Source organism: Cupressus sempervirens, chromosome 1 (assembly GCF_028749045.1).
Source record: "Cupressus sempervirens isolate cs-2001-9-10 chromosome 1, ASM2874904v1, whole genome shotgun sequence".
Classification (NCBI taxonomy): Eukaryota; Viridiplantae; Streptophyta; class Pinopsida; order Cupressales; family Cupressaceae; genus Cupressus; species Cupressus sempervirens.
This window is the reverse complement of record NC_143118.1, coordinates 649,396,870-649,468,958: the sequence shown is the minus strand read 5'-3', so window position 1 is coordinate 649,468,958 and position 72,089 is coordinate 649,396,870. Positions and strand designations below refer to the sequence as shown.

General features: G+C 34.1%; 1 protein-coding gene across 3 annotated transcripts; it reads left to right on the top strand.

The window, feature by feature from the left end:
* The first annotated feature begins 47,897 nt into the window (after positions 1-47,897).
* LOC149579575 (uncharacterized) lies at positions 47,898-60,515 on the top strand. 3 transcript variants are annotated; one of them, XM_089785957.1, is made up of 5 exons: positions 47,898-48,031; positions 48,264-48,434; positions 48,570-48,692; positions 49,969-50,031; positions 60,254-60,515. In XM_089785957.1, the coding sequence occupies exons 1-4, from the start codon at positions 47,962-47,964 to the stop codon at positions 50,004-50,006; spliced, it is 402 nt and encodes a 133-aa protein (XP_089642083.1). In that variant the 5' UTR covers positions 47,898-47,961; the 3' UTR covers positions 50,007-50,031; positions 60,254-60,515. The 3 variants fall into 3 exon arrangements, with proteins under 3 accessions (XP_089642083.1, XP_089642078.1, XP_089642072.1); XM_089785952.1 differs by lacking the exon at positions 60,254-60,515 and adding an exon at positions 56,796-57,753; XM_089785946.1 differs by lacking the exon at positions 60,254-60,515 and adding an exon at positions 50,472-50,652.
* The last annotated feature ends 11,574 nt before the right edge of the window (positions 60,516-72,089 follow it).

The following is a 72,089-nucleotide window of genomic DNA, read 5'->3' as shown; positions in this document are numbered from 1 at the left end:
CATTGTTGATCTCATGAATTGAGGTTCTTTAATTTTATCGAATGTTCATTTTATTGTGTTGAATGAGGTTGATCAGATGCTTGTCGTTGGCTTTGACCAGAATGTTGAGATCTTGTAGGTGACTCTCCTTAGAAGTTGGCCGATGGAATTTATCTCTGTTATCGAGGCATCTACTTATGACAAACGATCAATTCTCAGGGCCTTAATAATTGAACATGCCAAAGGTGGAAAATGTATTATTTATACTCAAACCAAATGAGATGCAGACTATCTTTCAACACCAATGAGCTGGGTTCTCATATGTGAAGCATTACATGGTGATATTTCTCAAAGTCAACGAGAGAGGACTCTTGTTAGCTTTTGTGAAGGGCATTTTAATGTGTTTATAGCTACAGATGTTGCTGCACATGGGCTTGATGTATCTAATGTTGATTTGATTATTCATTATGAGTTTCCAAAATTCTTCAAAAAATTTGTTCATAGATCTGGGCACATTGGGCGTCCTAGTAAGAAGGGCACTATAATACTCATCTATACTGAGCAACAATTTAGGGCTGTGATCAAAACGCAAACAATAAACTACGCCATAAAATAGTTAAAAACTCTTATCCCACGTTGGCAGTGCAGGAGTATGTTCAGGTTTTTAAATACAATCACACATACACATAAAGAGTCAACAAAGCAAGTAGCTTTTGTGAAAGCCGTTAGCTTGCAGGTGGGTCCCGTTCATCCGACCAGTTGGAAGGAAGAAATAAATTTTGAACGAATGCATGCAAAAAGGAGGATGACGTCAAAAAAACCAAATTCGCTTGAAAATGGCCGAAATCCAGCAAGGCACTATGGTGCCAACAAAAAATGGCAGGGTTTTCCGATGGCGACATAGCGCCCTGCCGAAAAACTTGGAAAATTGGCAAAGTCAATCATGGGTCCTAAAAGTGATGTGGCGGTGTCAACAACACAAAATTTGATAAGTGGTAGCCGAGCAGTGAAAGCAGTGATGAAATGTTGACCTGGAATCTGATCACTGAGATGGCAGCACGTGGATAATCGTGCAGTGGGCGCTATGTCACCATGTAGAGTTGCTCGCTTAGTTAACATAGCCACATAGCGCCCTTACTAATGTGGTGATGAGTAGTATGACATGGCACACTTCTTGAGGTACAAACGTCGCACCCAGGTGACAAGGTCTGATGACTGTGCAGGTCCAAACCAATGACATGGTGACACATGTCACCAGGCCCAGGGAAATGTTGATGTGTGGATGAATCCTAGACTGCCACGTGGAAAAACGTTGGTCAAATTTTGGGTTGACCACAAATTTGAAGGCAAAGGAGGAAAATAAAGTATCTCTTTTTATTACCAAATTTTAATGTTTTCCAAAGAAGGTGCACATCATTTTTTTTTATGGCAACAGGTCTTTATTCTAAAGTTTGGACTTTAGAATTATTTTAAATTTTTGAGATTTAAACCTTTTTGGAGTTGTAGACCTAAGTAGCTTCTCAGAAGGGCATTTTTCAAATAGACTTTCAGTAGGTTTCTGGTATGCGAGCATAGCCTTATCATATACCGCCAGAACTGGAAAAAGATGAACTGTTCAATTCTGAAGTTAGTTTTATATAGGAAGCTGTCTGTTCGAACAATGTGAGGTTTTCTATCAGGTAACCAAATGGAAACTATTTTCAGTTATGAAATTTCAGAATTGAATTCTAACGAAGTAATGACTTGAATGAGTTAAAGAGATAGTGAAAATAAAGTTGGGGTCACATTCACTCAGTAATTTCACCAACATTCTCATTCGGCAATCAGATATTTTGGTGACCCAAAGAGTTTTTCATCATTAAGCAGAGATATTTTGCAAATCAGTTGTAGATAATGATGAAACAAAATAAGATCAGATGGGATGAAAGAAGAAAGAAGTTACTCAGTTGCACAGGATTGAATTTCAAGTGGACACTTGTCAAGTAAAGATCAGATCTGGGAATTCTTTCTCTTCTATATCTTTCTATCTTTCATTCTTTGTAAGGGTTCCAGTTTTTTGTTACCGAGAAACCATTGTTGGTAGGAAATTTGCAGTCATTCTATGAGACCATTTCTTTGGATCCAGAACGTTGATTCCACCTCCATTTGTCAAAAATTTCTCTCATGTGAACAGTAGTAGAAAGGTCAATACAACAAGTTCTGACATGTTAGGTGTTTTCATGTTTTGATTGCATGCATTTAAATGTATTGTTTCAAGGAAATTAATACAAGGGAATAGGAATTTCATTATTTTCCTTCTGATTCTCATCTCCTTTATCAGTGTGTTTCAATGTTTTATGGTCTTTGAACAAAGAGCCTAGATCGTAGTTGCAATCCCTTAAGGCTATATGTTATTTCATTGTTTCTTGTAACTCAAGTAGTTGTGTAAATGCTTCAGGGAAATAACAAGATTGCAAGTTTGCTGATAGGGATACCATGTAAGAATAAGGTTCAGATTGAGCATAGATCTCTATTTACAAGTTGAATAGATGGATCATATGTCTAAATATACGTATAAGTATCAGATATCCATATGTATGCATTCGATTCATGGATTTGCCCAATGGATTAGGCACTGATCAGCTACAAGATCATTAAGTGTTACTGCTGCATATCTGAGGGTTTGTTGAAATCAACATTATTAATCAAACGTTCTTTCCATTTTATGTTGAAGGACCTAAATAGAATGCCCTCACTCAGCTTGTGAATATTCTAGATTTGCATTTAGCTACTGCAGATTTGTGTCATTTCATGAGTTATTAGGAGATTAAGGGTTTCATCTACTTAATAGATTTAGGGATATGTTTTTGCATTGGTACGGTACCATTCGAATCTAAGGTCTACCTACCTAGGTTTAGCGGAGCCTAAAGTAGAAGAAGGGTCATGCCTTATAGTTGGCCCTGTGTCTGAAATGATATGTTGATAATGGGAATTAGCTGCCCCTAGATGTGTCATCTTCTCATGGGGATAATTGAAAACCCTCCAGTGTTTCCAAACACCAACAAGATGGTGACTCTGCTAGGGATTGTATTGAATCTGTATAATAGACAAACCTTGAGAATTTGAAGAAGATTCAATACAATAGGAAGGATATGCTACAGCAGTAGGGTTGTGTGAGGTGTTTACCATTTCTCTATTGATGTCTTATGTTCCCTAGTTAAGTTTTATCCATTTGCAGCAGTAACTGTGAGGTTGAATGAAAATTATATTGCTAAAAAGTGTTCATCTTCAGTCAATTCAGCCAGTTGTTATTTTCAAAGCACTGTTGTCAATTCAGAGTCAGATTTGTTGAACAAAGGTTTCTCTCTTCTAAGTATTTTAAAGATTTGCAAATTTTACAAGTTGGAATTTCAATTTAGATCTACCATGTTGTAAATCATTGTTTAAAATCTTTCTCACAATTTGTGAGTGGCAACTCTCTCTAAAGGATCTCTAAATCAGTGTGGATCGATTACTTATGATTGTTTTCAAGAGTTTTCAGTTGAAATAAGTAGGTCTAAAAGTTGTGTGAATTTTCAAGCAAGAAGAGAGATCTATATAAGTTTATGACCAAGTAAGTTTCAAAGTGTTGTTTGATTTGCTGTTAAAAGTTTTTGAAATGATAAATGTGAATCACTGTTGTGATTTCATTTCTCTCCTCAAGGAGATGGCAACTCTGTAAGGTTATGATCAGTGGTGTGAGGAATTCATGTTAGCACTAGGCCAATCAGCAGATCAGTGGTTTCATGCAACAACACTAAAGGTATTCTCATTTTCATGTATTTTCTTTTCATGAAAATTGATTTTTATACAAGTGTGTTCTCCGTCAACTGAAGTTTGAACACTAAGAAGAGGAGAATGGTTTTGAGGTTATACATTTCATTAGATCAGTTTTAGCTTGTTGTTTTAAAGTTGTGAAGTGTATTTGAAATGTTCATTTGGTAGAAGGGTATAGATCTGTTGCAAAATATAAATCAGAAGTTGTTATAGGTGAATGAAGTTCAAATTTGTGAAGAATGTCAAGATTCATTCCACCTAGGATGTAGTCGGTTAGTGAAATGCCTAGATCCATTTCTACCAAGTGGTATATGCCATTGAATTTCAATGGTATTCATGGTTTCCCAAATATCATTCCTAATGATGTTAGGAAAAGATTGCCTAGTTTTGTGGGAATCATCTTGTTTCAGCCAATCATCATGTTGAATTATTCACTAATTTGATGGGTGACTACAAAATTTCTCATGAGGATGTACACATGAAGTTATTTGTTTAGACCTTAGAAGGTGATGCTAGAGACTAGTTTTGTTTTCTACCAGTGTGTTTCATTTCATCTTGGAGTGAGTTGCATTCTACCTTCATGGAGCAATTTGGAGAACGGGTAAGCATGTTTGATTCTTATGATAATTTTTTCAAGATCCACATTGGGAGTGATGAACTTGTGCCTCAATTCAATATCAGATTTGCTAGAATTTGGAATGATATTCCTAAGAGTTATAGACCTGATGATAAGATGTGTCTAGCTATTTACTTAGGTGCATTTGATAAGAAAATGAGTTTTCTACTAAGGGATAAAGAACCATAGACATTATATCAGGCTTTTATGACTGCTAGAGATATTGAGAATAATATGAAGTATGGATTGACTAGAGGACATTTTTCCTTGAATGATTGCCAATATAATGTGTTTGAAAGAAAAGTGGAACATAGTGTTGATGTTTTAGTTTCAAAACAAAGTGTCAACACCCCTGCTGTAAGTTATAATCAGATTGAGAATTCAAATCAGAATGTGTGTATGAGAAAGGTTAGTCCAGTTGCAAATAGAAACACACATGTTCATGATGCTACAACAGTGAATAATATTTTAGACTCTGATAGGTTTCAGCAACATGTTGATCTTACATATCAAACATTAGTTATAGTAGCAAATTCTTCTCATGATAGTTATGTGTATGATAATTTTACTAATGTTTCCAATTTTGAAGTTGTTGAACCTAGATCTCAGTTTTGTGCAAGTGAGAAGACTGAAAGTTATCTCTCTGATCATGAGTTTGATGTTGTTGGTCTGACATGCCATGGAGAGTTAACACAAAGTGAAGAGCATGAGTCACATTCATCTTAGTCACAATCAGAAGAACAAAGTGCATATATTTCCAATGTTGCAGCAATAAATGGTAAGACATATTCTTTTAATCAGTCAGATAGGCAAGAATTGAATTCTCTTATTGAGAGGTTGCATTATGTTAATAATGAATTAGAAAGATATGAATCTCAATGTGGGTATGAAGAAGCTGTAAGTCATCTTCCTAATGATGATAATGAATTTGTTTATCTGATGTACAATGAAGAAGCATCATATGAAGGAGATGATGAGAGTGGTTGCTCGAATCATAGTGAGGAAAATGACACTGTATGTTCGCCTTCATATGAATCTGATTTTGATTGGGAAGAAGAAAGCAATGATGGTAGTGAATGTTCATTTTAAGGTGAAGGTATGATTTCTTCTTCTGATTCTGAAAAGGAAAGTGCATCTCAGTTTTTGTGTCATACAAATCGGTTAACCAATGAAGAAATTATGAGTGATTTGTCCTCAAAATATGAAGATAAGAAAATGTTGAGTCCAGTTAATGAATTTGAATTTGAAGATTCCAATGAAGAGTTGTCAAATTCTTTTACATCAGACAATAAAGATCCAGCATGTAGTACAACGTTTAGGACTGATTCATAGTCTGTTCATAATGGTTATCCTACAAGCTAATGAAGAGAGTGTAACTATGAACACTATATGTTTGGTAGAAGAAATAGAAAAGGAGTCTTCATACAGTTCTGACTTTTCTTCATATGTTGAAAGTTTCCATGAGGATAGGGTGGGTAGTGAGTTTAAAGTCTTTAATAACACTTTGTATGATGATGCTTGTGAGGATGAGAAACCCATGTTTTATCCTAATGTTCAGAAAGGATCATTGCATGGAGTCATTAACCCACTATTTGAAGACGACATGGAGGTTTCAGGTTTAGTGGGGTTAGATGCAAATTGTGATACATTGTCATACTCCTGTAATAAATCAAAATATTGTTCTTCTAGTTCTGATGTTGAAATTTCTAATGACGTTGTATTGTGTGAGTTTGAAGATGAAATGCTTGATGGAGTTGTCTTTGAAGAGAAACCAATACCTCATAGTAAGTTCTTTCATGATTCAAATGAGGTAAACACTAATCAACATTTCAGTTGTGAAGATACATGAGAAAGTTATGAAATATTTTCAGACTGTGATGATGATGTTATGTGTGAATATAAATTTGACTTCTCTTTTGACATTCAGCCAGTAACACTTGAGGAAATGCAAAGTCAAGGTGAGTTAAAAATGCATGATATATATAACTTTTTCTGTGAAGTTGAGAATGAGCACTTTGCATTTCTGGTAGACAGCATGCATGAATCAATCAGTAATGATGAGTTTTAGTTTGACACCAATATTCATGAGCATGCTAATTAGTATTTTCATAATGAGCTAGAGGTCAAAATTATGCCCAATTTTTATATGCACTATGGAAGTAAGAGAGATGGTTTTGTTTTGCCAAGTGATTTGTTATATGATGATAATATGATTGGTGAAACTAAAATGGGTAGAAGAAATTTCAGTTTACCTTATGAAAGTTCAGATGAGAATTATGTTTATGATAGAGGTAAACAATTTTGTTGAAATTCGGTGGCCCGAGGCCATCGTGTGTATATAATCTTGGTATTTGTAGTTGTTTCCCTGCTTTCAATAAAGCTGTTCAGGAGAGTTTGTGTAGTCAAGTGTGTGGTCTGCTTCACCCAGACATCTAGAATCTTGCCATGCCCGCAGGGGGCATGCATCCCTAGATAGAGCCACTGTTGGGACAAAAAATTGCATGCTTCATTTTTTAGTCCCATTTCAAATTTTGAGTCAAACCAAGCCCTATGAATGCCCATAGTTGCATATGTACCTGGCTGTACCTGTGAGGCCCCTAAGGTGTTTAATTTTTCTAACACCTTCCATTTAGTGTGTCTACCTATTCCATGAAGTTAAATTGACATTTTGAACTATTCTATGAAGTCTCATTTTGAGCAAATCTCAATTTTGCATTTTTAGCTGTGTTAAACAGTGACAGGAGGTTGTGTTTGCACTTGAATATCTCGCACCCAGAAATGTGTCATGATTAGCCACTTTGGGAATGTCTAGTGTCCTTACCTAAGAACCTATGTTCAAGATTTCAAGTCATTTCAAGTCTGTTTGACTAGGTTTTGAATCCCTCAAAGTTGGTAGTTTACTGTTTTCTTGCATTTGCACTTTGCACACATTTCTGGGAAGCCCTGTTTGACGTGCTATAAATTTGACCCAGTTGACCCAAATGTTGAAATTCCTATTGTGTTCCATTGTAGACGTCAAAGACTTGTTATGTTTCAAGTATCAACTTATGACGAATCCGTTTGATTATTTTTCAAATGCGATTCCAAATGCAATTTGTAACTTTTTACTGGTGTCAGCATTCACAGATTGATTTGTACCCCTGTTTGTGATGTTATATCTTAAGATTCGTGACTGATCAAGTCAAATGGGTTGTACCCCTATATTTTCCTCTGAAAATACTCCAAGCATGTCAGTTTGCAAGTCATGAGGAATCCATTTGCACACTTTTCCAAGTCAATTCCATTTGCAAAAATCGTTATCTTGTCAATGTTCCCAGTCAAAAAATCCAAGTAGCCCACTTTGAACGCTCACCATTTGTGCCCAATTATTTTTCATTAGCCAAAATCATAGATTCATAGTGTCCTCATGACAGAGAACTAGTGTCCTAGTTTTCGTCTTCCCAAGTGTTAGTTTGCCTAGTTTTCTGAGCCAATTCCAAACCCAGTTTATTGCTTTCTAACATGTTTTTTTGCAGGTAATTCTGAAGGGGCGACTTTGACATTGAATATCTTTTGACCTTGAATTCATCATGAGATTAGATTCAACAAGCTGAAAGTGTGCGGAACAAAGATTCAGTGTGCCGGTTCTCAGAGCCAGGTCAGTTGTTCAGGTCAGTTTTTAAGGCTAGACAACAGACCTCCTGGTGCAAATTTGACAAGTTGGAAAAAGGTGATAAAGTGAGTTTTATTTGATTAATCAATGGTTGAACTTATTTCAAATCAGTTCGAGATGTTCAGATGGTCAATTTGGAGTGTTAGTTGTTCGGAATCAAAAAAAAATTTAGCCGGACCCATTTTAGGGCCCAACTAAATTCATCAGATGAACAAGACATCAGAATTCAAATAGTAAACTACACCATAAATAGTCAAAAACTCTTATCCCACATTGACAGTGCGAGAGTATGTTCAGGTTTTTAAATACAATCACACATACACAAAGTGTCAACAACGCAAGTGGCTTTTGTGAAAGCCATTAGCTCGCAGGTGGGTCCCGTTCATCTGACTAGTTGGAAGGAAGAAATAAATTTTGAACGAATGCATGCAAAAAGGAGGATGACGTCAACAAAACCAGATTCGCCTGAAAATGGCCAAAATTCAGCAAGGCGCTATGGCACCAACAAAAAATGGAAGGGTTTTTCGATGGCGACATAGTGCCCTGTCGAAAAACTTGGAAAATCGATGAATTCAATCATGGGTCTCAAAAGTGATGTTACGGTGTCAGCAACCCAAAATTTGACAAGTGGTAGCCGACCAGTGAAAGCAGCGACGAAATGCTGACGTGGAATCTGATCGTCGAGATGGTGACATGTGGATAATTGTGCGGTGGGCGCTATGTCTCCATGTAGAGTTGCTCACTTAGTTACGATAACGACATAGCACCCTTGCTGATGTGGCGATGAGTAGTATGATGTGGCATGCTTCTCGAGGTACGGACGTGGCGCCAAGGTGATAGGTTTTGATGACTGTGCAGGTCCAAACCAATGACATGGTGACACATGTCATTGGGCCCAGGGAAATGATGATGTGTGGATGAATCCTGGACTGCCACGTGGCAAAAAGTTGGTGAAAATTGCAGTTGACCGCAAATTTGAAGGCAAAGGAGGAAAATAAAGTATCTCTTTTTATTGCCAAATTTTAATGTTTTCTAAAGAAGCTGCACGTCATTTTTTTTATGGCAACAGGTCTTTATTCTAAAGTTCGGACTTTAGAATTATTTTAAATTTTTGAGATTTAAACCTTTTTGGAGTTGCAGACCTAAGTAGCTTCACAGAAGGGCATTTTTCAAATAGACTTTCACCAGGTTTCTGGTATGCAAACATAGCCTTATCATATACCGCCAGAACTAGAAAAAGATGAACTTTCCAATTCCGGAGTTAGTTTTTATACAGGAAGCTGTTTGTTTGAACAATGTGAGGTTTTCTATCAGGTAACCAAATGGCAACTATTTTCAGTTATGAAAGTTCAAAATTGAATTCTAATGAAGTAATTACTTGAAGCAGTTAAAGAGACAGTGAAAATAAAGTTGGGGTCACATTCACTCAGTAATTTCACCAACATTCTCATGGGGCAATCAGATATTTTGGTGACCGAAAGAGTTTTTCATCATTAAGCAGAGATATTTTGCAAATCAGCTGTAGATAATGATGAAAAAAAATCAGATCAGATGGGATGAAAGAAGAAAGAAGTTACTCAGTTGCATAGGATTGAATTTCAAGTGGACACTTGTCAAGTAAAGATTAGATCCGGGAATTCTTTCTCTTCTATATCTTTCTATCTTTCATTCTTTGTAAGGGTTCCAATTTTTTGTTACTGAGAAACCATTGTTGGTAGGAAATTTGCAGTCATTCTATGAGACCATTTCTTTGGATCCAGAACGTTGATTCCACCTCCATTTTTCAGCAATTTCTCTCATGTGAATAGTAGTAGAGAGGTTAATACAACAAGTTCTAATATGTTAGGTGTTTTCATGTTTTGATTGCATGCATTTAAATGTATTGTTTGAAGGAAATTAATACAAAGGAACAAGAATTTCATTAGTTTCCTTTTGATTCTCATCTCCTTTATCAATGAGTTTCAATGTTTTATGGTCTTTGAACAAAGAGCCTAGATCGTAGTTGCAGTCCCTTAAGGCTATATGTTATTTAATTGTTGCTTGTAACTCAAGTAGTTGTGTAAATGCTTCAGGGAAATAACAGGGTTGCAAGTTTGCTGATGGGGATACCATGTAAGAATGAGGTTCAGATTGAGCATAGATGCCTATTTACAAGTTGAATAGATAGATCATATGTCTGAATATACATATAAGTATCAGATATCCATATGTATGCATTCGATTCATGGATTTGCCCAATGGATTAGGCACTGATCAGCTACAGGATCATTAAGTGTTACTGCTGCATATCTGAGGGTTTTTTGAAATCAACATTATTAATCAAACGTTCTTTCCATTTTATATTGAAGGACCTAAATAGAATGCCCTCACTCAGCTTGTGAATATTCTAGATCTACATTTAGCTATTGTAGATCTATGTCATTTCATGAGTTATTAGGAGATTAAGGGTTTCATCTACTTAATAGATTTAGGGATATGTTTTTGCACTGGTACGGTATCATTTGAATCTATGGTCTATCCGCCTAGGTTTAGCAAAGCCTGAAGTAGAAGAACGGTCATGCCTTATAGTTGGCCCTGTGTCTGAAATGATATGTTGATAATGGGAATTAGCTGCCCCTAGATGTGTCATCTTCTCATGGGGATAATTGAAAACCCTCCAACATTTTCAAACACCAACAAACTCAACAATATATTATCATTCATACCCAGTTGTGTGATGATTCTGTTTCTATGTGACTATTTTGTTGTCTATGATTTGGGGTTTTGGGTTGTCCTAGTGTTGACCAGTTTAGGATGCTTACCAGAGGCTTGGGAGTTATGTGAATGTGATATTATGATGTTTTATTTTCGATCTTTCTAAACCCAACCATGGTGATGTGTTGATATGCTCTATGATGGATGTTTTTACTATTTATTATTGCTTTCCAATTTCCTTGTGTGGAGCTAAGGTGTATGTTATGAGATACCTGACTTAACCATTTTTTAGTCATCAATCAGTTATATATATGATTTTCCTTCCAGTTGCTTTGAGAGGACTGAGATGTTTTGGATGGTTTGCTCTTGATGATGTCATGTTTGACTTGACCATTTTGGAGTCTTTGATCAGTATTGTGATCTATTATTAGGATACTTGTTGGTTGCTTATTGGAGAACCATTAGATATTGTAATTTATCACTAATGCCTTCAGTTGCTTATAGAGAACTGTCGTGATCAATATGATTATCATTGGATGCTTTTCAGTTGCTCATGGAGAACTAATGTGATTATTGTGGATTATATTTATGATGCTTTCAGTTGCTTGTATAGGACTGAGGTGATTTTATTATGATTCTTTGATTTGTGGTTTAATGAGCCTAAGGTAGGTTATCTATGTGTAGTGTTAGGAAGTGGCTTACAACGGGGGTCAAGGCCCTAAGAGGCTGCCTGGAGTAACCCATTGTAAGTTGTTTTAATAAGTGAAAACATCTCACCTAAATACTGACTTAAATGAACCTAATAAGATAACTGCATGTTCTCTACCATGCCTTGAGTGCTAGTATAGACTAGGATGGGGTAGAAAGAATGCTTGGTTGCAACTTTGCATTCCGTAATATGCCTCATCAGTACGAGAGGATACTGGTGGCCTCAGGATCACAGGGGACCTAGGATTCCTAAGGGATTGCTTGGGTAACTTCCAACGTGACTTTTGTGATGACACTTTCTTGCTTACATAGTAGGTTTCCTACATGTCTTTGTGTGCCTCTAGGTTTAGATGACGATCTATGTTGGAACCTTTGAGTTAGTGTACTTTTAGGATTTCCCAGACTTAGAGAGTACTTCTATTTTATGTTTTGATATCTTGTTTGGGACTTGAGACTATCTCCTCAGTGCGGTGGGAGTGGGCCATTTAGGTTCCACGTGGTTAGGTGGTAGTGATTTTTACTCTTACCATTGAGATCCATCCATGGTCACTATGGCTGGAGCTTTCTTGGTTGGCATTTACCTTCATTCTGTTCATGGATCATTATGATGGATGGTTAGATTTTATGTATGGATGTATCATATGTATGGTGAATGATTTCATTTATTTTACTGTACTTTGTATCATGGATTTGAGGATGATGTATCTTTATTTTTACATATCTATATTCTTTTAAGCCTTTCATACCCTATGACATGTATAGTGGATGATTGAGCATTCCAAATTAATTTGCCAAGAGGCATTTAGAAAAAATTTATATTATGGACATTGGACTTTCTAATTATTCTTTTATGTGGATATGGTAGTTGATAGATTTAGAATTAATTAAATTTAAATGTGACTCAACTTCTTGGGATCCTTAAGGAATGTAACCTGATATGTATTTTTATTGATGATTATATGTTATTGCTTCCACTACTATGTGTTTGATGTGAATGGTTTATCTTTCATATTTAAAATATAAAAAAAATGTTTAGCAAACTTAGTAAAACTTTAGGTTAATTCTTTTAGATCCCTTAGCGGGGTGTTACAAACAACTTCATTAGTGTTATGATCAATAACATAACACATATTCTTATAAAATTCATTTTTATAATCTTGACATAATTTAACAACAGAAAGAAGATTGTATTTCAAATCAGGAACATAAAGAACATTATGCAACTTTTTATTTGGAACACTAACATTACTAAATCCTTCAACTTCGCAACTATGATTATCAGCTAATTGAATTGGAATATTAGAAGGATCGGATTTTAAAGAATCAATCACTTCTTTATGAAAAGTAACATGTTGAGATAGACTAGTATCAATAATCCATTCTAAATTTTTAGGAACATTGTAACTAATAGTAAAAGCATGATGAGATGGATGAGAGTTTTGATTATTGTTATTGATAGGTTTCTTATCTTTTTTATTTTTTAAAACAATTATTAGTTACATGACCATCTTTCCCACAATAAGTACAGTGAGGATTTTTATTAGATTGATTAGGATGAGTATTATTGCGATGTGTTTTTGGATTATTATTATTATTAAAATTATGATTATTGTGATTATTATTATTATGAGTATTGGGAGAATCATTATTAGAAGATTTGAAATTTTGATTTTGACTTTTAGACACAAAGGCAAGTTCATTAGATCTAAGAGTACCAAACTGTAACAACTTAGCTTCCTCTTGACGTAACAAGTTTTGAAAAATACTATAAGTTAATTGAGTAGACAAAGTAAGAATAGCAAGTTGAGAATGAACATTAGTGATAAATTGTTGAAATTGTCTAGGAAGACATTTCTTTAAAATAATGGTAATTAATCTAATATCAGTGAGAGTAATGCCTAATCCAATTAGTTGAATTTTAATATAATCAAATTTAAGTAAAAATTCATCCATAGATTTGAAATCAATATACCTTAAGTCCTCCAAATTGTCTTGCAATTGAATCTTGCATGATTCAGATAGCCTATCATATGTTTGCTTCAAAATATCTCAAGCTTCATGGGTAGCAGTGCAATGAAAAATTAGAAGATATAAATTTGGGTTAAGAGATATACCAATGAGGCCAAGGGCTTCCTCATTTTTAGTATTTCATGCATTTTTTTCATCTTGTGTAGCTGAGGTACCAGAAATTATAAAAGGGTCGGTAGCAACATCTAAAATATGCTTAAATCGAAAAATAAAGGAGAGATGTGTTTTTCAAGCATGATAGTTAGAGTTATTTAACTTAATTTCAAGAATGAGAGTCGACATGATTATAAGATGAAAAAAATACCTTCTTTACTAAATAAATTTGAAAAAAATTAAATTAAAAATTTATTTGAGAGAGAAAAATTATAATAATTAAAGCTCTTTTTTATTTTTAAAAAAATATTTTAATAATTTTAATTTTAAAATTTGAAATTAAATCTAGATTCTATTTTCTTAAAAAAACTAACTATAACACACACACACACACACACACACACACACACACACACACACACACACACACACATATAAACTATATTTTTTTGTTTCTTTTTAAAAAAAAATTCTTAAAAAAATCACATACTTTACTTTATTTTAAAAAAAAATCTCAAGTTTGAATTAAGATTTAATTAAAAACTTTATGAATAATAATAGTAAATAATTTTATTTTTTTAAAATACGTGAGAGGGAAAAAAGTATGATAGAATTTTTTTGTATATTTCAATGCAAATTTTTTGTAAATGAGAGCAATCGGTTTTTTAAATTAATAATTGATTGAAACGGTGGAGAAGAAATTCAAGTAGTTTGAAAAAAACAAACAGAATCTCATAAATGATTAAACAAAAGGAACAAACCACATGGCTAAAGTTAGAAGGAGAGAATAAGACACATAGTTATGATTGTAAAACTCACAATAGGCTAATAATAGGAAAGAAGGGGAGAAGAAATTCAAGTAGTTTGAAAAAAAAAAAAAAAAGAATCTCATAAATGATTAACAAAAGGAACAAACCACATGGCTAAAGTTAGAAGGAGAGAATAAGACACACAATTATGATTATAAAACTCACAATAAGCTAATAATAGGAAAGAAGTGTTATAAATAGAAAAGAAAAATAGTTATGAATTATTAGTCTTTTTGAGATTTGAATTAGAAATGCTTATAGCTTTGAAATTATAACTATCACTAAAAAAACTTTACCAATGATGGATATAAATTTATTTGAAAGAAATATAGAATAAAGAGAAACAAGATAGTTAAAAATATTATTAATGAAGCTTTTAATGACTTGTAAAGAGTAAAATATTTTTTGTTAAAAAAAATGGACTGATTAATATTTTTAAAAAGTCTATGAAAGAAGGTGTTAAGAGTAATAAAAGTATACCTATTTTTTCTTTGTTTTGGCGGCAAGCCTTCCAAAACAAGAAAAAAATGGGTTAGATGATAAAAAGAACTCTTTAGCGGTAAACCTTCCAAAGAGAGTTAGAAAAAAATTTGAAGATTGAATAAAAAACCTGCAAGAAAAATAGGAATGAATTTTTTTCTTCACTTCTCCTCTCAACAAAGTTCTCTAATATGATAACCTTCACAAAAGCTCCAAACAAGGATTAGAAAGCTTTGATACCATGTAAGAAATCGAGTAAAATAAAAACTAATAAAACAATCCAAGAGAGCTTAATGTGAAGAATATTACCATAAACCAAATGAGTTTCCCAATGGATCAACACGAATAGAGACAAGAGATTTTGAAAGGGAAAAGAAAAGAAAACCCCTTGTGCAATATTATGAATGGAAGACAAAAGCCGTAAGAAAGGAGAGAGAAATAATGTGGAGCAAATAGCTCATTACAATAACATCAAGATGATGTGTAGAAGAATTAGAGAGGCATCTCTTTTATAGAGATGAGAAAGGAGTTGCATGTGTAACTCTCATTTCTATGAATGCCACCATTCATAATAAGTGTGTGCAAAGTGTCAATATCCTCTTAAGGATGAATAACTATTTTTCTTAATAAAGAAATTACAAAAAATAAGTTGTCCTTACACATGGACAATAGGACAAGAAAATGACATGTCCTCCACATGTGGACTAGAGGACGAACAATATAAGGTACTTTAGTTTATCTCATATAATAAATAAATACAACCAAGGAAAGATTACAAATTCTAATAGGCTACTTGCATCATATGACTAGAGATAGAACAAATTTTGAGCATATGTAATATTATGATGGTGGTAGTGTGAGATTTGGAAACAATGAACCTTGTTATATAAAAAGAAAAGGATGTATCTCTTTGACCAATGAACTTATATGTGATAATGCTTATTGGGTTGAAGGACTAAAGCAGAATCTACTAAATGTGGCATAGTTGAATAACATTGGATTCAAGGTAGAATTTATAAATGTGAAGGCCAAACTATTGGATGAAAAAGGAAATCTAGTTGGATCTGGCAATTAAACAAAAGGTAACCTATTCTATCTAGATCTTAGTGAAAGTTCATGTTTTATTGCTCAAGTAGAAGAAAGTTGATTATGGCACAAAGGATTATGTCATGTGAACTTTGATAATCTAGTTAAAATAAGCAAAAAAAAAGAGAGTAAGAGGTGTTCCTAGCTTGAGGAAACATGATATTGGTCTATGCAAAAATTGTCAAATTGGCAAGATGGGAAACACTAGTTTCAAAAGCAAGAACTATCATTTTGAAGAAGTCTTAGATCTTGTGCACACAAAGTTATGTGGATCTATTGGAATAGAAATTTATAGTGGAGATAAAATTTTCATTCTTTTTATTGATGATTATTCTAAAATGATGACTATAATGTATCTAAAAGAAAAATCAGAAGATTTTCAAAAATTCAAGTGGTATCTGGTAAGAGTAGAAAAAGAAATTAGAAAGAAGTTGAAATGTTTAAGATCAAAAAGAGGTGGTGAATTTATTTCCAATGAATTAAATGAATTTTGCATTGAAAAATGAATTAAAAGACAAGTGTTAGCACCTGGTACACCTCAACAAAATGGTATAGCTGAAAGAAGGAACAGATACATCATGGATTGTCCGAGAACATTAATGATAGAAAATAATATTGTAATCAAATACTGGAAGGGAGTAATCAACACTACAATACATACCTTGAATAGAGTGCAGCTAAAAAAAGACTCAAATCAAACTCCTTATGAACTATGGTATGGCTACAAACCTAATGTAAGTTATTTGAAAGTATTTGGCAGTAAATGTTATATCTTGAAAGAATTTAGGAAAGGTAAATTTGATGTCAAAGGTGATGAAGGCATATTCTGAGGATACTCTTGCAGAAGTAAAGCTTACAAATGTTTGAATTTGTCTACTTATAAAATCATAGAAAGTGCACATGTGAGAATTGATGAGTTTGTAGAAAAGAGTGAAGAAGAAAGCAACAAAGAACCTAAGGATTACAGAAGATTTGTTTACTATGAACCTGATACTTATTAATCTTAGATTGGTTTTGACAAGTGAGTGTCAACACACTTAAAACATTTAATTAGTTCATACCGAACTAGAAATACATGCGAAGCACAACATGTAAATATTAGACCATGTCGAGTTTACAATGAGTGCTGAGTCACTCAAGTGCCAAGTAGATAGACCATGCCGAGTGATTCAGGAGCCGAGTAAATAGTGGATGCCAAGTAATGCAGGTGTCGAGTCATAGTATAAGAATTAGTGCATATTGAGCATTAGAGACTTCATATGTCGAGTGACATAGTTTTGACATATTTGTTTGTAATGGCACAAACAACTATGTAAACCATTTTAAAGTTGACTTGAGATTGTATTTTGATATTTTGAAGATAAGGAAGAATCTATATTTGGATTCCCTATGCAATTACATGTAGCCAATCAGAAAATGGGAAGGATTAAGTGACAAAATGGATGAATCTCATCCATAGATTCATACCTAATCCTAATCCACCTAAGTCTTCTTAAGGAGGATGAAGACCTAAAGTCTATACAAAGAGAGGAACAAATAATAGATAAAGGAATGAATAATGGATGTATGAGAATTGAAGGAGCGAAGAAAATAGTTTGCATGCAGAGTATTCATGGTGACTTAGAATTGAGAGTGCATTGCAAAATCAATTAGAGGAGAACAGAGGATAAAGAAAAGGATACAACATTGAGACATGTCATCATGAAGGATCAATAAGACATTGTTTAGAGGTGATTTGTTATCAAGAAAACAAGTGCCAATCGTAGGATTTATGTTGAGACATTCTAATAGGTAATTTTAGTTAAATCTCTTAACAGAGTAGTCCTAGCAGGCTGTACGAAATCTTTTAACAGGGTGCTTACTTAGTTGTAAGTTGAAGTCCTCTAACAAGGCACACTTATAATAGGGTGTTGAAATTCTCTAACAAGGTAAGACCTAACAATCTTTGTAAGCCTTTAACAGGGTAGACATTTCATAGGGTAGATCATGATTCATGATCAAAACATTGTAACCTTAATTGGATACACTCTACAACTGTAGTAGTGAAGATTTATGGGTGGCATCCCCACCCCAGTTTTACCTTCTCACTTGGAGGGTTTTTGGGTAATCATATCTGGTGTTATGTGTATTTTTGCTTACATGATTACAAGTTTCCCTACCTCAGAAGTTTACCTTCCCTCTTGTAATTCTAACAATTGGTATCATAGCCTTGTTCTCCAAAAGAGAAACTTTGCAGCTTTGAGGAAAGATTTGAAATAGAAGTCTACAAGTTGGGAAAGACTATTGAAAACTAGGAGATTGAAATACATCTCATACTACATCAATTAAATGAAGTAAGAGAGGAACTAAAGAAATCCTTGAAGAGAAGGAAAGAAATTGCTATTGTAGAGAATGACACTCAATACAAATAGATAGATGCTACTAAGCTATTTGTAGATAGAGACTCAAATGAGTTTGATGCAACAGTTGCAGATCTTTAAAAAGAATAGAATCCAAGCTGAGGAAATCAAGAATCTCAAGTTGGAACAAGAATCAAAAGCCATACTGGTGTGTGAGGTGATTGAACAAAAGAAGAAAGTCATGGAAGACAAAGCCATGATTAAAGAAGAAAAAAGACATTTGGCCATTAGACTAGAAGAGAAGTCAATAGAACTAACCAAGATCTCCAACATGTAATTAGATACTCTGAGTTAATTGATGAATGCCAACTATGAACTGAATGTCAAAGATATTGAGATAACTACATTAAAATTGCAAAATAAACAACTATAGAATGACCTAAAGAGGGAAAATGAATTTTCTGAAAGTTTCAACAAACCAAATGAAGCCATCAAATACTTTGAAAAATTATTGAGATCTCCTAGATCCAATAATGATACGTCTATACTGGGATACACAAGCACTGAAGAAGGAGAATCATCCAAAAGTGTAGAAGGAAGGAACAACAAAGGTAAGAACTCCAAACCTACTTTTCATAGTTGTGGAAAAGAAAGGACATATTACAAATATCTGCAACAACAAAACAACAAATTAAAATGCTAAGCCTAAGAGCATGGTTCGCTACTATAAGTGCAACAAGCAAGATCATCAAGCACATGAATGCAAAACTAGGACCATGAACATACAAAGATTTGAGGGTTATTGCTACTACTGTTAGAAGTATGGACATAAAGCTTTTGAATGTAGATCCAAATCCATGTGGTCATCAAATAGGAAAACATAGGTAAGGAACAATGTCAACTCCTATAATTGAGTTTATAATACAAGATATAGCTTTCATTATTGTCAAGAATATGAACATGTTCCTAAAAATTGTATTAGGAGACACTTCAGTGGTAACTACAAAAGGTGGTTAAGTCAAACTACATATTTTAGCAGTTTGAAGATAGGTCACATTAGTAAATATTGTCCAACTAGGTCAAAGGCACCAAGCTATGAATTTGATAAAGAGAAAGGGAAGGTAGATGTTGAACACATTAGAGATAAGATGAACAAGACATGGAAAAAGAAAGATGATTGCAACACATCAAATGGAGAAGGGATCACTTCACCCAATGGGTCAGGTGATCACACCTCATCAAAATAGGGAATCAAGAGGTATGTGGGACTGATATTTAAAGGTTATATCATACATTAGTTCCAAAATGATATAGTACTAAAAATACTAAATTATCATGAATGAAGATGCAAGATGTTGTTAGAAATCTAAGATAAATCTTTAAGTTGTTCATGTTTTTGTTAAGTATGAAGAATTTCCTATGTATGCCAAGTGGAATGTAAGAATATGTTGAGCTAGTAGTCTGGCTAGTTGAAGCCGAGCTTGTAGTGGCTTTTGGGTAATGGAAATATCAATGCATGCCAAGTGAACTCAAAATTGGTTAATGTCAAGCTTACAATTGTGTAAGCACTCAACATTAAATACAAGGTTTTCGAGGGGTATATGATCAATTTTTTGCTCATTCTTCATCATTTCAAATTTGAGAAAGAGTGAGCAGAGTAGAAGGTGATTCAGAAACCCGTTCAAAGCATTTGTAGAGATTTTAGCAATGATCTCACGATAGTTCATTAGATTTCACAAGGTATTTATTAAGAGCCAAGCTACACAATTTCAATTTTCATAAACCCTAGTTTGACATGATGACATCTAGTTCAAAAAATGTTGAAGGGAAGGAGCTTTTAAATGCTCAGCTTGTTATTAATGAAGTTAAATAGCCCATGTCTAAGGCCATTCCTGACATTTCTTATAAACAAGACCCGTTTAGCACATTATCTATGATCCCACCAAAAGTAATAATGGTGCAAGATGTGAGGAGATGTCAAAACTACAAAATTGGTAGCATTGGAGAGATGGAAATTAGGGATGCATATAATAGGTTGTGTGAAAATGGTGTTCTGAAGGAAGAAGAAAAAATTGTTGAGAAAAATGTTTTAACACGAGCCCTAGATTTTCCTAATGTATTCAAAATAGAGTGGATATGTATTGTGCTAAGACGAATTCATGATGGTTCTTTATGGCTAGAGGGAGGACCTATCAAAATATCCAAGAGAATAATTCATATGGTTACTGGCTACCCAACCCTAGATCAGCCAAAGACACTCAGGAGTGATTCCAAGGAAGTCATTGAAAAGAACACTAGAGCAAAATGGAATAAGAGAGGCATGACAATAGATACAATTTTTGATCCATTGTTAAACTTTTTTGTAAGGGTAATCTCACATAAATTTTATCAATCTTGCAGATTGAATAGTGTACCCTATATAGATGAGGATTTTGGTTACAAAATTATAAAGAAAGATCATACATATGATCTGGTAGAGCTACAATTAAAACAACTGATGGAGAACCTTAGAGCAATCAGAAAAACCAAGAGTGCATAGTGAAAATTTGGTTCCATGCTGGTTTTTATATTCCTTTATGTACAAAATACATTCCCCTCATTCGGTACTATAGGATGGAAGACAAATATATCAATTGTAGTGTAGATTAATGAGTACATTAAGCAGCTAGGAGAAAACTTTGAGTCATTGATGACAAGTTCCTTTGAAGATTTCAAGAAGTCAATCAAGGAAAGGATGAGGATACTATTTTCCTTAGTGGAGAAACATTATAATGATGTATGTTTTCTTGTTGATGCTAATTGCACATTTGTACAAGCTACCACATGAAAGGTAAGATGGTTAAGACCCTTAGGTTATGAGGTCAATGTAGATAAAGCATTAGTAGGAATAATAGCTCTACTTGTAGAAGAAGTAGACAAGACTGCAAAAGTTTTTGGAAATTATGAGATGGTTCAATTTTCCATGGAACTAAAAATTTTCTCTACAATCAAGAAGAAGGCCAAGTTGGTAAAGAAATTGAAAGCAAAATTTGGAGATGGAGCCGAGGAGGAAGAGGAAGAAGAAGAAGAGGATGAAGAGGAAGAAAAAATACAAGCTCAAGAACCTCTAGCTTTAACTCAAGGTATGGGAGAAGACAAAGAGGAGGAAGAGACTGAAGGTGCCAAGGGAGAATAAGCTGAGGAAGCTCCTACTCCTACCAAGTCAAATAAGAGGAAGGCAAAGGCACAACCAATGGCAAGGGCAAAGAAAATTGTACAACTAAGCCAAGCCAAGCCCACTGCACCTACCACCAGAGCCAGCACAAGTGCAACTACTCAAAAGGCCAAGGAAAAGACCAAGCAAATAGAGAAAGGAGGACACGAATAGAAAAGATAGAGAAGGAAATATGTGGCTCAACTAGATTTTGATGAAGAGAAGACAAAATCAAATCATAACAACCAATTCAAGATGGTAATTCACAATCCTCTATCAAATCTTGAGAACTTATGTGAAAATTTCATGAGCAATGCATATTTATCAAGTTTTAGTCATATTAATTTTGATAAATTGGGTAAAGAAGAGAAAAACTAAGTGTAAGAGGAATTATATGCCATGATGTCAAAGTTCAAGAACACAACACTAGAATTCGTCAACTCAGTACCTAAAAGCCTATATGATATTGTTGAGCAAAAATGGCATTATTGTCTAAATTTTGAAAGACAAATCAGGGAAACCACACTAGCCCAAGTAATGCCAAAGTTAATAAAGGGACAAATTGCTAAGGTAGTAAAGAAATATATAGTTAGGTTCACACCTAAATATAGAGCCTTTAGCATTCTCCAAAATAATATTGAAGATGTTGTCAAAAAAAAATCAACTCAAATATGGAAACTCATTTATGGGTTGACCACTGTCAAGCACGGAGAAGTTGTCCCTTCAGAGGGTAAAGATGATGATAAAGATGATGAAAAGGAAGATGATGATAAAAAAGATGATGAAAAATAAAATACATTTGGAAGAGAGACAGGAAAACAAAAGGATGATAAGTCAATAACTGAGTAGCAACAAGATGAATAGAGTGTGCAGGACACACAAGTGTCGAGTGTTAATCCTCCCCATGACACAACCAAGAAACGTGAAACCATAACTATAAAGCATGTCTCTGATCCATCAGGTTAGAACATCAATCCTCTTAATGTAGAAGATATAAAGAAGATCTTAGATAAATCTACATTGGAAGCCAAACTATGTGGCAATCTAGTTTTGGTTAGTGTAGAAGAACTACAAAAGGCAGTAACTAATGTCACAAGGGAAAAGGTGAATCCATAAGAACCACCTTCAATCATCCCTTTAGTTACTCAGGTACAACCTTTGGTTGAAATAACAATAGACACATCCACCAAGGTTGATACAAGTATTAAAAGTGATACTGTTGAAAAGAAAGCAGAAGAGAAAGACACCACTATAGGGAAACAAAAGGAAATAGGATAGGTAGATTCATCTATACCTACAACATAAGAACAAGGTGCAAGCCAAGTCATAGTGATAGACTAGGGCAAGCCTGAAGAGAGTGAGCTAACACCAAAGGTGAAGGAACAAGTGGCCATCCAAGCACTAGTAGCCTTATTAGTATTTGGTACTCCTACACACACTCTTCAAAAGTTGGGCACAAAATCCATTCCATTGCAAATCTCCAAGTCCAAGCTAATCAAAAGTTGAAAAGGTAATACATTATGGAGATATAAGTCTTGATGAAAACATCTTAATTCAAAAGTATGACTATGATGCTATGACATTGGAGCAAATAAGCATATTACAATAGGCCTTGGAAAGGAAAAATCATCAAGAAATTCTTAGGAGAGAACATAGATAGAAGCAAGCACTTTAGGATATTAAGGACATCTTTCTAGATGCATTTAGTCTGCCAACTCATGAAGAGATGAAGCCACTAATAGAAATGAAGAAGGTCAGCAATGAAGACCTTGATACAAATGACACTTTTAAAGTGGTTAGAAAAGAAGTTTCAAAATAAGGTGAATGAGAAAATATCTAGTGAGATAGCACTAACTCAAGTTGCATTGGAAACTAAGGTTGAAGAGGTGAAGAAGGTACTTGAGAATATATTCTCTTTATACACAAAACTATGTTATCCTACACTCTTCACTCAAGAGACCAAAAGTCACATTTTGAGTCTGGAACACAAAATTACTACATTAGGTTCTAGCCTACCTACAAATCCAACACAGATTGAGAAGCACTTTAGTGGAGAAGGTCAGCAATGAAGACCTTGATACAAATGCAAAACTTTTAAAGTGGTTACAAAAGAAGTTTCAAAATAAGGTGAATGAGAAAATATCTAGTGAGATAGCACTAACTCAAGTTGCATTGGAAACTAACACAAGAAAAATATAGTGGAGAAGGTCAGCAATGAAGACATTGATACAAATGCAAAATTTTTAAAGTGGTTAGAAAAGAAGTTTCAAAATAAGGTGAATGAGAAAATATACAGTGAGATAGCACTAACTCAAGTTGCATTGAAAACTAAGGTTCAAGAGGTGAAGGAGCTACTTGAGAATATATTCTCTTTATACACAAAACTATGTTATCCTACACTCTTCACTCAAGAGACCAAAAGTCACATTTTGAGTCTGGAAAACAAAATTACTACATCAGGTTCTAGCCTACCTACAAATCTAGCACAGATTGAGAAGCACTTTAGGACACTGCTTCAAACACAAAGTCAATTAGTTGTATTGATAGAAGACAAGGCTAGTATAAGAGCCAAATTGACATGCATAGAGGCATCTCTCACCCCACTCATGGAGATGCTACACAAGGAGCTAGGATATGTCGAGACTTTACTGAAGAAAGACCCCAATCTTTCTACTTTAGATAGTCTAGTGCACCTTACTACCAAGCTTGCAATCCAAATTAATTCATTGGATGTTGCTTGTGATAACTAGGATGCATCCCTCAAGATATTAACAGATGTCTGTAAATCCTTTTTGGACAAACACACCATAAGTGTATAGTTGATTTGACATAAGTGTCAAAAAGGGGGAGAAATATAACATGGAGGAGAAATGGGAGATAGAGAATATAAAAATATGGGGGAGATAGAAAATATGATAGAGAATATGAGGGAGATTAAAAAAAGAGGAGATATATGAAAGGGGGAGAAATGCTATGAAAAGATATTAGCTAAGGAGAGCATGAAAGAGTATCAACACATTGAAGTCAAAGTGTATTAGCAAAGACACATTTACTTAGAGAGGAGCACATATTTTGGATACATGACAGATCTATTAACTTATCAAATTTTGAGGTATCTAAGTTATTGCAAAATTTTGAAATTTTGAAGTTTTGTATATATGTCGATTCATGGATATGTTATGCTTGAGGAATAAAGGTTGATCATGAATATTCAAGTATTTTTGACACTCATGTCAAAGGGGGAGATTGTTAATCTCAAATTAGTTTTGACAAGTGAGTGTCAAAACACTTAAACCATTTACTTAGTTTATACCGAACTAGTAATACATGCTGAGCACAACATGTAAATATTAGACCATGCCGAGTTACAATGAGTGCCAAGTCACTCATGTGCTGAGTCACTTAAGAGCTGAGCAGATAGACCATGCCCAGTGATTTAGGAATCAAGCAAATAGTAGATGCTAGGTAATGCAAGTGTTGAGTTACAATATAAGGATCAATGCATGCCAAGAATCAGAGACTTCATATGCCGAGTGACACCATTTTGAAATATTTTTTTGTAATGGCACAAACAACTATGGAAACTATTTTTTAGCTAACTTAAGATTGTATTTTGATATTTTGAAGATAAGGATGAATCTCTATTTGGATTCCCTATGCAATTACATGTAGGTAATCATAAAATGGGAAGGATTAAGTGAAAATGGATGAATCTTAGCTATAGATTCATACCTAACCCTAAGCCACCTAAGTCTTCTTAAGAAGGATGAAGCCCTAAACTCTATACAGATAATAGAATGAATAATGGATGGATGAGAATTGAAGGAGTGAAGAAAAAATTTCGCATGTAGAGCATTCATGGTGACTTAGAATTAAGAGTGAGGTGCAAAATCAGTTAGAGAAGAATAGAGGATAAAGAAAAGGATACAACATTGATACATTTGATCATGAAGGATCAATAAGACATTTTTTAGAGGTGATCTGTTATCAGGCAAGCAAGTGCCAATCACAAGATCTATGCTAAGACATTCTAATAGGTGATTTCAGTTAAATCTCTTAATAGAGTAGTCCTAACAGTCTATATGAAATCCTTTAACAAGGTGCTTGCTTAGTTGTAAGTTGAAGTTCTCTAATAAGTGACACTTCTAATAGGGTGTTGAAATCCTCTAACAAGGTAAGACCTAACAGTCTTTGTAAGCCTTTAACAATGAAGACCTTTCACAGAGTAGATCATGATTCATGGTCAAAACATTGTAACCTTAATTGGTTACACTTTACAACTGTAGTAGTGAAGATTTGTGGATGTTATCCCCACCCCAGTTTTACCTTCTCACTTGGAGGGTTTTTGGGTAATCATATCTAGTGTTATATGTGTGATTGCTTACATGATTACATGATTTAGATGTATGTGCTTTACATGTTATTTCAGTTTATCTATTGAATGCATGAAATGGATGTATGGTGAAAGTTTTATGGGTCCAAGTTCAAACTACTAATTCAACCCCCCTCTCAGAAGTTTACCTTTCCTCTTGTAATTCCAACAATACCCTACCAATTCTATCAGGTAGATAGGAGGCTTCATCTCTCGAGTCTCCAAAATCTTGAATGACTACTGAGTTGCAGATAGTGCAACCTGAGTCACAGTCTAAAGTTCTCAAGTCACAATCAGAGGCTACTAAGCTATTACAAGAGTAAACCAAGTATGATGGGCCTGAGTCACAAATAGTGGGACTTGATCTTGATATTGAAGTACATGATGAAATCAATAAAACAAACTCCAAATCCAAAGTACCTGTGTTGGAAAGATATGTTAGAAGACATCATGCACCTAAATAGATCATTGGAGACAAGTCATAAGGAACAATGACAAGAAACAAATTGAAAATTACATATTTACTTATTGAACTTGAACCTAGAAATGTTAAAAATGCTTTGGATAATGAAAGTTGGATTGAAGCAATGAATGAAGAAATAAAATAGATATAGAAGAACAAAACCTAGACTCTTGTTCTTAGACCCAAGAATAAAAATGTAATTGGCCCAAAGTGGGTATTCAAAAACAAGCTAGATGAAGATGGAAAAGTTTTTAGAAACAAAGCAAGGTTGGTATGTAAAGGCTATTCTCAAGAAGAAGGTATTGATTATGGTAAAACTTTTGCTCCTATTACAATATTAGAAGGTGTTAGAATTTTACTAGCATATGTAGCACATAGAGGATTTAAATTTTATCAAATGGATGTAAAATTTGCATTCTTGAATGAAATTCTTGATGAGAAAGTCTAAATTAAACAACCTAAAGGTTTTGTAGATCCTAGGAAAAGAGACATGGTCTGTAAATTACACAAGGCATTATATGGTCACAAGAAAGCTCCTAGAGCTTGGTATGAAAAAATTCATAACTACTTGGTACAGATTGATTTTCAAAGAACAAATGATAACAGTAGTCTATATATCAAAGAAGGACTAGACAAGAAGATCATGTTGGTAGAAATATTTGTTGATGATACTTTATTCACAGGAAATGATGACTTGTGCAAGTCATTTTCAAAAGAAATGAGTAAAGAATTTGAAATGTCTATGTTTAGAGAAATTATTTGTTGGATTGCAGATCTAGTAGAAGAAAGATGGCATCTACATTACTCAATCTAAATATATCAAGGAAATACTAAAGAAATTTAGAATGGAAGACTCAAGACTAGTTGGAACCCCTATGTCCACTAGACATAAGCTTTCCAAAAATGTTGATTCTAAAGAGATAGATCAAACCACCTATAGATTAATAATTGGAAAATTGTAATATGTAGTGCATACAAGGCCTAAAATTGCATTAGTAGTCAGTATGGTGGCAAGATTCTCCAAAAATCCCAAAGAAAATCACATGATGGCAATCAAATGAATCATGAGATATTTGAAAGGTATTGAAGAATATGGTTTATGGTACAAAATAGGAGGCAATTTGGATTTGAAAATATTCATAGATGTTGATTGGGTAGGAAGTATTGATGACAAAAAAAGCACCAGTGGTGGAGCACTCTTTCTTGGCAAAAGACTAGTTTCTTGGACAAGAAAGAAATAGAATTGTATCTCTTAGTCCATAGTAGAGGTAGAATATGTGGCAGCAACAATCAATTGTTCTCATATGGTTTGGTTCAAACAACTGTTGGCAAGTATGAAGATAGAGATCGAAGATCCAATAGTCATATACTGCGATAACACTAGTGCAATCAATATATCAAAGAATCCAATAATGCATACCAAAACAAAATACATTGCTATAAAATATCATTTCTTGAGAGAATTGGTGCAAGAAAAAGAAGTAAGATTGGAATATGTGAAAACAAAAGAACAAACTACAGACATATTCACCAAGTCATTACTTAAGGATGCATTTCTGTATCTAAGAGCTAAGCTAGGGGTCATTCCCCTATCTAAAGCTCACTAAATGAAGTTTAGTAATGCATCAACTAGGGCATGTTGAAGATCATTTAGTTGGTGCAATATTGACAAAGGCATATTGCAAATGAATTCATACTTAATGTACATTAATAGTCAATGAACATTGTCTTTGGCATGAGATGTCAAAGAGGGAGAAGTTTTCTTTCATATCCCACAAAAAATTTTGTAAATAGAAAGAGAAAGAGATGTAGAAAGGGAGAATGAACTTGGTCTAATATCAAAGGCAAAGTTTGCTGTCAGAATAAGTTGTAGCAAACTAGAGTTTTCTAACAGAGGGAGAAACTAAAGGCAAAAAAAGTTCACATTTCTCATGGATGAGAATTAGAATGAAACTAAGGATAATTCCTTACTTTATTCTTGCTCTAAAAATTTCATTGTATTATGCCATGTTGTGTTGCCATCAATGTCAAAGAGTGAGATTGTTGAAATAATTGATTAATTATGTATTGTCTTTGATGTTACACAAAATGTCATAGCATTAAAAGTCATTGTATGCCAAGCTCACTCAAGAATTGAAGAAAGTTTTCTATGTCTACCAAGCATTTCAGAGTTTTCCTAGTTCAAAAGATAGTATCTACCAAGTTCACTTAGGCACCAAAGGAAAGTTTGCAAAAGTTGAGTGTTAACTGAACTCACTTGGTTAATGAAGGAAATGTTGAATGGAAGTAGTGTTAACCAAGCTCACTTAGTTACCAAAGGAGCTTTTTGAATATGCAGTGTTGACCGAGTTCACTTGGTTAACACAAGAAAATCATTTTCTGAGTTAGTGTCTACCGAGCAAGGTCAACTAACAAAGGATTTTCTTGTTTTGGCATATTAAGTATAAATTGATTTTTTTGTTGGTTCTAGCTGATTGAGGAGATGAATATTAATTATTCTATGTTGTATACTAGCCAACTTGACAATATGAAAGATATAAATATAAGGTCAAGTTGAGATTTAGAAGAGTGAAAAAATATGAAAGATAATTGAAGATTTGATGATGCTAAGAAGTAGAGAATCAGAAGGATAAGAAAAATATCCTTGTGGAGCTGAAAAGATATATTTGATCAAGAAGGATCAAGTATACAAGCCATAATTGAGACCTAAAATCAGAAATTCAATTGCATCCAAATTAGCTCATGTCATTTTTACTCTCTAATTATTGTAGCAATGATATAAATCTCTTAACAAAGTTGGATTATTAGCTATTTGTAAATCCTCTAACAAGGTGGGATTTCTATTGAATTGTCGAAAGACCTCTAACAAGGCCACTCCTAACAAGTTAATTAAATCCTCTAATAGGATCGCACCTAATAGTGTGTTTTGTAACCTTTAACAGGGTTGACTCTTAACAGGGCTCACTTCAGAAGAGTGAAAATCAATAACTAGTTGCAATTGGTGGTTTTTCACAAATTGGGTTTCCACGCTAAATATTGGTGCCAAATGTGTTCATGGTATTTCTCTTATGTGTTTGCACCTAAATTAAAGTATTAATAATCACAAATAATATCTTAAGATTTTCATGTAAAGTATTTTCCAAGAATTTTTAGTGTTTATTGAGTTACAACAATTTCTATATTTTTGTTAAGCATCAATTTTCAGAAATTACTTTGTACTGACATCTAAGGATTTGGGATTTATTTTCATAGTAACTCATTCACCCCTCCCCTCACAGTTCCTCCTCTTATATTTCCAACACTTCCCAATCAAACTCAACCTCTATTAGAATACTTGCTAACTTTTGAACTTAAGGAATATCGTTTACTTTCTTTTCTCCATCTTGATCCATTGTAGGTGAATTTCTAAGGGTATTGGATCAACAAAATTAGTAGCTTCTAATGGTATTGGGTCAGCAAAATTAGTAGCTTCTTGGTCCTTCACCTTTGCATCTACCTTTGTGGGTGCTTCTATCCTTAATGGTATTGTTGGTTCCTTTGTTTCTAATGCAACGAATGCTTTAATGGGTCTGCTAAGAGAATGAGAATTTGGTAGAGTTTGAGCTCTAGAATGTAAGGAATGTTTTTGGTAGCAACATCATTTGTGCAAGCTTGAGGAGACATGTGAAAGACATATAGCTTGTCATGTTTGTAGTAGCCTTATTTTCTATTAATTTTTCTCAAAAAAAAAAGCCTAGAAAAATAAGTACAGATAATAAAAATAAGAAGTAAGAAACAAAAAATTTCCTTTAAATAGAAATATGAAAATTTAACAAATGATAAGAATAATTTTATGAAATTTTCCAAAAAAAACTATAGACTAGATTGACTTGAAATCTATAGTACAGGGACTAACAACCAAAACTGAAATACATTATGATAATCCCTACACTCTCAATGTAAATAGAAAAAAGTATTGTTATTCAACAATTTACAATAATACAATTTGAAAAAGCATAGAAAGTTATTATTATGAATCCTATATTGTTTTGATTAGACTAGTTTTTATCCCAACCTATACATAACTTTTTAGAAGAAATAGAGCTAAATCAAGAACTATATTTATTTAACAAATATTCATATGCATTATTGATGCAATGCTAATGAGATAATTATGAATCCAAAGGGAAAATTTTCACTGTAATGAACATTGAAATGGTAAAAAAATTGGATATATATTGAAATTGTCAATTTTAAGGTCTTTGACATCTATTGCTAATTTGCATTAATAAATACATTACCTCATATTTCAATTGTAATGTGAATGTTCTATAAATTAACTAGGGCTTGTTTGAATAAGATAATTGTGGATAGGTTAAGTATTTTGCAATGAGATTCATAAATATCTCCATTGACAACAATTATCTTCCCTCGCATAAAATCTATGAGTGGTAGGTGAACACATATTCTATTGATTTATTTAAAAATTGAATTATGTAAGTTATTTTTTCTTTGAACACCTATTGAGATTAAATCTTATAATTTACAGTCACGATGATCATATAGAAAAGGAATGTAAATGAAATGTTGTTATAAATATTGATTTGAAACACGAGACAATTCAAATAAGAACGAAATGGCTGCCAATGAAGGAAGATTCCAAACTTGGAGTTCAATCCTTAATTGAGTGAGGATTTATATCTAAATTGATGAAGAGAAAATGAATCATATAGAAAAAAAACGAAAAAAAAAACTATCCTAGACATATTTTAATATCATTAGACTGTTAACACAATAAATAGATGCAACTATACTTTATGGAACACAAACTAACACAACCCTAAAACCTCATTTTCCCAATAATGATGAATAGCAAACTGATCTTTAAAATGAAAATGCAAAATAACTGATCACCTCTCTCACAATAATCTCATTCACAATTAAAAACACATAAAACAATATTAGTAAATGGATCAATTTGAGTTGTACTATAAAACTAAGGCCATGAAAGACAAGAAGTGAGATAAGGTAGATGTTTAGTCCTCCTCTACTAGAATTCTTTTGGAAACACTCTCTTCTACACAAGAATGACATGTGAAATATGGTCTATATGATCTGCACAATAATGGTGATGAACAATAGAGTGAATTTTTATGATTCCACTTTAGACCACTACTGGAGAACTACTACATCAATTTTGGGGCTAAAGGTTGATGAGAAATGGACATTCACAACCCTAAATGGAGAAATCACACATGTTTTAGAAATGCCACAAAACACACCTCTAGAAGAATGTATATGCAAGAGACTACATGACAGAAACAACAACTAGAAAACATATAGGATATTATGGGAGTGACACTAGAAAAAATCCAAGAAACTATTGTGGTAGGTACTATGACATTGGAATAACTTGTAAGTGTCTTTAAGAATTTACAATCCAAATATCATGAGGATTGCAAGTTGTGCAATTTTTCATGTATTGCATCTACATTCACTTATAAGAGTGTTTCAAGTATTGATGCAATCTCCCTACGATGATCCCAAGTATCTATTTCTTATAAGAGTGTTTCAAGGTTGGGAACCACTACAACATCCTTTGCATGGTTTAGAGGTAATGTCATTATGGAAAAGGCTTAAATGCAAGGGAATGAGCCTCGTGATTATGGAGTTTATACAAATGCAAAACTTGCTTCTTCAACTCCTTACACTCAACTCTTCACTAAAGTTATTCTTCCAGCAATGAGAATAGATGCTACAAATTTTTGGGACACAAGGGGCCCTAAAACTATGCTATATTTTCTAGATACATGGGATAAGTTACTACTAGCTTCAGTACTTCATAACATTTTGGATCATATAGTGATGCCCAAACTAACATCGGTAGTAGATACTTGGGATCCTTGTAGGGAGATTGTGCCAATACATGCATGGTTACATCCTTGGCTTCCATTGTTGGGCTAGTGTATGGAGCCTTTATATCCAACCATTCGCTATAAATTAGGGAATGTGCTTCATGCCTAGCATGCAAGTGATACATTTGCATATGCAATTTTATCACCTTGGAAAATTTTATTTGATTCTGCTAGCTGGGAATATGTAAGCACAAGTTGAGTGAGTTTTGTTGTTTTATTATTTGGATTCTAGAATATGTAATCAGAAAGGGTAGAGTAAGGGCAAGGGCATGGCACGACAAAATAATCAGAGAGCTAGGACACAACCATAGATTGACTAGAGATTATTATAATACCATCAAGCTCATTCAATGCCATGGAAAGCAAAAAAACATTTTATTAAGTTTAAGATCTCATATGGGGAGGAAGATATTCAAAGTTAGTGTGAAACAATAGAAATACTAAATAATGAGGAGAATGCATTATAATAAAAATACCACAGCAACAAAATATAGGGCAAGGGCATGACTAGGAAATCATAGATCTCCACACTCCACACTCTTTTGCAACTTCTCCATACCCTCATTTAGAGCTCTTGACAATATTTCATGTGTAACTCTCCACAAATGATCAAATGGGAATGATTAATGTCGTGTTTTTTTCCTTTTTAGAATCATGCCAATGTTGCAATTATGACACCAACATCAGTATTGTGACAAAGTCAGGGACAATTACAAAAAATATAATGAGAATCACCACAACTTAAACTGCTGTCTCAAATTGCCATCACAATTTGATCCCAAATGTTGTAGTGATTTTCAGAAAGTTGATTCCGAGACAAACACATTTATGAAGATATTTTTTTGGATTTTTTTCTATTTTTGTATCTATTTTTTTTCTTGAAGTTAGATGATGCTTTCTACCTTTTGGGGGCAGAACTTGCTCATTTTAGCTTCATTTTCCAATCTGAAAAAAGCATTGGAAAGATCTCAATAAATTTCTAGATTCTCTATTATTTCACCAATATTTTTTCCCAAGTATTTGTGATACTTAGCTGGAATTTTTTCACTCTTTTCTTGTATACATTATTCTTTCTGGGATCTGGCATTTAGTTTCTTGCCTTGTAGGGGGTGTTTTATATTATCATTTGTGTCATTTACATCAGTAAACTAGAACTAATTAGAAAAAACAAACACCTTCTAAAATAATGGTTGAGACCCATTCTTGTCTAGAACTTATGACCCCTCTTAACTATCAAACTTAGAAGTCCCTTATGACACAACTTCTCCAATCAAAATGGTTATGGTCTTGTTTAGACTCAGTGCATCCAATTATACACAGGCGTTTTGAGGACATGCAACATAGGAACATGATGGATGAGGCAATGGGGTTGATCTTTCTTTTATTAGAATGGGGTTTCCATTGCACCAAAAGATTGATCTGGTAATGCTTAATACAACCACTCAAATTATAGTACACAAGAGGTGGTTAAGCCCTTGTCACAAATCCCAAGGGAAGCGTTGAATAAATTTCTAACATCTTTACAAGTATCTGGCAATCTATAGTTTCATCTTGATGGATGCAATACCCCTCTAGCTATGTGGACCAAGCTTAACAACTTGTTTGGTATAGTAAATTAGTTCTAAGAACTTCATATTGAGGCAGAGCTTACCTCTCTTGTACCAGATTCTTTTCCTTCCATTGAGGACTTCTTGATGAAGTTCAAACAACATACATCTTTATTGCAAGGTTGTGAGAAGATCAAGACTGACACTGATTGCATTTACCTGATTCTTTCTAAGTTTCATGGAAAATTTTAGATTTTTTCTTCTACCTTCCATTGAACCATAAATGCTTTGGGTACTAGATTTACCATGCCATCCTTTGAGATTTTTTGTGGTCATTTGACTCGAGAGCAAGCTAAGCTCTCTCAATTGGATTCTCTCACATGCTCACAAACTTATACAATGGTAGCTCAGACATCTTCTAGAAAGAAGGAGAAGAATCAAAAGTCACATCTTACAGAGACTTAGATTGATTCTAGCCCTCACATCTCATTAGACCCACCTCCTCCAAAGGGGGCTTAAAAAAATCCAAATAGACCAAAGTGTGCTTATTGTAATAAGCCCAATCATGACGAATCACATTTCTATGAGAAGAAGTTAGATGGTTATGCCAAACAAGTTTCAGATTTGATAGCTCTCCTTTAGAAGAGCAATGTTGATATTCCTTCTACTTGTCATAGATCTTCTTCATCATCATCATTTCATTTAGATGGAAAATACATAGGAAAGGGTCATGCACTATGTGCAACTACTACTCTACATTCTTCTAGATGGTTATTGGATCTAGGTGCTTCACACCATATGGCATCTTCTCAAGATTTGTTCTCTTATTTCGAGGCTTCTCCTACTCCACACACTTTGATAGGGAAAAAAACTATTATGATTGTATGTGAGAAAGGTTCTATTGACATTAATGATGATACATTTCATGATGTACTATGTGTTCCATCTTTATCCTCTTACCTTGTTTCTATTTATTAGATTACACATAAGGGGATAGGGAAGATAGTTGAGTTTACACAAGATTTAGTACACATAAGAGATAGTGAGAGGAAATATTGTTGCTACAAGGACTATTGACTATTCTTCCTGCTTATAATCTTTCTCTCTTTTTTGTCCACCATCTCCACTATTGGAGACTCACTCTCCTTTTATGAGAGAATAGTGAGGTGAAGTCAGGTCAGTAGAACTTACGTGTTGTTCCTGACACCACTATTGTGACTTTTACACCTCCACCTCTCGTTCTGATTCCATCAATTGCACATGATGACTCTTTAGTATTTCCTAAAATTTCAACTCCATTCATCAAGCCACCTAGTGTAATTTTTGAGGATATATCAAAGGACATACATCTCCTCTCAGATGATAGATTCAACACACTTGTTATCTCACCTCCATTGGAGATTCCATTTTAGGATTCTCATGCATTCTCCTTTGAGCATTAGCTAGGGGTTTCATCCTCCTTTTCTAGTTCCTTTGTTTCTTTTATATTGGAGCCACATTGGTATGTTCTTTGACACATGAGTTCTACCATTTTGGGGGGGCTATGGAGTCTCAATCCTCTATCATGGGGGGCTTCATTGTACTTATGGTTTTGAGAGAGTTTCTTGAGACATATCATTTGTACTTTCCTTTCTATCTCTTTTTGGAGTAGGGTTTTTCCCATTGGGTTTTCTCTATTTCTCCATTTCATAGAGATTTGGTTATGATTGGGTACTTCATCAGGCCTTGTTCTTGGGACCCACGTTTATTTTTGGCATTGTAGTTTGCATGCTTCTTCATGCATTGTTTATAGGTACATTGTTGCTCATCTTAAGGGGAGTATTAGAGTAAAGGATTAATTTCATCTCATTTTATTAAATTACCTTTACTTTCTTCTTAAGATTTCCCTTTATACACATGCATTCCCATTTAATAATTAAATGTTAATTAGGCTTTATGATCTCCTTGTATAATGATTGATCAATTATAAATTTCAATTATTCTTTTTAGTCTAATAATATAATCTTCCATATTTTTAGAGGCCAACCCTTGCCTTCTCTTTATCTTTACTTATCTGTGACAGGTTCTTCCATGCATGTGTTCTTCGGGGTTTGTGGATTTGTATTGCTCAAATCCTTTAGATTTAATCTACAAAGCTTCTAAAGGATTCCAAGAAATAACAAAAGTGAAACCTACGATAACTAAAAATGTGAAGCCTAAGTATCAAGTTGACTCTAGATAACTAAACTTGAACTTGCTAGGAGAGAAAATACTAAAAGCTACAAGCTCACTTTTACAGAAAAAAATACAAAAGAAATTAGAGCATGAATTTTTTTAATCTCTTAGTCCTTAGTTTTAGGAAGTTGAAGATCCCTTTTCCATCTCATAGTCATCACACCCTACCTCGACTTCCTCTTCATCCCTTGATCTATCCTTTCTATCATTTTCGAGTCCTATTAGTTTTTGAATAAGGAAAACAAGCTTTAAAAGGGCCTTGAAACCCTGAACATAGAAAAGAAAGTCAATAGTTTAAAAGAAAAAGATCACCAAGAGCCAGAAAGAAAAATAGCAATTCCCTAAAACATAAAGCAAGAAAAAGCCAGAGAGCGCCAAAAACTAGGGCAAGCTGCCAAAGGCCAGGGCAGATCAACCAATGTCTCTAAGCATCTCTGCGACATTGATCTTGAGCTCGAACATCTTGCCTGTCTCCTCCTTCTTTTCCATAGTTTTCTACTAAGGGGAAATGGTGTCTTTCTTTCTAGTGCTGCCCCTATTTCTTTTCCAAACACCTTCCTCCAAGGGCTTGTCTTTCTGATTTATACCCTATTCCTTCTCCTCGCCACTTTGAACCTTGCCACGATGGATGAGCCTCTTTATGTTATCATGATCCTTGAGGATGTTGAGGTTTTGCTCAGATATGCCCTGTAAGGTCTTCACCATATCCAAGGAGGTAGTGTTGAAAGCCTTCAAATTCTTGTCTATGTTGAGTTCATCCTCATTAACCCTGTTCCTAAGGCTGTAGGTCTCCCTTTCCAACTCATTGAGTTTGTGTTTGAGATCAAGGATCTCATGGTAGATCAATTTAGTTGTCCTATAGCTATCCACAACATTGTTCTTAGCATTATTCAGCACATCCATCTCCGAGTTGTCCCTAACAATGTCACTGAGGATGATCAAGGAAGGGTCTATAAGTTCTTCTATCTGGATCCTACTCTCCTCATTCTCACAGACCTAGGTACGGATTATCTCTCTCTTGATCCCCAAATTGGAAGTGGTGTGGTTGAAATTTCTCCAGACCACCTTCCTATCCTTGCTAGTGATGGAGCACCTATAGGTGGAAGTGCCCACATCATCGTAACCTTGGTCGGGTTCCAAGTCAGGCTACTACTCAGGTTTGTCCATCAAGTTCTCTTCCATCATCACACTTCCCTCGCCCTCCTTCTCCTTATTAACTTCTTCCTTCTTCCTCTTATTCTTGGTAGTCTCCATGGCTTCCTTGTCTCTGCTAGAAGGAACTTTGATAATAATCTTCTACTTGCTCTTCTTGCTATCTTTTCCTTTTTCAGCCTTGGTCGTCTCCTCACCATCAACACTGTCACCCCTACTCTCCATGCTATCATCCTGTTCATTATACCCTTTGTCTAAAGAAGTATCTCTCCCAGTCTCAAGGGGAGTGGCAACCTCCTTGCTGAAATAGGGAGACATGTCCAAACTGCTTTGAGGGGATTCGTAATCTTCTGAATCCATGTACAACTCCACCTCCTCAGTCTCAGAGGGGGAGTAAATTTCATTAGTATCACCTGAATCCCTTTTAACCCTTTTGCCCTCTTTCTTTCCCTTAATTTGCTTGCTTATTGTTTTAGACTTGAAATATTCATATAACTGTAAGAGCAGCCCTTCATGGAAAGCAGGGTTCCTCGTTTTCTTATCTTGAAATTCTTGGATCGAGTTCTATTAGTTCTTTCTTCCCCTTCTTACTATTTTCCTCTATCCATTCTTCTTCTTCATTGTCTTGAGTATCATGTAATAATATTATTGTGATAGTCATGAATGATTTTCTATGGAGTCCAACAAAATTTTATCAATTGGAGTGACAAATTCTCATTAGAAATTGGTGCAAAATATAGTTGTGGAGGAAAGAACTTCCATATCAGAAGTTTTTTTTTTTCTCCCTCACACCTCATTGAAAGATAACATGGGGCTGGGTAGTATTTCCTAAAATCATCTATCATCCTCTTATAAGGTAACAATTTCTCATCTTTTATATGGTAGATGTTACTTACTTGATTTATCACTGGTTGTGAATCTCCATAGATATGTAATTCATCTACCTTCCATTCAATGTCCATTGTCATGCCATTGATCAAGGCTTCATATTCTCTAATTTTATGAGTGCAAGGAATAAGTATCTTGTGCACCTTGGGTAGAGAATATGATTGTGGCATGACAAAGAGAGTCCCAATCTCATACCTCTATTGAGTATACGACTTGTTAAAGAAAAACTTCTATGTTTGTTGTGTTAGAAGAATGATAGGTTAAAATGGGTGTTCAATATTTAGGGGTCAATCATCAAGTAATGATGCTCTAACCAAGTGATCAACAATTACTTATCCTTTTATAGTCTTTCAATCAACATATTCAATGTCAAACTCATTAATTATCATGACACATTTAGCCAACCTTCCCATGGGCATTGCTTTATTCAATATATATTTCAATCAATTAATCTTTGCAAGTAGTCTGATAGAATTGGCTAACATGTAGTGTCTAAGATTTTGAGAATAAAATACCACAGCAAAGAAAGATTTCTTGATGATAGTATACTTCATCTCATATGAGACCAGAGTTCTACTGATATATAAAATTTATCTTCTTTCTTAGTTTGATCTTGTGCTAGGAGTGTCTCCACTGACATGGTTGTTGTTGATATTAACATGAGCATTGACTTTCCCTAAATAAGAGGCATTAGAATAGGTGGATTTTCAAGCTCTTTCTTCAGCTGATTTAGGTTGTTTTCACAACATTCATTCCACTTATAGGAGAATCCTTTGTGTAGATTTTTGGTAAATAGTTGTGCTTTTTCTTCCAGCTTTGATATAAACTTACTCATTTTCTATAGCCTTCCTTGCAACCCTCTCACTTGACTGATGTTTTTAGGTATTTGAATGTCCATTATATTTTTTACCTTTTTTTAATCTACCTCAATGCCTTTTTGTGATACAATGTAGCCCAATAGTTTTTGAAATATAATCTCAAATTTACACTTCTTTGGATTGAGGCTTAGTTTGAATTTTTCCATTAGATCTAAGATTGGACTCAAATCTTCTAAATGTGTCTTTCCTTCCATACATTTAGCTAGGGTATCATCCATGCAATCCTCCATGGCCTAAGACATCATATCATGAAAGATAGTCGTAATGGCATGTTGCTATGTTGCTCCTATGTTCTTTAGACCAAAGGGCATAACATTCCAACAAGATATCCCCCAAGCACAAGTAAAAGCTATCTTCTCTTGATCTTTAGATGCTATCTTGATATAATTGCATCTAGAGAATCCATCCATGAGTGATTACATGTCATATCTAGTAGTCATGTCCATGGTCATGTCTATATTAGGAGGCAAAAAGTTATCATTTAGAAACTTTGTTTACATCTCTTAAAACTGTACACACCCTTATTGATTTGTTGGGTTTAGAAATAGGTACGATGTTGGAGATCCACTCAACATAGTCAATCATTCTAATGAATCCTTCTTTTACTAGTTTCTCTAATTCATCTTTAATCAATAATGCTACATGAGGATAAATCTTTTTTATCTTTTATGTCATAGGTTTCATCCCAGGTGTCATAGATAAATGTTGAATTATTAGACCAGGTTCAAGACCCAATATATCAAAATATGTCCATGCAAAGTTAATTTTATTTTCTTTAAAAAACATGCCATGAATTCCTTATTTTCTTTCTTTGACAAGGATTGAGATAAATATATAATTTGTGAATTCTCCTTTATTCCCAAATTGACTGGTTGTGTCAATTTTATCATAATTGACTATTTCTCTTGGAAATGACTTAAGAGAACATCAAATGTCCCATCTTCAAGTGCCTCAATGAGGTTTTCACCATTATATACATCTTTTAATTTTAATATTTTTTGTTTGCTAACACTACCAAAATGTTTTTTTTTTTATTAGAACACTTATTATTTTTCTAATTGATTTTTGAGATTGAGATACTTGATATGTGCCTGTATCATGTTTATGCTATATTCACTAGTGGAAGATATTATTGGTTCAATGATGTTGAGGTTATAGGATGGATCATAGTCATTTTGGAACATAGGCACTCCAATGGATTTTTAATTGGAGTTCCAATCAATGAGGCCAAGATGTATGAGGTGAAGAGAGTTAATTGGTTCAATTGCATTCATGGTAAGTTTGTCAAAAGCGTAGACTAACAAGTCAAGTCCTGAAGAAATCTCTTTCAATGATACACTCAAATCATTATAAGAACTAAATTCATAAGTATTTGACAAGTTAATGTAAGTGGAATCAAACTTGTTTCACCTAACACAAGACCCTTCTCCTACTTCAAGTTGGCATTCATAGGTGTGAATCTTATCTCTATCTTTTTCTATAGCTACTCAAATAGTGAATCAAAATCATATTCATGAGAATTGGTACTACAAGGTGGTAAGAGTTAAAGTATTATCTAACAATAATAGGTACCAATTCTCCACTTTCATTATCTTATTGACCTTGTTCAATTCCTTTCATAGGTTGAGTTTTACTAGATTTTGATGTTTGAAATTGTGTATAAATATGGAGTTATCCTTGATATTAAGGATTAGTTGTATGAATAGCTTGTAGTTATTCAAGGGCCATCTAATGGACTGAGGTTGTCTCCTCTGAATCACCATCCCTTTCAACATTGTTCACTTATGGAGATTTCCCAATATGATCATGGATCATATTAGATATGTTCTCTAGAATAGGATAAGGCAATGTATCTTCATCACTCAAGCTCTCATTTTGTTTCTTAGGAATTGGTATAAACTTTTTCTTTCTTAGATGGATGTCTTTCTAAAATCGATACCTATTATGTCATCAGGTCTTATGAATTTAGTCTTAATTGGATTTAAAATCCTTTGCTATTCTTTCTAACATGACCTTCTCCTTTATACCCTATTCTTCCACTGTCTTATAACCTCTTCCATGTTTTATAGACAACATCTCATAATGTCTCCTCTTTTTCTTCATATTATGCTTTGTATAACCAAGAAAATTCAACTCTATCTTCTTCATATCTTTTAGAGGTACTATTTCTTGTACAAAGGTACCATAATGAACACTTTTTTTTTAGTCTTTGATGGTTTCATATCCTAAAAATGTAGGCATGTTACGTATAGAATCTGGTGACTACCATAATACCAAAGAGATGGTGGGAGTGATGACAAGGACAAAAATGACAGTTTGTACTATCCCGTTCCTATATTCTTTAGCTTTAGTAGGGACTTCTCAATGTCTTTTAGTTTAGCATCATGATTCTTAGTAGATTTTTTATTGTGTGGCACAAACATGTTAGCATATTATTTCAATGTGTTACAAGCATAACTACAGTCAAGAAACTTACATACACCTCTCCTTCATTGTAGGGAATCTTTATGCATTGATGGTACATTGAAGGTACATATTGCATTTCATGTATCCAAGGTCTTCTTAGTAAGATATTGTATGACAATGGTAGAACTAGCACTTGGAAAATTGCATCCCTCTCCACAAGTCCCTCTGATAGTTAATACAAGAAGTTCTTTTGATGCCCTCTCTTGTTCATCATAAGCTTTGATTGTTATTTTCTTGCAAGGTCTATAGCATGTTCAAAGAAGCAAAGTTGTTGAATATAATTATATGAACATATATTAAGACCATCTCCTCCATGTATCAATACACATTTGATGTGTGACTTATGGATCATGACCTCAATATGCAATGCTTGATTATGTGTGAGACTTATAAAGTAATCACATTCTTCAGTGAAGGACAGGTAGTGAGATGATGATAAGTGTTCCACCATGGATTGAAATTGATCCAATTTTTAGCCTTTAAGTATTTTTTATTTAGTGGGGAATTTTTCCAACATTTCCCCACGTTTATGTGAGATTTTTTGCAATTTAAAGATTGTGATTTGAGCATTGGTATATTGTAATTGTGAAGAATACTAAATTTGATTCCATTAGAGGAAGATTCTTCCATCAAAGTTTTAGTTTTGATCACAACAATCATTTTTTCTTTGGATGGTTGATCTATTGATGAAGGTTCAAATCCCTTAAGAATAATCTTTACTCTTGATTTGGTTAAGGCATTTTTGGTTTTAAGCTATGTGTTTTGTCCTTTCAAAGTGACCATATTGCAATTTATTCTATTTCAACCAATTCTAGCATATGAATTACATTATCATCATTGGAGTACTTGTAGTTTACCCTAGTGTTGTACTTGGATCTGGATCGTTTCCCCATCTCATATTTGGGAAATGACTCTTTAAAATCTTTATGACCAGAGTTTGCAGTGTGTCCATCTACCACCACATCTCTAGATTCTATGTGATCTTAAATTATGTGCTTAAGTTTTATACAATTACTGGTTTGTGTCCTTTGTTTTGATAGAAATCACATAAATTATTCTCATTCCACCATTTAGGTTTGACTTCTAGGTTATAGGGTTTTGAGTTATCTAGTAAGCTTATGATGTTGTTCTACAATAAAGTCTTAAAACCCACTTAAAGTGCTTCCCCTAGAGGTGAAAATTCATGTTTGGGTGTACGAATTCATGGTCTATCTTTGAAAGCATTTCTAGTATCTTTGTAGTTTGATGCATTCTTTTTAGCATCCTTGCTAGCTTGTATGTTACTCATTAGATTGAAGATAATTTAAGTTTTCTTGGGAGCTACAGTGTCCACTACTCCATCATTTACAACATTAAAGTTATTTTTCCAATACTTGCTCCTACCTTTGTTTGAGATAGATCCTTGTTTAGTTTCTTTTTGTATGGATTTCTCTCCTTTCTTGATCATGGAGTCTTCTATTCATAAAACATTTGTGATCATGTCATCAAATGAATATTGGCCTTGTAGTTGTAGTTTATAACCCAGTTCGGGTACAAGATTATCCATGAAGATGTATAGTCTGTCATCCTTAAAGTTCTTTTGGGAATACTTGGAATATAGTTGCCTCTACCTAGAAAGATTCTCCTATCCTTTTCTTAATGTTACAAAGATCCTTCATAGTAACTAGATGTTGAATTTTGTAGGCATATTATTGTACTAACAAGTTTACAATTTTTTCAAAGGTTTTAATTCCACAAGGTAACTTAGAAAACTATTCCATAGTTTGTCCACCCAAGCCGTGGAAATTAGTGCATACGATAAGATTGATCATGAATGAATTCCATAGATAGGACACCTAGCTCTCTCAAATTATCTTGGAGATCAGATTACCCAAGTACTCATCAAATTTAGGAATCTCTAATTCTTTAGGAAAAGGAGGCATGTATATCTCTTTTTCGAAAGGAAACAAACAAATTCCATAGCTTGTCAACCCAAGCATAGTGGAAATAAGTGCATACAATAAGATTGATCATGAATGAACTCCATAGATAGGACACCAAGTTCTCTCAAATTGTCTTGGGGATCAGATTACCTTAGTATTCATCAAATTGAGGCATCTTTGATTCTTTAGGAAAAGGAGGCATGTATATGACCTTTTTCAAAAGGAAACATAGAAATAATGTCTAATGAGAATTTTGTATTAGGTTTATTTTTATCACTCTTCATTAGTTCCCTTTGTTTTTCATAGATTGCATCTATTTAGTGAGAAGAGATATAGGAGTTTCTTCTTCATTTGTGACAAGAGTTTTGATGCCATGGTGTTTAGGCAATCTATCTCCTTCTAGAACAAGTTAAAGGAAGTATCTTTTATTTTCTTGTTTTGTCAACAAGTCCATTTTACAAAAGTTTTTTCCATATATATATATATATATATATATATATATATATATATATATATATATATATATATATATATATATATATATATATATATATATATATATATATATATATATATATATATATATCTTTAGGTGTTGGTTCTTTATCATCAAAGATTTCAAGGATATATTTGTTATTTTGATCCCTGTTTTTCCTTTGAAATTCATTATTCTTAGTATTGTGTTCAGACATTTTTCAAAAGGTTTTCTAACTGGTATCTGAATGTTAGATCCCACTAATGTATGTGTTCTACTCCTAGTGATTAGATTGTTCTTAACAATAAGGTTGATATTTTTGTTAAATTTTCACTTCATGTAAGAGCATTTAGGTGATGATGGAGATCTATCTGAGTCACTGGAAAATTTCAAGACTCAAGAAATACTCTTACCTCTTCTATATCATTCAACTATAAGTTTTCTAGCATTCATAATTTTACAAGGCATCCAGGTGTGCAATTTTAGTAGCACATGATAGGTTTAGACCAAGATCATGTTTCAATTTTATTTTTTGTTTATAAGTATAAGTAATAGTGGCATGAAGTACACCAAGATATGAGTCGTCAATTTATCAAAGTAGTGACTAAATAGTCGAGATGGTGACTCTCGAAGCAACAAGAGTGGCAATACATTATAGAATAGAAGATGTGATAGGATACAAGACTAGTTTTGGATGTAAATCAAGGTGTTTGACCCAATTTAAGAAAAATATTTTGACTCTAGATGCAACTATCAAAGATGTAGGATAGAGTAAATAGTTTCAAGAAAAAGACCAGATCAAATAGGAGACCAAATTGGTGAATTATTTTTCTCTGTTTGGTATTTTTGTACAGTATTATCCAAGTAAATGCTTTCCAAGATGATAAAATGTAGTTTTTAGATGATGATTTGCAATTTTTAATAGAATTTTGGTAGTATTTAAATAATATTTTCCCAATTTTTGAGGAATTTTTGATTGAATCAGGTTATCAATTCAATTTTCAAGACACCATCATATAGTTTTCAATAGAAAAATATGACATAAGGAGTGATCTCAAAAAATTCCACAATGGAAAAACCAACCTTGTAGAATACAAGTATGGGGATATCTGACTTTTCAATAATAAAACAATGTCATGTTTATGTTCAAGAGATCTCCATTGGTATATTACAAACAAAGACAATTAATGCACAAATCTACCTAAGGTCAATTTTGGTTGCACATGGTTGAAAAAGGTGGCCTTTGATTAACTAGGAGTTAGTCAAGATTTTGTTCAAAGAGCTTCCTATTACCTCTCTCTCTCGCTTCCCACCTAGGTCAGGGATGTTTTGCACAATCCATGAGAACTACTAGAGGAATGCTATTACATGCTCTTTTTCTACCACCCTATTAAGAATGAAGGTCTTTGGACTTTCCCTCTCACCATCTCTCTCTCTCTCTCTCTCTCTCTCTCTCTCTCTCTCTCTCTCTCTCTCTCTCACTCCCCCCCCCCTTCCCTCAACCACTCTTTCTCACTCTCTTCATCTCAAGATCTCTCACTCTCTCTCACTCTCAATCTCTCTCATTGGTTTTGGTTCTATATAACGTGATGGGGTCATAGAGAACTGGATTCAATACTTTTAGTTCTTCATAACACGATCACATTTTTTTTTAAATAATATCAAGTTATTAGTAAGTAAAAACTTGATGGGTGACTTTTACTAGTAAAAACACAATGTCATTATTAGTAAGTAAAAATTTCATCATGTTATGGATGAGTTGATGTTTTTTAATATTATTTTCTTGGCTTATTATGAAGCCAAGCCCCATTTTTAATTTTTATTAAAAGTACACATAATGCAATCGCATTATGTGCACTTTGGACCTTTTTTTTCATGGTGCCTACTTTTTTGCACACCATCTTGGTGCACTTACCCTGTACATAAGAAATAAAGGTTAGGAAGACTCCTTTTATAGGACCCAAGGATGGGCTCGAGTCGAGTTCAATCCATGCACCTCCTATTGATTAGATACCTTAGAAGGTGGAAGCGCAACTCACTTTCCATAAATTGGAGTGATAGTAGAGTTGATTTGGAGTGTTTTTGATGTTTAGGAATTGATTAATTTGTTGATGATTATTGCAAGTTAAGGATTTTATGCAATTTGATACTCAAATTAGATAAAGTACCATAGAAATAGATAGCCTTTCAATTAAGACTTTGGTGATTTTAGGTTGATGATTGAGATTAGGGACATCTGTTTTAGTAGACCAATTTTAGGTGATTACAATAGATTTTAAATTACTTCCTTTCTTGAATCCATGAAAATTGTTGTTACCTATGGCTTATAATGTTTTACCTTCTATGGGTACTGAGGAAATATAGAATACTTTTCAGTAACAAATAGTACAATGTTTTGTGTCTTACAATGCATTTCAATGCTATTCTTTTTGAAGACCTATATAGAAAACAAACATTATTTTGATGCCATAATGATACATGATTACAATAGACATACACTTTCATGTACTTATTTTTATTATGTAAATTTTTAGTTATACTTTCAAATCAATTACCTATCAACATACCCCATGCACCTCCTTTCGATGCAAGTGCTAGCTTTTAACTTATTTAATAATTGTAATGGGATACATTTCATTATGTGTACTATGTCATTTGAGTCTTTTTTCCTTGCATAGGCAGCCACACCAATTACCTCAACATGATATATTATAATCTCGTTTAAACTTTTTTCCTACAATGGCAAAGAAGAGAGAGATTGAGGAAACTCCAAGCTAAACTAGCACCCACTAAACAACATCCAAATAACATTAACACGACCACTAAGTGATATTGCCCTTTTCTTTCTATCATTAAATCTACCATGAGAATTCCCATTGAGGAATATACTGCTATTGCTTCCAATATCACAAATATTTGCGATGCCATCATATATATTTTTGGAAATCAGAACTTGAGAGGACAACTATGGAAAACATGAAAGATGTACTAATAATCAAGGCAGTTGTAATGGCACTTTTCTCTATTTATCCTTCCATCTTTTCAATAGTCCTTCAAATTTTCCATAAAAAAGATGTTAGGATAAACCACAAACAGAAATAAAAACTACATGCAAATATAACCAATAACAAAAAATAATAGATCACGCAGAAATGAACACAAGACACCAAGATTTAACGTGGTTCACCCAATCCCTTGGCTATGTCCACCAAACAGCAAGTCCGATCTTATTACAATCTAGTGATTACAATCTGATTACAATCCGTAATCCCTTACAGCTCAATACCGCCGCAAGAACCAATTTTGCATCACAACATAATGAAAAAATACCCAACCCTAAACCCTTTTATACAAGTATTAAACCACTTTAGGGTTATAACATGTCGGCCATAATTAGCCATAACTTTAGTGGCGAATCTACGAATGGCGAATAGTACCAATTTTTTTTTTAATTATGAAGTATGTATAGTACTTTCCTAATCAGTCACCACAATCTAACAAAAGAGAGTTGATTCCTCAATTACTTCTATCCTCAAGCATCTGCCTTGGTTAGTATTATAGTCCTAGCAGTTAAAAAAAAAAATTCCATGAAACTAGCGGAGTGGCAAAAGTACGATTTGTGAATGAACGATTTTCCAAAGAAAATGTTGGTCGGTACTCAAGGTGCTAATTTCTTTTTCCTCTTGGCGAAAGGAATGAAAATCCTCAGTTTTTCATGTGTGCCCACCAATGGACCGCTATTATTGTTATTACATTATTGCCACACAATATACTTGGAAATTTCGACGAATTCTAGGGTGTGTTAAGAGGGCAACCTTTATGTAGGAACATAATGTAACTATGAATGCATAATTGAAAAAAGAAATTAAGATAATATTCTTTGATCTTGGCACATTTTATTAAATCAATCTATACAAGGATTTGACTAAGAGATTAGACAATTAAGTGTACAAATATATAAATATATGAAAATATAAGTGTATGGTTGAAAATAATGATTAAAATAATATTCGTTGATTTTGGTGCATCCTAAATAAATCAATCCACATAAGGATTTGACTTAAAAGATAGAAACTTGTCCAAGCAAGTTCCGTGATGGTTCATCCTACCCTATTCCACCTCGCACAAAATGCATACGACATGAAACAATTGTCGTTAATGCTTGTTGGAAGGTGCCTCAAGGATCTTTCAGTCAACCCACGCAGCGTTTTCTTTTGAATGTCAAGATATGCATCTTCCTGGAAACTACACTTCTCCATGTTTTTGCCTCGTAACATTCTTGAAAAAGGTTAAGCTGTTTGCCTATAAAGACGCCCAGATTACAAGCTGATTCGCATCAATCAGGCATAGAAATGCCTTTAAATTTCTTGGCTCAATAGATGTTTGTTTTGTTTTTTTCATTTTCTTTAGTATAGTTAGTCCAACAGTTTTTCTTTGTATAAAAAGTTTCAAATAGAAGTAGCTAGGAAGAGTAGCATACATTCAAATGACTGCTGAAGAGGTTTGTGTGATTAATGCAGGATCAGGGCAAGATGTATGCATCCCAGTTCCTCATATTAATAATCAAAATGTGAGAAAACAGGGGATTATAGAGAAGCTGAGTCTTCTGCTTGGTTCTGTATTGGACACAGAAGAAGCAGCCGATGAGCAGGCTATATACAGAGATAGTAAGACATTGTTGATAATTTCAGGTATTATTATGTTGTCTAATTATAGCGCCATCACATCTCTTCCAAGCAATCTTGAAAATAGAGATGAGGGCGTTCGTCAAGGTGTACTGATAACAAGCGTCTTATCTCTAATGACCACATTATTTATAATTGCAGTCCAAGTGATCATGCCCACTTTCTATTTTAGGAGAGTGAAGATGCTGGTAGCCCTATGTATCATTTTCACTGCCTACAGCTACATAGGTTTTGCTGCCATGGAGTTGGGTCCAATCTCTCAAGGTACTATTGTTGCCATCATCATCTCTGTCATTTACATTTTTTTCCTTGCAATTTTATTTGTTTTTCCTAAATTTATAGTTAAATCCCCTCAAGCTTCAGGGTGAATGGTGGCTAAATTGTGGACATTTTGTAGGATAAGTGATTTTGAAATGTTATCCCCTGTATCAATTTTGTGATCATATGGGTGTTTATAAAAATGTCATCTGATCACAACATGGAACTGTAGTGCTTATCTATTTGTAATCAATCATGGAACATGTTATAACCGAATCTTGTTTATAGTCTTCCCCTATGTCGATCTAGTAGTGCTTATCAATTTGTAATGAATCTGCAGGAAACAGCAAAGAAAGACTTCTTAACATATCAACAGTAGAGGATTTCTTGTTTTGGATATTTTAGGCATATGTTGTTTGCTTGATTTTTGCAAAGCCCGCCTCCATGTGGCTCAGAGTAACTATTTTTGTTTCTCTTATTTAATATATTTCGAATCAACATTTCACATTTCATGTTTTAGCTGCCTGATTGCACAAGCGTCTTTAATACACTTGATTTGTATTCTTACGGGATCTTGAATTTAAATTTAAGAAAGAAAAACTTTTTAAGACATAACAAACAATTTGACTTAAAATTACCTCAAAAATTACACAGTTAAATTTTGATAGCAGTATCACAATTTGACTTGCTGTGGAAATTACCTCCTACTTACCAATTGATGAGCTTAAGGGGCTTTCTAATGAATGGTTCATAAGGCACAACACTAGGTGAAGGTTTTGCAAATGGGGTTGCAAGCTTTGGGTTTAATCATGGAGGAAACTCTCTATTTAAGCGCGCTCAGGCTGGAGTAGTACTGGGATGGGTGACCTCTTGGAAGTCCCGGTGCTTCACCCCGTGAGCATCACCTAGATCCAATGATTGCTAAGTGTTTCATTTATTCTCATGAGAGATGGATTCTTGTTGAATCACTACTCATAAAATATGGGTCAATGAGTTTGACTCAAAAATCGCACTGTTAAATCCTAATAGAAGTATCACAATAACAAACAATTTTCATAACTTAAAAAAAATATTTGAGAAACATGACAGATTACACAAATATCTAAGAAAATTCTTGACTATCTAACAAAATCTCTTTAATTTTATTTTTATTGTATGTATTTTATGTATTCTAGCTTTTGAAAATTCTGTATACTGGTTTATTGCTCAACATTTGAATTTGTGATTAGTCCTATCATAGAGATCTTGCGAATTCAACTAACATTTTTTTTTTGGGTTATAGATAAACATTTATTGAATCCAAGCTGGTGCATTCTATAAGAGAATTGAGGATCTTTTTGTGGAGGTATGTGTTATTATGTAAATTATATGCGTTTTATAACTAGGTATTTGCATTAAAGCTAATGCATGAGTAAACTCTCCTAATAAATACGATGTGGAATATAACAGATGTAGATGAGGTTCATTATTTAATCATTTCTATCAATATGATGTGCATCTTCAGCTGTTGGTCGTGAATTTACTAAACATCAATTGGGATTCGCAAATAGTTTTTTAATGATATTTGTTAACTATTTCCTTTTTCCTTCAATGATAAGATTTAACTTCTTATGATATGTGTTATTATTGACAATTTTTAACAAAGGGATCTCAACTGCAATTGATGCATCTTTAAAGGATGTCATAGCAATTTCATTTTTTTTCCATTTTAGAAGTTTTATCCCACTAGCCATATTTTGTAATCAGATATTGATGTAATTTATTTTTATTATATTATGCCTCTAGGTATGTACAAGATCATGGTGGGCCAAACTAAACCCTTAAGTGGCAGTCTAAAATCAACAAATCAAGTTTACATCAACTTGACATGTAATTTTGAGCTAGTTATGAAAATTATATTAAAGGAAGATATTGATGTAATTTAAATATGTTAAGAGGGTTTAAATATAATAATTTTTTTTTTAAAGGGGACATTACAGTGGTATCAAAGCTAAGATCTTGCCAGTCTGAAGGTCTGTAGAAGTTTGCATGCAAATGAGTGAAAGAGAATATATATTTTTGCAGTGAAAAAATAAATAAAGAAATTTTGATAAAACCTCTAGTTGGAAATAAAAGTACAAAATCCAAGGAAGGAATAAGAATGGCTAACTCAGGTGATTTGGAAAAAATAATCTTCGAGGACATCTATAACACTCAAAAGAAAATAGTGGATAGTTTCGCAGAAACTAGAGAACCTCTATGGTTATTGATAGAAAAAATCCAATGAGTTGTATCTACTAATGAGATGGGAAGCACTTCAGAGGAGCCAATAAATTTGAAACCCACACCATCTAAATCAACAAAAACTATTTTCTTACCTACAAATGTGCCACCGGTACCAAATCCATTCCTTAATCCTATGGAAGAGGCTACATGGAACTTGATTGCATTGAGGGATACTTACAATAGCTTAGATGATGACTTTCGTAGTTCAGTTCCTTTCAAAGAATATGTGTACATTATAAACACTTTGATACCCAAGAAGGTAAAAGCACAAACCTGTGTCACCTTTTATAAAGAACAAAGGATCTCAGAATGCAAACTGTTCAAATTTAATGCCATAGAAGTGGTACTTGTGTTTAGAATTTGAAGATGATGTAAATTGATGAAATGTGTGAAATTCGATGAAATATATGCCTATATTTTTTTTTTTAAAGTTGAGTAAGAATTTATTCATTTAAAAAAAATAAAATTGAAGTCCTTTTTTTAACTGCGAAAAAACAAGGTATAGTTCTTGTCAAACAAGTATATGCTAATCATCATTTTAGCTCCGATTTGAAAATATGTTATAGATGACATGTATAGCTAGGGAACAATTTTTTTATTTTATTTTGATGCATGTTTTATTTTTTATAAGAAGTCGAGTTCAACCTTATCAGAAACAAACAATATTTACGTCCCTTCAAAACTTCCCTGTCAAATATAAAACATTTTTTTAAAAAGTTATATATTCTAGAAGCGACTCTCTCCTCTAGGGATTGATATAATTATTTTTTTTTAATATGATTTTTTTTTCATTTTTTGAGGGAGAATCTCCAAAAATGTTTAAAATACCTACTTATAATATTTTGAAATTATAACATACCATAACTAATAAAAAAAAAAAAAATTTATATAATGATGATATCGACTTTGAGATCTATAAAAGGGTTTTTTTTTTTGGGGAAAAAGTTGAGTTTTGATAGAGAAATGAGATTTGACCAAAACAAGTTTAGAGGTCTTAAAAGGTGATACAAATTTATGCTTTTACTCTTAAAGAGTATAGGAAGGAGAAGGAAATAAGTGGAAGAGAACTCAAAAATAAAACAAGCAAAATTTTAACACCTACTTTTGATGGAACAAACAAAATTTTAGCTATATTATGGCTGAAAAAATTACAGACCTTCTTCACATTTAACCCCATGAAGGAGAGTGATGTCGTTTAGTTTGCAATTTTGCACTTAGAAGATGCAACTTATGATTGGTGGTATCATGGAATGACTACTAAAGGTCATGATCAGGTAATTGCATTTGATGAGTTTAGTCATAGAGTGAAAGATAGATTGATCTCAAGGATGATGAAGAGTATTTAAACAATTGTCAAAGTTGAGAAAAACCAAATCTGTTAATGAGTATGTAGAAGAATTTCAAAAGTTGTTGTTATGGTGCTTGATATGACTGAAAAAAAGATCATTTAAATATATTTTTTGATGGTTTGAAAGATTCAATTAAGGGTTTGGTTAAGCCTTTTTGACCCCTGACCTTATAGGAACCTAACAAAAGAAGCCCGCAACTTGAAACTTGTGTGTCTATGAAACTAGTCACAAAAAAAAAACCCAAATCTTTTGGAAACATAAGGAATTTTTTTAGTTAAAGACTTCTCTAGCACCACCAACAAAGAATGTGAAAATTTAGCGAAAAGATGGTAGATGAAAAGGCTAGTAGATAACTACGAAGGAAAAATATTTGTTTTGAACTTGTGGATAACCATAGATACCAGGACAAAGGTGTTTTGGGAAAGGTCAAGTGCGTTATATTGAGGTTGTTTTAGAATCTGGTTTGGATGAGCACAAGGAATTTCATGACACTAAGGAGGAAGAAGAAGAAGAGAAAGAAAAAGAAATCAACAAGGATGACACTTTTGCAACATTATCAAGAGTCCTAAGATACCATCCCTTTCAAATTCAAGGGTTACCAGAAGGGAAAAGGTTGACAGTTCTACTTGATAGTGGCTTGATAACTCATAACTTTATAGATGGGGGATTTTTCATGAAGAGAGGGCTTAAAGCATAGAATTTTGAGGGATTCAATGTAATAGTAGCTAATGGATTCACTATTCCTTTCATATGGTTGGTGAAACAACTCAAGATGACTTTAGGAGATTATGAGCTATGTGATGACTTTTATGTTGTTGGCATTGGGCAAAAAGATCTTATATTGGGTGTTCAATGGTTGCACTCTATTGGAGTCTATTACATGAGCCATCAAACTATGGAGTTTAAATTTAATTCCAATAGTAAATAAGTCCTATTGAGAGGCTTATCGAATGAAGCTCCTAGGGTGGTCACTGCAAAGAAGATAGATAGGACTTTCTGAAGAGGACAAATAGCATGGACAATAGGAGTCATAATCCACCCAACAAGCTCTTCAAATAATCAAGATATTTTCCATTTTAAAATTCAAAATATTCTTAATAAGATTAGTATAGTTTTCAATGATTTGTTGTCTGTAAATATTTCTTTATTTTGAAGCTCTAACCAAGATCTATACAGGAGCATTTTAGAGTATAAATGAACTCTATTTAAGAAACCACAAACTTGACAACAAGAAAAGAAAGAAAGAAAATTGAAAAAGTAATCTTCACCAAAATTAGCAAGACAAGCTACATGACATTATACAACCCTAAACTAACCATAAATATTAGCTAAGGAACCTTTGGATGAATAACAAAATAAATGTAACAAAGATTAATCAAATTTCATGCCTAAATTTTGTTCCAGTTTAAATGAACAACTTTGACTCCACTCCAACATATGTAGCTAAATTGTGAAATTGAATTTGTGTGCTAAAAAAATTCCTTTGAGAGATTTTTGACAAAAGCAACTTTAAACCCCTAAAATTGTGCCTAAAATACTAAAAAGTAAGCTCCCTCAAAATATTAAGCTAAAGTTAAAAAAAAATTCTTATAAACCCCAAACTTTTCAATAAGCAATGCTAAACTCCAATAAAATCTCTTAAAGGAAGATGGGTTCTCAAATCATAAGAAACTAAAATCATTTCCTACAACTTCTTCCCTAACCAACAATCCCTTTTTGTTTTAGGTGATGTAGGTTGTTGGATTGGACATGTCAAAAGCCAAACAAAATATATCCAACAAATTCTAGAAAATGAGAATAAAGAGAAGATAAATGATTGTTAAATGATAGACTTTTATTTGGTTTAATCCTTCCATGCAATTGTATTTAATGTAATAACTGAGTTATTGCCACACAAACAACACTTATAATTTTTTTGCAATAATATTTATATTTCCTATTTCTTTTTCCCTTCCAACCAATATAATTCTTAATAAATTATATTGTTATTTAAATTTTAAAAATATGTTTAAAATAGAAGAGTTTAGGAAATATAAGGCGACTCTTAAAACTTACAAATTTCATTGGTGTATTTAAAAAAAATTCACACCTCATGGATCCATTAGTTACCACCATATAGAGAAACTAATGAAAAAACAAGCATGATACTACTACATCACATTTCAATATTATAAAATTTCAATGAATCAAGTGCGTTTATCACTATTTGATGGGGCCATAATTTAAACTTAAAATATAATTAAAAAGATTACAATTGAATAGGTCAAAAAATTATGTTGTGTCCCTCCAAAAAAACATTTTCTTGTGCCTTGATGACTCATCACAACAATTCCTAAGAATATAAGATATAATAAATTTTGGCCAAGCACTACATATATATAGATTTTTTAAAGACCATATACGAATTGCTTACTTGAATGTTACTATTGTAAGTTTAGAAACTAGTCATTGGGTGATAATTGACAAACTGCTTTCAAGATTAAAACTAATTTCTCCATCTTATTCATAGTAAAAGGTCAGGGTTGTCATGTAGCTATATGAGTTCAAGATTGAAAAAAAATTCTTCGTCCTTTTCAAATGAATTCTTATGTTCAATAAATTAAAATGGTGAATCTATTGAAATCTTCTAGTATCTCATCTCATATATGAAACTCATCTAGAGGGAAGGCATCAAAGAAAGAAACATAACATTGTTGAACTCTAGAAAAAGATCTTACATTCAAAAAATGTAAATTTAATTTTTTGAAAATTCAAAGTTAAAAATTGAGCATCTTGGTTTTTTTATTTTAAAAATATGCAACCGTAGGAGGAGACTAATCTTGACCTAACATTGTTTTAATTATGAGGACATCGTTTTCAAATTTAGATATTGCTCCATTGTTGGAAATTGGGCTATAGATTATTTGTTCATGTTTTTTTGTAAATCTTGAACTAATGTTTTTGTTTGACCCCAACCTCTTTTTTTCAGAGCAAACATCACATATTCCTAAATTTTTAGAGCATATATCTTTAAATTCATTTATGAGTAAAATAAGTCCTTTTTCTTATTGATCAGAACTATTTTCCTATGGTTTACTTATATTTTCACTTTAGAAAATCAAATGAAAAAAAAAATCATGCATGCATTAATTACACTGACTCCTTACATCAACAAATTTAATGTAATAAGGAAGTAGTCATCAATGTGCAATAAAATAATGCCTTCTTTAATGCTGCTACCATCAATCTGCATTATGTGAATCCTTATGATGAGTATGTGGTTTGGGGAAAGTGAAGGTTTGTGTGAGAAAACATCCCCTAATTTTGGTGAAGAAACTATAAATGATGATGATTTAACCCAAAAAAAAAATCACTCAACCAGCTAGAATGTACATGGCAAAAGTTATTGAAGAAAAGTAATAATTTGGATGTAAAATGTAGTCTATTTTATATATAAGAAGACAAATTGCTTTCATTGAGAATTGACATTTAATATGCAATCTTTAAAAAAATAAATTATCAAATCTTTTTTCTTTTCATTTCTAAATTGCACCCAAACACATTTAATTATGGTCATGTTTGGTGCTGTGTAAACATTGGCGTGATTTGTGATTTGTTCTGACCACCTTAAAAATTAAAAAAACACCAATAAAAAATTACTTTAATTATTTTTTCAACTTTCATAGTTTAAACTTAATTTATCTTTCAATTTCATCCTCACCCTTATAGTTTTTTTCTTTCAATTATTTCTATATAACTATTTATGTCTATTGAAAAATAAATAAATATATCAATACTCCATAAAAAACAATGAATGAATGTAGAATTATGTTAACTAATTTTTATACATTCATATTCTATCTATGAATGTCATTTTTAACACTTCCCAATTAAAAAATTAAATTACTATTATTACCTTTTAAATATTAAATAACTAATTATTTGAAAAAATTAAAATTTAATAATTAAATTTTAAAATGTTCTTTAAAAAAATTGCTTTTCTACATTAATATTCTATGAATGCCATTTTTAGCACTTTCCAATTAAAAAATTAAATTAATATTATTACTTTTTAAATGTTAAATAACAAATTATTTGAAAAATTTAAAATTTGATAATTAAATTTTAATATGTTCTTCAAAAAAAATTAACTTTGAATTATTTCTGTTTACAAATCATTTAATTTTCATTTTATAGGAAAATTATAAAGAAAGAAATCTTTTAATATTAGAGTATTTTTTCATTTATACTTATTAATTAAATCATATTGATTTAATTATATAAGTTTCTATTACTCTAGTTAGTTAAGCTTCATTTAGGTGCATTATTAATTAATTATTAATTAATAATGTGCGACCTAGCTTTTTAGTTTAGGGTTTCTATCTCACCTTTATAAGGATGAGCATTGTACTTTTTTCATTATCTCTTATGCATTTTTCATTTAAGAGCAACTTTTCTTCTATCTTCATTTTTTAGCAAAACCCTTGCCTCTTCTCATCTTTTTCTTCTGTGACAGGTTTTTGCATGCACGGATTTGAAGGCTTTGTGGATTTGATTGGCTTATTTGCTCAAATCCTACATGGTATCAGAGCCATATCTGCTGCAACTTGTTCGTTATTTGGAGAAAAAGGAGAACGAGGGTTTGACAGAACAGATCTGGAATTTTTTGAGTTTTTTTTGAGAAAACAGGGGGGTCACTAATTTTTGGAGCAGATTGAGGCCAAACGGACGTCACGGATGGATCCAGAAGGTGTCAAAACCCCTATTTCCATATAAAGTTTGTCCGATTTGGACAACGTTGATCTGTGAGGCAAATTTTTTTTGCCCAGCAGGGCCGTACGGCCTCTGCACGCATTTTGAGATGAGTTTTTAATCAAAAAATTATTAAAAAAGGCACAAAAAAGAGTTTTCCGGCCTGCAGTCCCTTTCTCGGCACCAGCAAACTCTTTTCCGGCTAGCTTCGGCCACTACCGGCGCCGCCCGCTCGCGGCCGCAGCGCCGCCTCGGCCTCACCTCTGCTCGCCCGCGACCCCCTTGCCGCTCCTCCTCCACCCAGGCCACACTCCGCTCCGCCACCACGTTGAGCCGCCAGGTTGCAGCTCCGCCGCCGCTCATCGGTGGAGGCCTTTTAAAATAAAAAAAAGGTTTTTTTTAAAAAAATAATTTTTTCTTTTCAAGCTTATGGGGGCCCTGTCAGTTTTTTTGCGATAACTCTCGCATACGGGGGTCTTTTTCAATTCTGAAAAAAGTGTCGGAAAGCTGATTCTGAGACGGAGATGATGGAGAAGAAATTTTTGGGATTTTTTTTCCAGATTGATACCTGTTTTGGCGTTTGATGTTTGTTGATGACTTCTATCTTTCGGGGGGCATAACTTCTTCGTTATAGCTCCATTTTTCGGTCCGAAAAAATCCTTGGAAAGCTCTTTTCGAGCCCTTTCTACATTATCAATCTTTTCACCAGTATTTGGTACCAATTATTTTTTATTTGTATTTGAAGTCTTTTTGCTCTTATCTCATTTACACAATCTATTTGTACGTTGGGGTTCGATTTATTGCACTGTGGGGGGGGGCACTTTCTTTTCTGTACTTTAATTTAGAATAAGACCCTTCTACTTCCATCTTCTTCTCTCAATGGCAGACTCCTATGCCGCCTTCCTTACACCACACAACTACCATACTTGGAAAGGACAAATGACTAGATTTCTTATGGCAAAGGCGTTATGGTCATGTCTCGATGCGGCTCAGCCAATTCTACAGAGGCCTTATGAGCTTCTTATGCAGCGCAATAAAATGGATGAGGTAATGGGCCTCATTGCAATGAATATTTCAGAGGGGTTATTTTTTCACCTGGATGGTTTGAATACACCCAGGGCTATGTGGGACAAGTTTTCAACCTTATTTGGCACAATGAATCAATTCATGATTCTACAAATAGATGCGAAGTTTACCTCCTTGATTCTTGAATCATTCACTAGCATTGAGAATTTCTTGATGAAATTCAAGTCTCTTCGATCTATGTTATAGGTTGCAGGAAAGCCAAAATCTGATAATGAGTGTATCTTTCTGATACTGTCCAAGCTTCGAGGACCTTATCAAATTTTCACTTCTACCTTCTACTCCACTATGGATGCTCTAGGTGCACGACATGTTATGCCCTCTTTCGAGATTTTTTGTGACCGGTTGACTCGTGAGCAATCAAAGCTCACTAGTATGGATTCTCTTACAAGTTCACAGTCACAAGCATTGATTTCCAAGCCACCTCAGAGCACATAGAAGCCGAAGCAGTTATCAGATTCCTCTTCTCTGCACTCTACTGGCCCACCATCTTCTTCTAAGAAGGAGAAACAGAAGACTGAGAGACCTAAATGTTCCTATTGTCAGAAGGGAACACATGATGAGTCACTTTGTTATCAGAAGAAGTTTGATGGTTATGAGAAACAGATAGCGAATTTTCAAGCTCTTCTTCAGAAGAGAAATCTTTCCTCTCCATCCTCTTCTAGCTCACAAGGGTCTGCTTATCAGTCTTCTTCTATCAATCCTACAACTGAACAGGATCTTGGAAAGGGTCATGTATTGCGGGCTTCTTTCACATTCCGTTCACAGGTTCCTTAGATACTAGATTCAGGTGCTTCTCACCATATGGCATCTTCTTGAGAAATCTTCTCTTCTTTTGAGGCTTCTCCTATTCCCCATATTATCATTGGGAATAACATTGTTATGATAGTCTGTGGGAAAGGTACTGTATGCATTCAGGATGGCACATTCAATGATGTGTTGTATGTTCCATCTCTGTCTGCAAACCTTCTCTCGGTTTATCAGATTTCTCATAGTGGGTTCGGGAAGACAGTTGAGTTCACTCCAGATTTAGTTTTCATCCGGGATAGTATGATAGGAGGTATTGTTGCTACAGGGACAGTTGATCTTTCCACCTGTCTCTACTCCTTTTCACACTTTGGTCCACCTTTGCCAGAGCACGACTCTCCTCCTTTCAGAGAGCATCATGTGGTACAGTCAGGTTTCTTGAACCTCTGTGTGGTTCCTGAAACTACTGTTGTGACTGCCTTGCCACATCCTCTTGAGCTCTTTTCTATTCAGCAGAGTTCTTCTTCAGCACTGCTTGATCCTCCAGCTCCATTCATCGAGCCACCAAGTGCAATTGTTGAAGATTCTACAGAGGACATTCATCTCCTCTTTGATGACAGTGTCAGCACACCTGTCATACCACTTACATTGGGAATTCCCTTTCAGGATCCTCGTGCCTACTCCTTTGAGCATCAACTTGGCCTTCCAGTGACACCTCAGCTTTTGAGGTTCCCTCTATAGTGTCCACTATCTTTCACTCCTCTGCACTAGAGTCACAGTGGTTTGTTCATTGATCCAGGGGTTCTTTCATTCTAGGGGGGCTTTGGAGCCTTGACCCTCTCTCACAGAAGGGGGGGGGGGGGGGGGGGGGGGTTAAAGTCATGCATTGTACTTATGGCTTTGAGAGAGTCTCTTGAAGTCATTATATCTCTTTTTGGAGAGGGGTTTTTCCCACTGGGTTTTCTCCTTTACTCCAGTTTATAGAGATTTCCTTGTACTGGGTACCTGATTAGGCCTTGTTGTCGGGACCCACTTGTTTTTTGCTTTCATAGCTTTTCTTTGCCAGGTAAGCTTACTCCTTGCTTTCAGCTTAAGGGGGGGTATTAGAGTATTTTTTCATTTATACTTATTAATTAAATCATATTGATTTAATTATATAAGTTTCTATTACTCTAGTTACTTAAGCTTCATTTAGGTGCATTATTAATTAATTATTAATTAATAATGTGCAACCTAGCTTTTTAGTTTATGGTTTCTATCTCACCTTTGTAAGGATGAGCATTTTACTTTTTTCATTATCTCTTATGCATTTTTCATTTGAGAGCAACTTTTCTTCTATCTTCATTTTTTAGCAAAACCCTTGCCTCTTCTCATCTTTTTCTTCTGTGACAGGTTTTTGCATGCAGGGATTCGAAGGCTTTGTGGATTTGATTGGCTTATTTGCTCAAATCTTACATTTAAGCCTTTTATAAATGATTTCTAGAGTAACTCGTGTACAATCCCTTGTTAATATTTTTTTAAAAGTTTGATCACCAATTTAGGGGAAGTAGAGAGATGTCCCCTCTATGTTTGGTAAAGTTACAACTCCATTAGATTGTGAAATTGTTTCTTAATATCTAATAATATCTATTTTAAATTATGTATTGGTTTCAAAGCAGTATTGTCTACTCCTAATTGAGTTATTCATTGGTCAAAATATTTCTTTGATGTAGTGACTAGTGTTGGCATGTTTCCTTTGATTGGTGTTACAACTCTCACTCAACATTTGATCTTCTCAAGTGATAGTTAAGGGTCTACTTTACCCTATTTGCCTTGTATTGTTTTGGATGATAAAATTTCTTAGTTTGTGATACATGCAAAGAAGTATTATCTATCAAAACACGTATCTCTATCATACACTTGAGTTAATGATGTGTTGCTATGTCTAGATATATATTTGTTTAATCCTTGTGTAGTTCTTTGTATTTTTATGACATTTTTGCTATGAAAGATCAATTGAATGTAAAAAATTATAATAGTAAATATAATATTTCTTAAAAAGCTATTTATAAATCTATGTTTTCATATATATAACAAATATATAATTGTAAAAAAAAACAAAACAACTTTCAAAGTAAATAAAACATCTCCAACTTCATGTCTCTTAATTTTTTATATTAATATATTTAATATATCCATGTTAATTTTTAATATTAACAATTAAAATAAAATAAATTGAATATATATCACTAATATAAAAAATTAATTGGATTTGCAAAAGGTACAAAATTATTAACTAATTATGAAATTGCAAGAGAGAAAAGTATTCTAATGAATTGAAGATAAATGCTGCTGTTGAATGAGACCAAGGAGATCATGCAACTCAAGTTTTTATTCTCAGACTTCACTTCTATAATGCCCCACCAAGGGATCCAAAGAATTAACCTAGAATTTCACTAAGTTTAGTAGCATTTTTTTTTTTTGAAAATCATGCACAATAACGAAAGCAATAGCAATGACCATCTGAAATTAAACATAACATAAATAACAAGTTACATTCTTTAAGATCCCTTAACATTGAATTACATACATGAATCCATCTAGTACAACATCCACATGAAATAATAATGATAAGTCCAATGTTTATACATTACATTTCAAATACTCAATCATCCACTATACATGTCACAGGGTATGACAAGCTCAAAGAATATACATACATAGAATAAGGTACATCATCCTATTCTAATCCATGATACATCATAGAAAACATATACATCCATTATAAAGATCAAACATAATAAACTAAGTGCACGGTTCCTCCCAACCATCAATAGCATCATTAGACCATCGTGGATCCTAGCCATCCCTCCGTGCGTAACATTCCAAATCACCGAAGAGATCATCGGTATTACATAGTAGGAATGTCACTTCTAATAAATACAACATCATATGTAGAAGTAATCTAACATGCAAATAAAAGCATAAGATAACATCATCTAACATATGCTAATCATCAATGAAAAAGGATACATATCCACCATCATGAAGGACACATCAGCCACGATGTCTTAATGAATCTCAAAATGATAAGAGTGGAAAATACACTACTACCCGACCACGTGGTACCTAAGTGGTCCACTCCCACCGTGCTAAGGAGATAATCTCAAGTCCCAAACAGGCTATCAAAATCACATAGCACATATCTCTATAAGTCCAGGAATCCTAAAAGTCTACTAACTCAAGGTTCCAAACACAAAATCTAACATCTAATCCAAGAGGCACACAATGACATGTAGGAACCTACCATGCAAGCGGAAAAGTGTCATCGCAATTATCACGTACAAGTTACCCTGGCAGTTAGCTAAACTCCACGGGTCCATACTAATTTCATGCAGCCACTAGTATCCTCTCATACTGACGAGGCATACTATAGAATGCAAGGTCGCAACCATGCGTCTCAATACTCCCATCCTAGCTTGTACAAGCACTCAAGGCATGGGCGAGAACAAAACACTTATCTTTTTAGGTTCATTCAGCTAGTATTAGGTGTGAATGTTATCACTTATTAATCCAACTTACAATGAGTTACCTTGGCAGCCTCTTAGGGCCCCGGCCCCCATCGCAAGCCACTTCCCATCGCTACATGTAGATATCCTACCCTAATGCTCATAGATTCATAAATCTCAAAATCACAAAAGATAATCCATAAAAATCATCAAATATGCATAAAAGCATCAAATCTCCATGAGCTAACATCCATAGAAAATCATGAACACAACAACTCTCTATTGGCAACTGAAGCATCACTGATAATCAAATATCCAATGGTTCCCAATAACCAAAATATATATCTCAATCATACCGATCGAAGACTCCAAAAATGGTTGAGTCAAACATGTCACATCATGACATCATCAAAAATAAATCCACATTACAGTCCTATCATGGCGAATAGAAAATAACCAAGGATAACTGATCGATGACCAAAATAATGGTTAAGTCAAGTGTCTCACACATAAGAATCTCAACTATAACAATCAGTAATCACAACCAACACATAGAGAATTCCATCACATAACCATGGTTGGGTTTATAAAGATCGAGATTAAAACATCATCATGTCACCACAATCACATAACCCCCAAGCCTCTGGTAAACGTCCTCTACTGGTCAACACTAGTCAACCCAAAACCCAAAACAATAGCATAAAGAATACACAATGTAAACACATGTTTTGGTTTTACAACTTGAATTTAAATGTAGAGATCTTAGTTTAAGTTTCCAAGTCTGCAGAATGAATGGAGGAACACATATATTGTTTTTGGATATAAGTTTTCCTTAACAGAACTAAAAATCCATTATCCAATTTATAATATTTGTTTGATACTTCCCCCACCAAACTATCAATTCCTTATTTAATAATTAAATTATTAAATAGTTGAAAGTTATTAAAGAGTCACCTTATGAAAATAAACCTTCAATATAAATCATTTATCAAATAATAATAACTTAAATTTATAAATAACATATTTACATATTACATATATATATATATATATATATATGTATGTATATATATATATATATATATATGTATGCATATATATATATATATGTATGTATATATACATATATACATATATATATATGTATATATATATATATATATGTATGTATGTATATATACATATATACATATATACATATATATATATATGTAATATGTATATATATATATATATATATATATATATATATATGTAATATGTATATGTATATATATATATATATATATACATACATACATATGTAAATATATTAATATGTTTCCATAAAATCGATTTAACAATTTCGATTGACACCATATTATATAGCAATGAGAATCGATTATTTATAAACGTTTTAACATAACTTTTTTTCTTGCATAACATTAACATCAATTAACGCCCCCCCCCCCCAAACTCTTGTTGCGGTACAGAGTACCTGCAGTCGCAGGCACTGCGCCGACAGCAAGTACATAGTACCCCTGTCGCCACAGACCTGCGACGGCAGGTCTCTGCCTTCCGCAGGCGTGGGGTATGAATCATGCTCACGACATTTTAATATATACTTGTTTCATGCGATATGAATCGCGTTGCGATTTATTAAATTTCCCACTGCGATTTGTCAATTGCTCAATTCGGTGCATTATATATAAATATACATAGGTGTGTGTATATATATATATATATATATATATATATATATATATATATATATATATATATATATTCAAATTTTATAATAGATTCATAATAAATGTATATATATATATATATATATATATATATATATATATATATATATATGTATGCTGATCTAAATATATAATCATGTATGTTTTTTTTTCCACAAGATTATATCTACAATTTAAGAATAAAATATTTGCATATAAAATTCTCCAATAAAATTAATCTAGCCATATTGAGAATGCATATAAATATGAAACTTCTCAGAAGACATATGGAAGACACGAAGAAGACAGGGGATGCATGATGCGAAAATAACATAAATAAAATTACAAGAATCTACCCCGATTCTGATGCTAAATCGCTCTTCCTCAGATAATTCGCAGAGCAAGCTCCTCCCTTCTTCAGAATTCTCGAGTCCTCCTATGTTCCAATTGCTCTCCCAACACTAGGTCTAAGCTTCTATGAATGCCTGAATATAAAGAGCTTTCAGGAAACATCTAGAATGCTTCTAGAAACAGCTAGAAGGTGTCACCAACTAAGCATGGGTCTTTTTCAACCTTCAAGATGAGCCATAGGGTTGTAGACACCATGTGCTTAATTGATGCACTAACCTCCGTGTTGTTGACACATGAGAAATAGAGAAGTGCATTAATTCCCATGCAAGCTTATAACTCCAATTTACTTTTTTTATATAATTTCTATTTAAATATTAATAACTTTCATTTTAACTTTATAACTTTTATTATTATTATTTATTTGTTACTTTATTATTATTTTATTATTATTATTAATTTTAATTTCTAATTTTCTTTTAATTCTTTTTCCTCAATTAATTCCCATTCAATTAATTATAATCAAAATATCAAATAACATGATATTTTATATTAATTTTCTCAAATAATTAATTAATTAATTAAATCTATTTATTAAAACTTAATTAATAGAAAATTTACCATAGACTTCCAAGATAAAATATGAAAACTCATGTTAAAAATCACGAATCATGTCATTCGACACATTCGGTGGGTAAAATATCCAGATACTTGTCCTACCTCACTAGGACAATTGGTTTAAGGGTTTTGGATTTGGACTTCAGAATTTATCTCCCTTCTCTTATCATTGAGATAGTATAATAGGGTACGCTCATCCTGGCAATTCAGGGAAGTTGATACTCGGTACCTGCAACCTGTAAAAAAAATATGCATGTACATACAATATATATAATGCTAAGCTAAACAGACAATGGTAGGAAGTGGTGCATCATGTAGATCCCGACTAAGCAGGTGACTACGACTCCCTTCCTTAACCACATTAGAAATGCCATACAATAAGAAAACACGCACACCATACACATGCAAGTATGAGGTAAGTATCCATAATAAAATCCATAAGATAATAACCATCCATCTAATCATCAATAATAACTAAAAACAGTATAATGATCATCATGTATGCATGAAATGTAAAGTCTAAATGATCTCATCTTATAACCACTGAATCCATAACATAATGTCTGATAATGTCAAAACAATACCACTAATCCATCAACATAAAACTAGTCTATCATAGTCTGATAATATTAACAATGTCCAAAAAAGATGTAAACGAGGGTAGGCACTACATCCACCCCTCCTTGGGTTAGGCTTACTCCTGGAAGCCTACAAACAAGTAGGGATATAACTCCCTCAATCTAGCTGCATCCTCCCAAGTAGCTGATGAATCATCAGTAGGGTCCCATTGGACCTTACCTGCTCGATGGTTCGACCCCTGAGGGTCAACTCCCGCTGCTCCAGAATATGAATCGGCGCCAAAGCCAGTTGCCTGTCCTCTACCTGCAATGCATTCCAATCAAGAACATGTACAATATCAGGTATATACTGTCGAAGCACTGAAACATGGAAAAAATCATGAATGCGAGCTAGGCTGGGCGATAGAGCAAGGCGGTAAGCAACCGGGCCAATCCTCTCTAGAATCTTGAATGGTCCCACAAAGCGAGGTGCTAGCTTAGAACCCTTTCCATATCGGATTGGACTCTTTCACGGTCGCACTCTCAAGAAAACCTTATCACCCACAACAAACTGCTTATCAATCCTATGAGCATCGACATACTTCTTCTGCCTATCTTGTGCCGTAGTCAAGTGCTCACGGATACGTGCTACCTGTTGCTCCATATCATGAAGCATCTCAGGACCCAACAGGATGCAATCCTCAAGACTATCCCAACTCAATGGTGTACGATAAGGATGTCCATATAATGCCTGAAATGGTGCCATGCCAATAGAACTATGATACCCATTGTTGTAAGCAAACTCCACTAGGTAGAGATAATCCTCCCAATGTGTCTGCCTATCCATCACATACATCCGTAACATATCCTCCAAAACCTGATTCACCCTCTCTGTCTGACCATCAGTCTCTGGATGATATGCCAAACTGAAGTTTAATTGCACTCCAAGCTCATGCCCCAACGATGTCCAGAATGCGGATGTGAATACAGGATCCCTGTCAGAAATGATCTTTCTAGGAATACCATGTAACCTCACAATATCACGCATAAAGACATTAGCTACAGAAGCTGCTGTGTAGGAAGACCTAATCGGAGCAAAATGCGCCACCTTAGTCAACCGATCAATGGTGACCATGATAGCATCATGACGTCAAACTGTCATAGGTAACCCTACTATAAAATCCATGGAGATGATATCCCACTTCCAAGAAGGAATAAGATTAGGCTGCAAAAGTCCAGCCGGGTGCTGATGTTCTGCCTTAACTCTCTGACACTCAAGGCACCTAGTCACAAAATCAGCAATATCTCACTTCATCCCAGACCAAAAGAACAAACGTCTCAAATCAACATGCATCTTCTTGACACCTGGATGTTCTGAGTAAGGTGTACGATGGGCTTCTGCTAGTATCAAGGTGTGAAGCTCATCTGAAAATGGCACATAAATCCTCCCCAAATGTCTCAAAAGACCATCTGACTCTCGAATGTAACCTGCAAACTTACCTTCCAAAGATCTTTTTGAATCAATCTCTTTGCACACTTCCTGATACCAGGAATTCGTAGGAAGTGCCTGAAGAATCTGACTCCTCAAATCCACACTAAGAGTCATCGATGATAACACATGTCTCCTGTGACTCAAAGCATCCGCCACCACATTCTCCTTACCCTGAATGTACTTAACCTCAAAATCATATTCGCATAAAAACTCCATCCATCGCCTCTGGCGAGCATTCAAATTAGGTTGAGTAAAAATGTACTGAGGACTACGATGATCGCTATGTAGCTCAAATCTGTGCCCCAACAAGAAATGTCTCCACCTTGTCAAAGCATGAACTACTGCTGCTAACTCAAGATCATGTGTAGGATAATTTAACTCATGATCCTTGAGCTTGCGTGATTCATACGCAATCACCCGTCCATTCTGCATCAACACTGCCCTAATCCCTTCAAGAGAAGCATCTGTACATACCATGAAATCACCTTCTAGATCAGGTACAACTAGAATCGGTGCACTGGTCAAAAGCTCCTTGAGCTTCTGAAAAGCTTCCTCGCATTTCTCTGTCCATACGAACTTCTTTCCTTTCCTTTGAAGAGAAGTGATAGGATGTGCTATTCTAGAGAAATTCTGGACAAATCGGCGATAATAACCAGCTAAACTCATGAAACTACAAATCTTTGACACATTAGTCGGTGTTGACCAATCTATTATTGTCTGAATCTTTGCAGGATCCACTGAAATACCATCACCTAAAATAACATGCCCTAAATACTGAATCTTCGTTTTGAAGAATTCGCACTTAGCTGCATTAGCATAAAGTTGATTGTCTCTCAAACATTGCAATACCAACCGCAGGTGTTCCTCATGCTCCTTCTGAGTCTTAGAATATATCAATATGTCATCAAGAAACATGAGTACAAACCTATCTAGATAAGATCGGAACACACCATTCATCAAACTCATGAAAATTGATGGAGCATTAGTCAATCCAAAAGGTACCACTGTGAACTCATAATGCCCATAACGAGTTCGAAAAGCAGTCTTATGAATATCTGCTTCCTTAATGCGAAGCTGGTGGTATCCTGACTTAAGATCAATCTTGGAGAATACTATAGCTCCCTTGATCTGATCAAATAAGTCATCAATCCTAGGTAAAGGATACCTGTTCTTAATAGTCACCTTATTCAACTGTCTATAGTCAATACAAAGGCACAAAGAACCATCTTTCTTCTTCACAAAGAGCACTGGAGCTCCCCATGGTGATACACTAGGTCGAATGCTCCCTTTGGCCAGAAGTTCCTCTAGCTGAAGACGTAATTCACCCAATTCCTGTGTCATCATGCAATAAGGAGCTTTAGAGATAGGCTCCGCTCCAAGAATCAGATAAATACTAAAGTCAATGTCCCTCTTTGTAGGCATGCCTGGAATCTCACTTGGAAAAATATCTACATACTCCTACAAAATCGGGTGATCTAAAGTCTCCCTCATGGGATCTTCTTCATCAAGATCATTTACCATAACAACAGATATCTGACATCCCTTACGGAAACTTTGCTTCAATTGCATAGCAGAAATCATCCACAGAGATATAGGCCTCGGTATCCCAACTATCTGCACATCATTCCCTTGGTCATCTTGGCACATAATAATCTTCTTCCTGCAATCTATACTGGCTCTATGAGATCCAAGCCAGTCCATGCCTAGAACCACATCATAGGAACCAAGGGGTATGATTTGAAGATCCACTGCCATATCGAAGCTTCCTAGACTAAGCCCGCACTTATGAACTACAGAATCTGTGGAGACCTTAATGCCTGAGGCTAGTTCCACTTGCCAACCATGATCTTGCTTCACCACATCTAGCTTACAATTAGAAACTATAGATAGTGAAATAAATGAATTTGTAGCTCCAGAATCAAACAATACTGAAAGAGATATACCTCTAATAGCACCTGTGGTCTCAACTACTGTTACCTGATGATCTACCTGACGTTGATCAACTGCTGCAAAAACTTTATGAGCTCTACCTGCATCACCAACTGTAGGCTCTGAAACGGTAGGTCTAGGTCTTGAAAACTGAGGTGCTCGCTGAGGACACTGAGCTGCATAATGTCCAATCTGACCACATGAAAAGAATTCTGTATTTCTGCCAAAACCTCTTCCCATAGGTGGTATGTTTGATTGCTGACGACTGTTCCTGCTAACAAAAGACTGGCTACTCTGAGCTGGCTGATTGGTCTGATTTTGTCTATTGCGTTGAGCATTGCGGTTGTTCTTGGTGTTAGCACCTTTGCCACCACCTTGAGCTTGAGAATTTGAGCCCTTCTATTGCTGTGTCTGTTGAGACTACTGCTGATATTGTTTCCCCTTAGAGAAAGAAAACTTCTTGTTACCACCTGAATTGTAGTTGCTTTTAGATCCTGATGCCGCTAGTGCTCCTACAAAACCACCTTGACCAAGGTTGACACTTTGCTCAACAAGGATAGCTCGATGCACCACATCCTTGAGGGTTTTTGGCTCAAATACCTTAACTCCCCCAATAATACGGTTATTCAAACCCCTAATAAAATGTTGTGTCAACTGAGCTGAATTTTCACTGAACCCTGAAAAAGGCATAAGCTCATAAAACTTACGCTCATACTCGGTCACTGACAAAGTATATTGTCTGAGATTATGAAATTCATCAGCCCTTTTTTGTTTCCATTCCTGTGGTAGGAATCGTTCACGGAAACTCTCCAGAAATAATTCCCATGTAACATTGCTCATATCAATTCCCAACTTCTTCTCCTCTATCGTCCACCAAGTGGCCCCAAAATTTTCTAAATTAGTGATAGCAAATCTTGCCTTAACATTGTTGTCGAACTCCTGCATGGAAAAAATCCTGTTGAGGGAAATAAGCCACTGCTCGGCCACATAACCAGAACCTTGCCCATTGAAAGACTTAACCTTGGATCTTGAAAGATCCTTCATCTGAGTGGATACAATGGACCTCTGACGATCCTTCTGAAGACTTCTAGATCTGGGTCTATGCTCTTGTTCTGCCTGATGCACTTTAGGCTGTTCTTGAACAGGAGGTAGACGTTCTAGAATAGTCTGCATCATCTGCCTCAAACCAACCTCTTCAGACTTAGCTTGGTCCTCTCTACAGCTCTATTCCTGCTGCCTACTAGAGTGCTCTTCCATGCTCTCTACATGAGCCGATCCCTCATGGGCAGACTCATGGACACTGATAGTTCTGCCACGTCCACGGCCTCTACCACAACCTCTAACAAAAGACCTAGTCTCAGATACCATCCTACAATAGTACAAGGTATTAAGTTAAGTTTTATGTCTAGGTTTAAGTAAAATTTCCAGTTTTGAAACTAAGTGTTGAAGTATGAAAAATATTCAAGTAACAGTTTGAGTCCTGTTTCAATTCACCTAGATCAAGTTGGAAAGTTACACTTAATAGTTCAGAGTCCTAGTTGTTCCAAAATACCCATAGCTCCCAATGTAGAAACTTGGGCTCTGATACCAAATGTAATGCCCCGCCAAAGGATCTAAAGAATTAACCTAGAATTTCACTAAGTTTAGTAGTATTTTATTTTATTTTGAAAATAAATACCATACTCATGCACAATAACAGAAGCAATAGCAATGACCATCTGAAATTAAACATAACATAAATAACAAATTACATTCTTTAAGATCCCTTAATGTTGAATTACATACATGAATCCATCTAGTACAACATCCACATGAAATAATAATGATAAGTCCAATGTTTATACATTACATTTCAAATACTCAATCATCCACTATACATGTCATAGGGTATGACAAGCTCAAAGAATATACATACATAGAATAAGGTACATCATCCTATTCTAATCCATGATACAACAAAGTAGAGATAATCACATGATACAACATCATAGAAAACATATACATCCATCATAAAGATCAAACATAATAAACTAAGTGCACGGTTCCTCCCAACCGTCAATAGCATCATTAGACCATTGTGGATCCTAGCCATCCCTCTGTGCGTAACATTCCAAATCACCAAAGAGATCATCGGTATTACATAGTAGGAATGTCACTCCTAATAAATACAACATCATATGTAGAAGTAATCTAACATGCAAATAAAAGCATAAGATAACATCATCTAACATATGCTAATCATCAATGAAAAAGGATACATATCCACCATCATGAAGGACACATCAGCCACAATGTCTCAATGAATTTCAAAATGATAAGAGTGGAAAATACACTACCACCCGACCGCGTGGTACCTAAGTGGTCCACTCCCACCGTGCTAAGGAGATAATCTCAAGTCCCAAACAGGCTATCAAAATCACATATCACATATCTCTATAAGTCCAAGAATCCTAAAAGTATACTAACTCAAGGTTCCAAACACAAAATCTGACATCTAATCCCAGAGGCACACAATGACATGTAGGAACCTACCATGCAAGCAGGAAAGCGTCATCGCAGTTATCACGTACAAGTTACCCTGGCAGTTAGCTAAACTCCACGGGTCCATACTGATTTCATGCGGCCACTAGTATCCTCTCATACTGACGAGGCATACTACGGAATGCAAGGTCGCAACCATGCGTCTCACTACTCCCATCCTAGCCTGTACAAGCACTCAAGGCATGGGCGAGAACAAAAAACTTATCTTTTTAGGTTCATTTAGTTAGTATTAGGTGTAAATGTTATCACTTATTAATCCGACTTACAATGAGTTACCTTGGCAGCCTCTTAGGGCCCTGGCCCCCATTGCAAGCCACTTCCCGTCACTATATGTAGATATCCTACCCTAATGCTCATGGACTCATAAATCTCAAAATCACAAAAGATAATCCATAAAAATAATCAAATATGCATAAAAGCATCAAATCTCCATGAGCTAACATCCATAGAAAATCATGAACACAATAGCTCTCTAGTGGCAGCTAAAGCATCACTGATAATCAAATATCCAATGGTTCTCAATAACCAAAATATATATCTCAATCA

Excerpts from the sequence above, each read along its gene's own strand:
- LOC149579575 (XM_089785957.1), top strand. The coding sequence starts at position 47,962 with ATGTCAAGATATGCATCTTCCTGGAAACTACACTTCTCCATGTTTTTG. Across the intron at positions 48,435-48,569 it reads GACATTGTTGATAATTTCAG|TCCAAGTGATCATGCCCACT; the intron begins GTATTATTATGT and ends TTATAATTGCAG. Across the intron at positions 48,693-49,968 it reads GTTGGGTCCAATCTCTCAAG|ATAAACATTTATTGAATCCA; the intron begins GTACTATTGTTG and ends TTTGGGTTATAG.